At 40.0% G+C, this 61,322-nt stretch overlaps 5 protein-coding genes and 1 long non-coding RNA gene across 12 annotated transcripts; 1 reads left to right on the top strand and 5 right to left on the bottom strand.

Annotated features, from left to right (window-relative positions):
• Positions 1-2,061: 2,061 nt before the first annotated feature.
• On the bottom strand, positions 2,062-11,863 carry LOC121652877 (leucine-rich repeat-containing protein 24-like). Of its 2 annotated transcripts, none has more exons than XM_042005956.1 (8): positions 11,271-11,863; positions 7,939-8,117; positions 7,754-7,840; positions 5,985-6,176; positions 5,619-5,787; positions 5,050-5,312; positions 4,315-4,875; positions 2,062-3,886 (listed from the first exon to the last, which is right to left on the bottom strand). In XM_042005956.1, the coding sequence occupies exons 2-8, from the start codon at positions 8,098-8,100 to the stop codon at positions 3,476-3,478; spliced, it is 1,845 nt and encodes a 614-aa protein (XP_041861890.1). In that variant the 5' UTR covers positions 8,101-8,117; positions 11,271-11,863; the 3' UTR covers positions 2,062-3,475. The 2 variants fall into 2 exon arrangements, with proteins under 2 accessions (XP_041861890.1, XP_041861891.1); XM_042005957.1 differs by having other exon boundaries at positions 2,062-3,883; positions 11,271-11,862.
• A 676-nt stretch (positions 11,864-12,539) lies between these two features.
• On the bottom strand, positions 12,540-25,404 carry lonp1 (lon peptidase 1, mitochondrial). Of its 3 annotated transcripts, none has more exons than XR_006012700.1 (22): positions 24,830-25,404; positions 24,053-24,141; positions 21,620-21,739; positions 21,376-21,541; positions 21,012-21,125; positions 20,822-20,883; positions 20,386-20,515; positions 19,842-19,925; positions 19,685-19,753; positions 18,930-19,081; positions 18,481-18,619; positions 18,203-18,381; positions 17,539-17,626; positions 16,619-16,741; positions 16,413-16,529; positions 15,633-15,773; positions 15,238-15,403; positions 15,064-15,150; positions 14,022-14,149; positions 13,687-13,851; positions 13,105-13,313; positions 12,540-13,030 (listed from the first exon to the last, which is right to left on the bottom strand). XR_006012700.1 is itself a non-coding variant. In XM_042005955.1 (21 exons), exons 1-21 carry the CDS (start codon positions 25,364-25,366, stop codon positions 13,164-13,166), a joined length of 3,006 nt encoding a protein of 1,001 aa, XP_041861889.1. In that variant the 5' UTR covers positions 25,367-25,404; the 3' UTR covers positions 12,540-13,163. The 3 variants fall into 3 exon arrangements, 1 of the variants encoding a protein (XP_041861889.1); XR_006012701.1 differs by having other exon boundaries at positions 12,540-12,996; XM_042005955.1 differs by having other exon boundaries at positions 12,540-13,313.
• Positions 25,405-27,656: 2,252 nt separating this feature from the next.
• rsph4a (radial spoke head component 4A) lies at positions 27,657-34,902 on the bottom strand. The gene is made up of 7 exons (XM_042007061.1): positions 34,760-34,902; positions 33,617-33,836; positions 33,027-33,317; positions 30,919-31,368; positions 30,695-30,839; positions 28,346-28,463; positions 27,657-28,239 (listed from the first exon to the last, which is right to left on the bottom strand). The coding sequence occupies exons 1-7, from the start codon at positions 34,852-34,854 to the stop codon at positions 28,005-28,007; spliced, it is 1,554 nt and encodes a 517-aa protein (XP_041862995.1). The 5' UTR covers positions 34,855-34,902; the 3' UTR covers positions 27,657-28,004.
• Positions 34,903-36,168: 1,266 nt separating this feature from the next.
• On the bottom strand, positions 36,169-36,948 carry LOC121653521. The gene is made up of 3 exons (XR_006012802.1): positions 36,854-36,948; positions 36,395-36,484; positions 36,169-36,302 (listed from the first exon to the last, which is right to left on the bottom strand). It is a non-coding gene; the product is annotated as an uncharacterized LOC121653521 (long non-coding RNA).
• A 1,546-nt stretch (positions 36,949-38,494) lies between these two features.
• On the bottom strand, positions 38,495-41,620 carry dohh (deoxyhypusine hydroxylase/monooxygenase). 3 transcript variants are annotated; one of them, XM_042007063.1, is made up of 6 exons: positions 41,516-41,620; positions 40,994-41,100; positions 40,722-40,889; positions 39,753-39,829; positions 39,117-39,372; positions 38,495-38,916 (listed from the first exon to the last, which is right to left on the bottom strand). In XM_042007063.1, exons 2-6 carry the CDS (start codon positions 41,097-41,099, stop codon positions 38,606-38,608), a joined length of 918 nt encoding a protein of 305 aa, XP_041862997.1. In that variant the 5' UTR covers position 41,100; positions 41,516-41,620; the 3' UTR covers positions 38,495-38,605. The 3 variants fall into 3 exon arrangements, with proteins under 3 accessions (XP_041862997.1, XP_041862996.1, XP_041862998.1); XM_042007062.1 differs by having other exon boundaries at positions 40,994-41,103; positions 41,516-41,619; XM_042007064.1 differs by lacking the exon at positions 41,516-41,620 and adding an exon at positions 41,252-41,467 and having other exon boundaries at positions 40,994-41,103.
• A 1,865-nt stretch (positions 41,621-43,485) lies between these two features.
• LOC121653355 (calcium homeostasis endoplasmic reticulum protein) lies at positions 43,486-59,308 on the top strand. Of its 2 annotated transcripts, XM_042006775.1 has the most exons (20): positions 43,486-43,672; positions 44,260-44,433; positions 47,266-47,304; positions 48,108-48,277; positions 49,384-49,521; positions 49,609-49,760; positions 50,048-50,159; positions 50,391-50,480; positions 51,230-51,422; positions 52,630-52,793; positions 53,539-53,793; positions 53,913-54,105; positions 54,191-54,432; positions 54,539-54,672; positions 55,418-55,504; positions 55,745-55,891; positions 57,919-58,032; positions 58,108-58,202; positions 58,302-58,487; positions 58,590-59,308. In XM_042006775.1, exons 1-20 carry the CDS (start codon positions 43,648-43,650, stop codon positions 58,625-58,627), a joined length of 2,748 nt encoding a protein of 915 aa, XP_041862709.1. In that variant the 5' UTR covers positions 43,486-43,647; the 3' UTR covers positions 58,628-59,308. The 2 variants fall into 2 exon arrangements, with proteins under 2 accessions (XP_041862709.1, XP_041862710.1); XM_042006776.1 differs by lacking the exon at positions 47,266-47,304.
• Positions 59,309-61,322: the final 2,014 nt, after the last annotated feature.

Raw genomic sequence — 61,322 nt, 5'->3', positions numbered from 1 at the left:
ACACTTACACTCTTGATTAAAGACAGAAAAATACCCCCATAGAAGTTCACATGGACAGCAATCCGTTTCGGAGGTCTGTTTGGCGGCCATCAGCTCCACTGGATCCAGCTCTCCAATATGAGGATCAGTTGACAGCTCCAGCAATCTCTTCAGATGAAAAACCAACAAAACCAAGGACATTTATGAATTGCCTTATGTTAAAGTATGATGTTCAATGTGTTCAACCCATGACTCACAGAAATCCAATAACAACCCTGTTTGGGTTCAAGTCCACCAGAAGAACCGATTTACAACTTAATCACAGATGTCTCATTTCTGCACAGAGACCACGTACTGTGTGCGTGACTGATGAATACATGGTCATATTTATTAGCCACAAGTATCGATTTACAGATCAATCCTTGTTTCTTTGCTGTATCGAGCTGAGCTCTGAAGCATTCAGTTATGATCGCTCCCAAAATATTTCTGACCTTTCTAAACTAAAAGCATGTTGCAGACATTCAGTGCAACAGTTACACTTTAAAAAAAAATTTTATAAAAAAAAAAAGCTTGTTTCTCATTTTTCTCACTGCAGAGAGAACACTTTTTTTGTTTTGTTTTGTTTTTTCTTCACTGTCTACAGAACAAATATAAAACCTAACAGAATATTGAAAATGTTAAAGCAGAACCTGAGGATGAGATGACAACTTGGATGATGGCAAATGTCACTGTTGCCACGGTTACTAAGACATTTTTCTTGTAATATATCAATCCTCCAGCTGTACTCGTGAAAGACAAACTGTCAAGAGCTGAACACAGGAAGGAATCGAAAGTGAACTGTATAGGAACTGTAGAGAGATTTTCCATTTCCAAGATGGACGGTTCCACCTGAGAACAATGAGCTGCTGACCCCATGGCAGTCCAGATGGATTAATACACATGGGAAAGAAAGAAACTTAGATACAAACAGCTTAAGTTTATGCTTTTTAATCTCTCATATACACAACCCATGGAAGCATCAGAGGCAATGTGGGGTTCACTGTCTTACCCAAGAGCAGTTCAGTACTATGTGGTCTGGGTGAAGCTGAGGATTGAACCACTGACTCCACTTGATGACAGCTGTTTTTTTCTCTTTCCTTCTGTGGCTGCTGTCAAATTTAAGACATCTTCTTTATCACTTGCCTCTTGTGTTCCACAGAGGTCCGTTATGGAGCCTTTGTTGTTCATTTCATATCTGCTCCCTCTGTAGCATATTTTAAAGACATTTCTTATCATTTTTATGCTGATGATATTCAGCTATATTTTTCTTTTAAACATCACGATGTTTTAAAGATACAGATCTTGCTTGGGTGTTTGGATGCTGCTAGGAACTGGATGAATGGCAACTTTTTTCAACTGAACAGTGCAAAAACTGAAGTCACTGTATGTGCCCCTGACAGATTTCTCCCTACGTTAAAAGTCTTGACCTACTTGTCTCATTTATTAAGCCCTCAGTCAGGAACCTTGGGGTAACTCTTGACCCTGCGCAATTCATTGGATGCTCATTAAATTGCTGGTTTGTTCTTGTTTTATCATTTAAAAAATATTGTCAAGGTGTGTCCACTATTTTCACATGTATGAGTAAAATATCTCTGGAACGTCTTCAGGTTGTCCAGAGCGCTGCTTCAAGGCTAATAACACAATCTTTGAAGTATTCACATGTCACCCCTACACTAATCCAGCTGCACTGGCTCCCTATTCATTATGAAATGCATTTTAAAATTCTAGTTTTAACATATAGAGCTTTAAATGATCAAGCACCAATTTATATCTGACCTTTTGCAGGGCTCTGAGATCATGTGATCAGGTCTGCTGGTTGTGAAGCACATATGGGTGAAAACCAAAGGTGACAGAGCCTTCCTCCCTCTGGAACTCCTTTCCTCTCAGACAGAGCTCTGCTGGCTCAGTGATCTCTTTTAAAAAACACATCTTTTTGAACTTGCTTTTGCTTATTTTTATCTGTTTTTATGTGGCCTGTGTTGTTTTGTGCTTTATTATGAAGCACTTTGTGATTTTTATCCTAAATGGTGCTATATAAATAAACATATGCTTTCTTACTTTATTTACCTACAGCTTTTTGAAAACAATATTTATCAAACCTGTAAGATGGAGGGTAAAAACTGCTGCTTAATATTTGTGTGTGGATTCAAACACACATTTACAAGAACCCAAAGTTACACAGAAAATGGTTTATACATTTAAATAATGAAATATGAATTTATAACCACTATGAAACTAATTTCACTCCAAATACATGACTGTGTGAGAATGTGGCTTGAAGTGTAAAAATGCATGTGTGAGTTTTGAGACTACTTACAGTTCCACAAATACATGCTGAGTGCTGATGGAAAGTTTGGTACTTTGGTTTTTAATCAAATTAAAAGTTATTTCTCTCTATAGTTATTTCAAAGTGGGAAGGACATTTTCTCTGACTGAACAGTTCCTCATCCCTCAATTTTCAGATGGATGGATCCACCCCTCCTCTTTCTCTTTTCTCACACATACATACACACATGAGGTCAGTTAAGCAGATCTTATCAGACTCTCATTGTCTTCTTCAGTTCTTTATTCACACTTTTCTTTCTGAACACTCTTTAGAGGATATATATCAGATTAATCTGGTGTGAAACTTCTAATAATAACCAGATCCACATCATATACTCCATACGTCCAGGCTCACCCTGTTGCCCAGGATCCTGCTTTTATCTGGACTTGAAACCGTCATCCAGAAACAAACTTGTAGAGCTGATTGAAGCGGGCAGCTCTGGGAAAACCTCGGGGAGGTGAGCACACTTTTTTGCCACAGAACCCTGTTTTATTGTAGATGTCTTGAAGTCGACAGTTCATTAAAGTGTGATCATTGTGGCTGGAGCTTTAGAGTCTGACTGAAAGGAAGAATTGTCCTGTAAGATCTTTAGTTGCCAAACTACCCTGACTGTACTTCCTGGTGGTGACTAAATCAACAAATGTAGTTATCAACTAAAGTTATTTTACTCTTAAGTTTCTTGCATGTTAATCAATCACAGGATTTCATTAGTCTCAAAGTGCCAATGAGCTGAAAGTTGTCCAGTGGATGGATTTAAGTTCGAACATGGTGCATGTTTTTTTTTTTTTTTTTCAAATTAAAAAAAGATTTCTGATATCACGGTCATGCACAGGATGGTTAAACTATGCTGCTCAGCAGAAACCTGAGGCCAGTTCCCTCAGCCTGAGTGTCAGTCTACCCACTGAATTCCAATGTAAAAGTCTTGGTGTTTTAGATGTAGAGCAGACTGGGAGCTCCAGCTGCAACATGAACCTCTCTGGTCAGATCAGACAGTCATGTTTGATCAGCATGAGTAGAAAGGGAATTCCTCGGGTTGGAACAGTACCCCCATCACTTATTGGCTGATTAAAGAATTGGCATTCTGAATTTCTTCAGATGTATTGGACAGTGCTGGAAACATCATACCATCCTTCAGCAGTGAATCTCATAAGCAATCTGAGACTCCAGAAACAGGCCTGTGTGGTTAAGAAACATTCCTTCAGCCTCTGACGGGATCACAGGTTCCGCTTCGCCTCCTTCCCCTGCCATTCTCCTCATGGTCCGTATGTCGCTGTCCTGCTGCTGCTGCTGTTTGTTGGGAATTAGAGTGGGACTCATGGTCTGTCCTGGCCCCACAGAAAGGGTGTGGCTGGAGGTGTCAGATGTTGCAGGGCCACCCAGGTTAGTGGTGGAGATAACAGTTTGTGGAGCAGGAGGAAGCACGGGCTTGGCTCTGTTGAGTACGTACATTTCATGGCCGCGTTCATCACGGTACTCTTCCAATTGGGCAAAGGTGGTTGGACCATCTGAGTAGTCGTTTACATACAGGATGCTCTCTTCCTGGTGGGAAAAATTTATACCGATCACTTTTAAAGTACAAAAATATACAATGGGAACAGTTGCTGTGTTGGAAACATTTTTCAGTGAAATTACTTGACATTCATTTGTTTTGTTACCATGTTTATGCTATTTTTCTAAAAAAAAAAAAAAAAACTGAATGTGAAATATTCCTGTGTGGAATCCAAGATGGGATCTGTAGGATGTATCAGGCAGTGATTCTGCACCAGTAACACTGAAGCTATCTACAGATCTGACATGAAAACCATTCAAACAGACATCTAGATTACCATCTTCTTGTTGTTATGATGGCAGCAATACATCTGGTGTGTATATTAAATTATCTCTCCCTCAGGAAGTCATTGTTACATATCAAGTTGGGAATTTTGTTGTATTTTTTAAAAAAATGTAGTTTTGTAGTCAGAAATGTGCACCTTTTCAGCCCCGTCTGCTTCCTTGTCTCGTTGGTGATGTCGGCTGTAGATCATAGCAACCAGCAGCAGAGCAGTCAGAGCCAGCAGGGAGATACCCACAGCGATGGCGGTCTGTGTGGCTGCTCCCAGAGCACTGAAGGCCATGCTGCCCAAAGCGTACAGGGGCTCCCGGCTCACATCCGAACCCAGAGCAGGACCGTGGCTTCTCAGTCGGGGCCAGGCAGGGGAGTACGGTGAGGACACCTGAGACCATGAGGCCCAGATCGAGGAGGAGGAGGAGGAGTTGATGGCGAGCTGAAAGGTAACTCTCGCCACACCTCCTGCGTTCCAGGCCTCACATTCATAGAAACCTGCGTGTGCAACCGTCACATTACTGAGAAACAGCATGCCGCTGCCAGTGTCAGGGTCAAAGCGCTCCCCAGCAGTCTTCTGTAAGCTGACTCTGCCTTGCTCTGAGGGTTCCTCTGGTCCTCCCACTACACCTCCTCCTGCACCAAACTCCTGAACCAGGCCTCTGGGAGAGTGCACCAGTTTACCCTGAGATGCCTTCCTCCAGGTCACCTGCAAAGGTATTTTATTTATTTTTAGGGATCTTAGTACAGTATTTAAGAAAACTGACACCATTACATACAGTCATTTAGAAAAAAAAATGCTGTTACTGTTAGAGAGAGAAATCAATGATGACATCTTTCCCACTATAGAAGTATAAAACTGTTTTACAGTTAGTCTGCATACCTGTGGCCGAGGGTAGCCAGAGGCATGGCAGGACACTCTGAGGCTCTCTCCCAGCCGCACTGCCAGCCTCCTGGGCTCTAGCTGCACCAGTGGAGGAATACACACTAGGCTATTGAGTGGGACTTCCACCAGGCTGAGGTGGGAGAGGCGTGGTGGCTCAATGCAGACCAGACGACGCTCTGCAGAGCTGAGCAGCCGCTGACCTTCCTCATCAATCCAGCTCCTGAGCCAATGGAGAGCGCAGTCACAGCGCCATGGGTTATCTACAGCAGAACAGATGGTGTCTTGTAGCATTTCATAGTGAATCTCCTGAGTCTCTACAGTATGCATGTCAACGGTTCCAAAAGGTCAGGAATACTTTCATACTGAAAAACAACTTGCTTTCTGAAATAGCTCAAGCAGAAAGTGTCTCCATCTATCTTAGACCCTGTTAACTATATGGCTTGAATTAAATCTTTATTCTGGTCATTACCATGACAACGGTCTTATTTATGTGCAGTTTTTAAAATATACAACAGTTTGCAAAACTGAAGATCCTCAGGACTGTCTTTATCAGTGACTGCTCTCACCTGTAATGCGTAGCACCTGCAGACTAACCAGAGGCCGTAGTGATGCAGGACCAATGGTGTGAAGATTATTTCTGCTCAGATCCAGGAGAGCAAGAGAGCTCAAACCAACCAAGGCCTGGTCTGCTATCATTTCTATGCTGTTATGCTGCAAATGGAGCTCCTGCAGACGCTGCAGAGATTGGACACATTATTCATGAAGCTTTACACAGGATTGAGAAACAAGTGTGTCAGCAAAAATACAAAACTGAGAAGTCAAATTACATAGTTTTGTATCAATACAATCATTAAATAATAATCTATCTGGACATTTAAAAAAAAAAAAAAAAAAAAAAAAAAAAAAACTCATAATGTTTTTATATTTTTCACCTGTAACCCACGAAAGGTGTAGTCAAGAAGCCGTGTGATGTCATTTCCTGACAGGTACAGAATACGGAGATGTTCGAGTCCCTGGAACATGTCAGCTGTCACCAGATGGATCCGATTCCCATTCAGAGCCAGCTCCAGCAGCTGGCCCTGGTCCTGGAAAGAGCCAGACTCCACCCCTGAGATGGTGTTGTTCTGGAGGAGGGACATGAAGAGCAACAAAACAGAATACTGGTGACTGTTGAAGCGAATGGCTCACAGTTAATGCTGATGATGTTTGTTGATGAGACCTTATGGAGGTTTGTTACTGTTTGTTACTAAATGCAGCCGTAGGGTCAGTTTCCAATTATGGAGCTTGACTTTTAAACATGGGGGGCAAGAGGGTGGGCAACATCTTTACATTAATAATCTGGGCCATCAAATGGAAATATTTGCAACAACTTCAAAAAAGTCCACAGAACGATAGGTTAGTTGTTTTGGGGTGCAGTATGTGGCACTTGATGTAGTAGTAGGGGGCTCAGTGGCTTCTTCCCCTGGGTGTTCTAGCTTACTGTCTGATGATGGTGGTAAACTAGACCCATGTGCCTGACAATAACATCTTATATAGCTTGCATTACATTGGGAGATGACCGGTCTACTGAGACTGGGGCTGGGGTCGGTCTCAGCCTGAACTGTGCCATTTCTCTTTACAAAAAAAAGTCAGAAACGTCTCCCTTTCTCTTCATTGTTACGTTTTTTTATACAAAATAAGACTCGTTACAGGCTATATTTCTCCACATTTTCACGCTGTAGCTTACCTTAGAATCACCTGCCAGCCTTGCTAGTTGTCCCTAAATACTTTAGCTGAAAACTAAATATGACATGGTTTCTCCACATTATCTCAAAACCAATCTAGTGTCACCATATAACGAAATTAGCACTGCTATGTAACTTCAGGCTAACATCAGGTTAACAGCCATTCATAACTAGTGTTGGTTAGTAATAGTGGTTGCACAGGGACAAAATCTGTTCTGGAAATATGCAGCCAAATGTCAACATTTTTGAAGGATAACTAATTAGAACACCACTTTAAAATTTACTTCAAACTGGTGTTGTGTGACACTGGTGATCAATGTTTGTCTGGAAAGGACACTTCTCTCCTCTTCCATTGACCTGTCAATCACCAGAGGTGGCACCTGTGTCACACAACATACATGTCTCCAACTGCAGGAGATTTCAGTCCATTTCTAACCTAAAACAGTCTGTGTAAAAAACACACTTAATTAATATTATCTATATAGTAACTAATGAATTCTATTACATAATATCAAGACATCACTGAAAGGGTTTGAAAGTATTTCATTTAATTCAATTTAATACGTTAATCAAAAGAAATCAGTGGTGTGATTTAGTTCCTTCCAGTCAACTCCATCTTCTTCCTCCTGTTTTCCTTCTCCATCTCTCCTCATCCCAATTTTGCCATCTTGAGCTAAACAAAACTAAATCTCACCAGGTAACAGTGGTTGTGAGGGAAAGTGATGGGAGAGAATTTCTTACAAGATGGTGCTCCCATCCTGTGTGCAAGACTGTAAGACAGACTTAATTCTCTATAGACCATTTACGTGTTCACTTCCTTGCTGTAGGTTGTTTAATTTAAAAGCATCCCATTTTGATGAGAGGGACGCAATGAGTCCCGTTCTCAGATCAGAAAAAAACTTGCTCTAATTACAAACAGTGATAAACCAAACTTTAACAGCATCCTCAGAGAAGGTGTGTGAGTGTGTGTTTGTTACCTGCAGATACAAGTAGTGCAGGTGCTTCAACAAAGTGAGGTCTTGTCGACGGATTTGACTAATTGCATTGTCCTGGAGGAAGATAGTCTGGATATGGAGAGATGGCAGGAGGGAGGAGATTATTCACTGCATATGATTGTGTCTGCAGATCTGTGACAGGTGGAGAGAGTTTCCAATTAACCCACCTGAGTGGAAGGAGCAATGTGTTTAGGAATGTTCCTTAGGTCAGTGGAGCCACACTCCACAGTGAGGCTGTAGCAGCGGCAGCCCACAGGACAGGAGGGAGAAGCTGGAATATGTGGAGACAGGAGCAGTACAGAAAGAAGAAGCTCCAGCAGCACAGCCATGGGATCAGAAGACAGGACTGAGGAAGAGGAGAGAACAGAGTGCAGGACAGTCGGGATCAGAGCTGAATTAGGACCAAACAGCTGACAGCAAATTCAGAGATAACCCACAAATTCCCCCTAATCCAAAAACAAAACAAAAACTCAGCCTAGCCACAAAAGGAGCTGTTTAGACAACTCTGCTTCTCTTCAGTTCTGTCCGATGGAAGGTATTTTTTAAACAAAATATATTTAATTTGAATGTTTTTCACAACGCAGGACTAATGTGTGTCTCTTTGGACACTAAGAACAATAAAAAGAATTTTAAAGAATTAAATCTTGTGTCTTCAGACAAAGCTGGATAAAAGTTCTTAAAATTTAACAACAGGTTGTTTTAAATTGATTGTAGAGCGGAACAGGGTGATTTCATTCTGCTGGTGATAAGTTATAAAGCAATTTGTTATTACCGGTATGTTGCTTCTTGCTCAGGGAATTTAAATCTGTCTGCATTTGTTCAATAAAATCAAGTCATCTACAGTTAAAAAAAGATGCTGAGTGAAGTCATTTTCACATTAAACAATAAAACAGCATCAGAGTCAGCATGCTGCGTTTATGACTATTAATTTAAATGCAGGAGAATCACAGCATGACTGAAGGTTTCTCTGTGTGGTACTGCTCGGTTTTTAAGGTCTGCAACAGCTGAGATGTCCATGTTAGGTTTATTGTAGGTTTGCTAATACACAGGAGGAAAGGGCATTGTCACTTGAAATGTTGTAGCTGCTGCTATGTAAACAGCCTCGTGACATTATGCAGCTGCTACAACATCAATACTCAGCACAGACCACATCTAAAATGTGGATGTTTCCGTAGAAGTGGATACCGCTGTGAAATGTTCATGTCAGTCATAACCTTACATCCTTCTGGCCAGCAGGTGGGAATATGTTTCATATGTGATGGGCTTATTGGCAACAAGTCAGAGTCTGAGTGAAGCATTAACTTGAAGGTTGATTCACATGTAAATTCAAGTCACATGCACATTGTCTTCATCCCTGACTGGTGATTTGCTGTCATTGATCGAGACATTTCCTGCAGCTTTTTTGTTATAGCTTGTTGCCATCACTTTTTGTTTCATTTGTTCGGGATTTTCAGAAAGACAGACTCCCTATATCTAATCGTTCAGAGTTTTTTTCATTACACAAAAAGTATCTTCATTTTTTAAATATTTGTTAAAATGATGTGACATCAATTTGAAAACGGTTATGAGGTAATTTGCATACTTTTTGGAGTCTGTCATTCTACAGTGGAAAAGATTACTCGGAAGTGGAAAACACTGAAGACAGCTGCCAATCATCCCAGGAGTGAACATCCCAGCAAGTTCAGGCCCAGGTCAGATTGTGCAATGTTCATAGCAACTTCAAAACACCCAAGAGCTGAGCCTCAGACTCTACAAGCCTCATTTACCATCTTCAATAAGAAAAAAAAGTTAGTAAATATTGCTTCTTTAGAAGGATTGCAAGAGAAATCCTTCAAGAAAAAAAAAAGAAAAAAAAAAAACATGGCAGCAAAGTTTAGGTTTGCAAAGCTGCATCTGAACAAACCACAAGATGTCTGGAACGTCTTTTGGACAGACCAGACCAAAGTGGAGAAGTTGGGTCATAATGCAAAGCAGAACGTTTGGAGAAAACCAAACATAGCATAGCAGAAAAAAACCCATCTCAAACCAAATTTCTAGCACTGTGAAGGCAGATAATTTGGACTTATTTTGCACAGGACCTGCACACCTTTCTGTCATTGAGTAGATTGAACTCTTCTGTACACCAAAGAATTCTAGAGTCAAATGTGAGGCCATCTGTGCAACAGCTAAAGTTTGGCTGAAATGAGCTCATGCAACAGATCAATGATCCCACACACAGAAACAAATTTACAACAGAATAGCCAAAAAGCTAAAAAAGTCTAGACCCTCAACCTGATTGAAAAGCTGTGTATAAGTGAATGTCGCAAACCTCAGTGATTTGAAGCAATGCTGTAAAGAGGAGTTGGCCAGAATTTCTCTAAAATTATGTGAGTATCTGATAACATACAGAAAACTATTACTTCAAGTAATTGCTGCAAAAAGGTCCTTCTATGAGCTGCTGAATCATGGAGTGATTTTTCAAACACTGCTTCTGACTTTTAGTTTTTCATCAGTAAATAATGATAATGATTCAACATATTGAGCATCAGAAGTTCAATTTATGATATCCTCATAAGTAAAACCTTAAACTTAAAAGAGGGTGGACTTGCATTTTCATGACTGTTGAAACAACTAAATAGACAGTTTATCTTCCTCAAGCTTGAATATTTCTCACCTTTGCCTCCATCTGAATAAAATGATCTATAACAGATTAAATATTAGGGAACATAAAGGTCTGTTCTTCACATTCAGTCGTGTAACAGCAATCTCAGCACTGATGCTGTAAACAAATACAGCTCAACTACATTTAGTGTTAGACACAAACAACCTGTAGGTGTGATCAACACATTATTCAGGTATCTGCAAAACTAGTTAAATGCTGCACAGGTGGCTAATTTGTGTTGCTTGGTATACATTGAAGTAGTTTTTTGGGTTTACAACTTAATCATTTTTTTCCAGTCATTTTCACATTGTCTTCAGGTTTGCTTAAATAATTAAGCTGGATGATTATCTGCAACTCATTTGAAATTCTGTTAAATATTCAAACTTATTTGGCCCGAGTGAAGCGTGATGAAGGCTAATGATCCAAGCACCAAGAACAGTCCGGCAAAGGAAAACTCTTCCTCATCTTCATCTCAGTTTGTGAATCTGTCACCAAGAAAACGTTTCATGCAAGGAGACAGTGAGTTGAATGAGAAAATATAGCATTAAGGCCTCTTCTTTGTCTGTCTTGGAGGTGGACACCTGCGCAGCATCAGCCTGCTGCTGTTTACCTGACAACCACCATCATCACCATCATCCTGAACCGATGACTTACAGGTAGATGATGCAACTGACTGATGAGGACAGAAAGCAACATAAAGCCATTTTTTTTATCAGAAAGCCGCAGCAGGCCACCTCCACAGCCTCAACCCACACAAATGTTCTGATCCATCTCTGCCCACACGGTTTCGATGTGAACCAGAATGATGCGCAGCGGCGGATCAGACAAAACGAGACCGCGGTGATGATTCTTTGTTACCTCGCGGAGGAAGACGAGGAAGACTCCGACTATATGTCCGCTCTGCACGGCGTTTCCTATTCGATGCTGGTGGCTGGTATTTCGTTTCAGTTTAGTAGGTTAAGCTGCACGCATGTCACGGCAGCTCGTGAGTGATCCACAGCGCGCGGGGAGGAGGCGGCGGCGAACAGTGGAGATCCGAGGGTCGACTGTGTTCGATGTCTTTGTTAAATCCCATCATCATCCTCGTCCAGCTGTGCTCGCATCCAGCGCTGCTGCAGCCCCGGAGGACCAGTCAGCTGTTCTCCAAACAACACATACAATTCCGACCACAAACCTTCACACTAACACATAATCACACTCGCTGCATCACATTTGCTGAAAATCTGCTCCTCTCTCTGTCTTGGAAGCACAGACACCCGGTATTTCTACACTTTACAAGCATCAGTACAAACCGTAATGATAGTGACTAAAAACAAATTAGTAAAAAGCAAAAGATAAAATAAAAATAGTAATAACAATGATATTAATCTGCCATCATATTTTATCAAACCTACAAATCCAACGAGTCAGCCTCTAGAAAATGTGGAGAGGCACCAAAACATCTGATGGTGCCTTGATGCCAACACCAGCAGAGCTTTTAGGCCTTTAGACAGCACAGCCATACAGCCATAATCCCCAAAAAGTTGAGATGCTGGGTAATAAATGAATAAATAAAACCATGTCATTCACAAAATACCATACACATTACACATGTTCAAATCTATATATTTTACCATTTTGTGAAAAAATGTTAGCTCATTTTGAACTTGATGGCAGCAAATCTCAAGAAAGTTTGAACAGTGTGGTGTTTACCATTGGGTAACATTTTTCTAAAACTCTTCCACAATTGTCAGTCTGTTGCAGACTGGTGAACCTCCACTCATCTTTGACAGACTGCTTCTCTGAAATTCTTTACTTATATCCATTTGTTACTGACCTGACCTGTTGCCAAAAAACCTAGTTAGTTTTCAAGTTGTTTTTGATTTGAGCCAACTACTTTTCTAACCTTTTATTGAGCCTGTTCCAACTTTTTGAGATGTGTTGCTCCCATCAAATTCAAAATGAGCTAATATATTTTATGTAATGTTGCATTTCAAAATCTGATGTTATGCTAATAATATGAATAAAGTATGGGCTAATGATATTTACCAATCATTGCATTGTTTTAACATTTCACACTGTGTACCAATTGTTTGGAATTTGGGGTGAATTTTTAAAAAGGCTAATTCAATTTAAAATAATCCAAAACATCGTTAAATGTTTATTATTTGAGAGGGTTTATCTGTTAAAGTGAGGGTAAAATTATACCACACTAATACAGACACACATATCTAGACACTTCCACTCTTTGCGACAAAAAAAAACAAGAAAAAAAAACAAACCACAACTTATGTGTAAACAATAAACATAAAATCCCTCCATGAGCTCACAGGTTGATGAGAACAGAAACCAGCAGCCATCAGAGATTTTTAATACTCATTAATTTATTGAAATGTCATCATCCTCATATATGGTAGCATATAAAACAATTTATGAAAGAGTCCATCCACAGAGCTGTGGGTAAAGAAGCTGCCTGGCAGCAAACTAATCAGTAATGTCACATCCTGACATCCTCCCTGCTCATCTTTGGCACAGCTGGCTTATTGTCCCAATTCAGTGATGGTACCATTCCTCCCTTCCTTCTTCAGTCAGGGTCCTGTGGCAGCTGTTAACATGTAGGGAATGTTTCTCTGGATTATCTTGGAGAAGATAATGTAGGTTCAGTCCCACTACAGGACAGTGTCCTCAGTGAGAAATAAGAACTTGATTTTACCTCTTCAACCAGACTGATGCTGTAACATCTCTTGTTCTCTTGTAAAAAGCTGCTTCAAACTAGTTCTGTGCGAACACAATGGGGTAGATTTGGTTGTAGTGGTCCACAAAGTGGACTTCAAGGCCTTCTGTAATGTAGTCTGGCAGGTCAGAGAAGTCCTTCCTGTTCTCATCTGGAAGAACGATGCAGGTAACACCAGCACGACGAGCCTGATGGGCACAACAATATTCAAGTTCACATTATGAGAAAACTTCCACATTATCACAAATCAATCTCAAAATAACTGTAGTTGCTAATGATATTTTCTGGGTGATGTTGTCAGAGGTGTTTCTTTTTGTGGTGTTTTTGCCGTTTCCTGATGTTACAGTGAGATATCCAGAGTGATTTTAGTCCAGCAACAAAAATCACCACTCCCTGGTTTCAGACTGCAGTGTGTGTGGATGGATTCAGACTTCCTGCCTCTTGTGCTCCGTTGTGTTGGAGGTGAATGGAAATGTGATTATGTCAGACAGGAAGTCTTCCCATCTCTGCTGCAGGTCTGCTAACAACATGGGTGTGAATGTGTGTGTGTGTTCCACATACTGCTATAGTTTTCTCTTTGATCCCTCCTACTGGCAGGATTTTTCCTGTTAGTGACACCTCTCCAGTCATGGCTACGTTCTGACGCACAGACCGGTTGGTTGCCAGGGACAACAGTGCTGTGACAATAGTGCAGCCAGCGCTGGGCCCATCCTTGGGAGTTGCCCCCTAAGACAAACAGACAGGAAACAACATCATTAGTTGCTACAGTGGAGGAGATTTTAGACCCAAAAACAGGGACAGCATGGATATTCTGCTGAATATGATTGATTACTATTCGATATTTAGTAAAGTAAAAAAAAAAAAAAAAAAAAAAGCAGGTCTATAACGGTAGTTACCTCAGGGACATGCAGGTGCAAGTGAGAGTTGACCAGGAAGTTGTTCTCTGGTTCATGCTTCATGAGGAAGGCTCTGGCAAAGGTTGAAGCAATCTTTGCACTTTCCTTCATAACATCACCAAGCTGTCCTACAGAGGAGCATCCACATCTTCAATATGCACAACACATCAGCATGGTAACATATTTACAGCAGGACCTCAGTGTGCTGGAAGCGTATTCAGTTTTTTCAACATCTGCAGTAGTTGAACCTTAATGGTTTCTAAGAGGTTGTAAAGAAATCTGTAGACATGGACCATCTCACACACACACACACACACTCCTCCTTGAAGCACCTTCTTTGTTTTTTTTCCAAACACCTGCACTGCATGTCACAGGTTAGATAAACAGGGAGATTTGCACCTTATTGGCAGCCAGTAGAGCTCCTCACTACACTGATGTCATACTTGCTGCTGTTCGTGTGGCTATATAAACCAATGGTTCTCAGTCCTGATCCTGAGGACCCACTATCTTACATGTTTTAGATGTTTTCTTACTCCAATAAACCCGATTCACATTAATGGACTTCCTCATCAAGTTCTTTGTAAGCCAGTTAATAAGCCCTTCATTTCAGCCATGTGTGTGAAAGTATAGAAACTTCTAAAATATGAAGGGCAGAGGGTCCTGAGGACCAGGACTGAGAAACACTGGTTTAACTAAACATAATCTGTATTCTTCTAACCTGTCTGAAACACAATGTCAGCTGGAATAGGCTGGTCTGGTAGAAACTGTTTTAAAATTAGGTCTCAGATTTTTGACAGAAAACAAGTTTTTTTTTTGACTGAGTACATCACAAAAGAACAAAATCAAGGAACCTGTATGTTTCCACACTACTACCCAGCTTCATCTAACAGCAGCCTGTCTACATTTATATGACTTAATAAAACTAACTGTAGAGTCCTGAACTCAGAAGTTAGCTTTGGAGTTTCTCTGAGTGTATGATGTGAGGGTGAAACAGCGTCAGAGATGTCTGGACCATGTTTGGTGATGTTCCATCATAACTAACCTGTGACCTCAAGTGAACCCTCTCCTTTAGCTTCTGCTCCTCCAGAAGGCCGGCGCAGTGACGTCTCAATGAACAACGTCGAGCCTCCTGCAGTCGACAAAAACAAGTCACACCTTCAGATTTGACATTTATTTTTGGTCGTCAGGTCTGTGTGCTGTTGTGCACGTGTCTCACCCAGAGCAGTCCACGCCAGTCCCATGACCACTCCTGGTGGCGTGACATCATACATGCGGTCCACTGTGAAAACAGGTTTACCCACATACTGCTGCAGGTTGTCAGGGGTGACAGTCACAGAGGTTTGTTCACCATTTACGATGCAGAACGCCACTTTACGGAACACCTGTGGACGGACGGAAAAACTGGATTACACATCTCACGTATGTTGAGTCTGTATAGAAAAGATGAGTCTGACTCATTCACAGAAGCTTAGTAACTCTTCTGTTGGTGTATGACCTCCCAACAGTTCTTTTCTACACTCTGTTAGGTGTACCCACTGTCAGTTAAAGGTTCAGCTCCGAGCACGGTTGTGAGTTCTGGTTCTGTAAACCAGCAGCTGCTCAGAGTTTTACCTTTTCTATTTGTTTCTGCAGGTTCCTGACTCCAGACTCCCTGCAGTACTGCCTGATGAGCAGACTGAGGGCATCAGCAGAGATGGAGGCCTTCTCGTCCGTCAGGCCACAGAGCGTACGAAGCTGAGGGACCAGGTAACGCTGCACTCAGACACACACAGAGAAGTGGAATGAAGACCATAATGTCATATAAAGCCATAAAAAAAACAACAACAAATAACAATCTCTTTTATTTCAGCCCCGAGAATGTAAACTGAGCTTGAGTTGACACTGTGTGTGCAAATGTAATTAATACTGATATACAACATACATTTCAAAAGGACCTTCAGTTAAAATGAAGATCATCAGAAGCCACATCAGTCGTTGGGAGTCTATAGATCAGCTGTAGCGACTCTGGAGGTTCTAACATCTAGAACCAACCTGAACATCAAACTGTGCTCCAATCTGAGCTTTCTGTTTCATCTCTGCTTCTGGGTGTGGATCCCCATGATTACCTCAGAGGAGAGCATCATGTCTGGTTTACTTGAACATTCAGGAATGCAACAAAACCACCTGAACTTGGATTTAAGTCTAATGAGAAACTTAGAACTGAAAAAGACACATCTGCACCCAGAGTATCACTTTGTGTGTCAAAAAACATCTGTGGACTGAAACTTTACACTTAGCCCAATGAGTTTCTGTCTAATGAAAAAAATAAGGTTCAAATAAGACATAAATTATTTGCTCATGGTGTATTTCTCATCTAGGATGTCTCGGGACCAGCAGGAGGTGATGGGCTACCTCAGCGATGGCCAGTTTCTCCTGGGCCACATATCCAGACACATTGATCATTTCCATTCGGTCTCTGAGAGGTTCTGGGATGGTGTCAATCACGTTGGCTGTGCAGATAAATAAAACCTGTAAAAGAGCACCAGATGAACAACCCTAATCCAAACTCCACATTAAATGTACATGTTCAGCTGGACAGTGAAACCACCTCCTCCTACCTTTGACAGGTCCACTGGAACATCCAGGTAGTGATCAAGGAAATTGGCGTTCTGTTCAGGGTCTAAAAGCTCCAGTAGCGCAGACGATGGATCGCCTTGGTAACCACGGCCTATTTTATCCACCTAATTATTATAAGTTAGAGAACAACACATCATCAATATAATTAGTTGCTGCAGGTAAGGCTGCTGAGGTTCTTCAGAGCTAAAGCTCCATCTGTTTGAAAGTGAACCTGAGGACCTACAGCATTACAGCCATGTTTGTTATGTACATATATGGAAACTCTTGCACAGTCCTTTTTTAACAGTCACATGAATGCAACGGTTAGCAGAACTAGACAAGAGTTTCTCCTTCTGCAGCCTCTGACTTCACAAAAAACATTTCTCTCGAGTTCTCATGGTGTTCCACTGTCTTAAATCCCTTTCTCCGTGTTCATCTCCATCATAATGGTACCACTGGCTTCATCTGACCAAAGAATGCAGATCCACAGCTATAACTGCTGTGAATGTCACCTCCTGAAAGAGGCATACATCACTTCTCCATCAAAAGTTGTGAGTTTAAATCCAAACTTAACAGGAGAATGTGTGTGTTCCTGTACAGAGCCCTGCAGGTGGAAACCTTGTTCTATCACACCTTCATGTCCAGGTTTGTCCATCTGTAAAGCCCACTGAAACTTGAAGATGTTTTTGTACAAAGAAAAAAAAAACAAACTAAAAACCAAGTCACTGCGTTAACACTCGTCCACCCAACTACAAAAAGGCATAATCAGCTGAGCTGAAACACAACAGAACCAAAACCCAATACCAAGGTGCGTACTGAACCAAAACTTAGTGCACTGCTGCAATAATCATTGACATCACATTTTATCAACAGTTCAGAGCAAACAGCACCAAGACATCAACACACTTCCTGCAGTACTGACCTCATCTATGAGCACCAGAGGGTTCTCAGTCCTAGTTTTCTTCAGACACTGGATGATCTTTCCAGGCATGGCTCCAACATATGTCCTCCTGAAAACAAAGTCCAGTTGTGACACCCGTTCCAGGACATGCCCACTGCTGGTACCTTTATAATTAGCTCATTAAAAATTAACAGTTGCTTGATAGCAGATGATAACATTAATGCAGAGCCTCAAGCGCACATGGATACAAGAAATTGGAACCATCAATAAAGACCAACCAGTTGTGCTTCTGAATCTTTGTTACACATGAATGAAGATGTGTTTGATTCAGGTTTGATCTGGGAAGCTCTCACCTCAGTTCTCTGTAAATTCTGATGGAAGATCTAAACTTGGATGATCCTCCATCAGCTGCCCTACTCCACCATCTTCCATATGGATTTTTTAAATCATATCATTAACTCTTTGTTTTACTGGTTTGTTATGAACATAATTGAATCACTACAATCACTGTAATGGTTCATTATTATACAACATGTAGATTTACAGGTTTGATCCCATTTGCTGTCAGAATCTTTTGCTACCCCACACATGCAAAGTACCATCTCTTTTCTAACGGTGGACTCCATCATGATGTCACTCTGGTGTTGGTAAAAAAAACAAAAAAAAAAAACAAAGACACACAGACCTGTGTCCTTTGATTTCAGCCACGTCGGTCATGCCTCCCACGCTGAACCTGAAGTACTGTCTGTTGAGTGCTCTGGCAATGGAGCGGGCGATGGAGGTCTTTCCTACACCTGGAGGACCATAGAAACAGAGGATCTTCCCTTGGGTGGAGCCACGAAGCTGACTCACCGCTATGAATTCCTGCACGCAGACACAGATGGAATGGGGGGGTTGTTTATCTGAGCATCTGTCATCAGTTATACATAAAGTACTGTTCATTTCCTGCGTGTCCATACTGACCAGTATGCGTTTTTTAACATCATCCATTCCATAATGGTCTTCCTCCAGTACTTCTTTGGCTCTCTCCAGGGCTAGGTTTTCTTCACTGTTGGTGCCCCAGGGCATGCTGGTCAGCCAGTCCAGGTAGTTGCGGGTTACACTGAAACACACAGTGGAAGCATGCCAAAATATTACTTATGAAAACATGCAGTTTTCAACTTATTAATCAAGAACTGAAAACTTGGGAGGAGAACTTCACAATGTAGTCAGATGCAGCTGCATCAGAACGCTTGCTATGTGTGCTAGAGGTAATACCAGATGCAAGTCATGTGACATACTGCAGCAGGATGCCACCAGTGTGTTTTTGTCTTCACAGTCATTTTAAAAATAAAGTTTTTTGTCAACTTTTGTTTTTGTGTCTGATGTACAGGAAAAACTACCAGAAACAGACAACAAAAATGAGGACTAACTTGAACTCTGAGGAGTGGTTGTCCAGCAGGCCCAGTTTGTTGAGTTCTTCATTGATGACATCCATAATGTGCTGAGGGACAGTTCTGTCTTTTAATCTCTCTCTAAACTTCTCTTCAATCGCTTCTTTGTCATCTTTTTCCAGACCCAGCTCCTGAAAACACACGTACACACAGATATGAAGACACATCACTGTTCTTGTATCAAAAGAACTCACAGCCCATCTCCTTACAGAGATGTGATCAGGATACATGGATCTAAAAATCCTTCAGTCACATGACCCATGTCTTTGTGAGCCAGGTTGTGGTGCTGATGAGGATGGTGTGGATGAAATTAGCTGTAATGAACAACTTTATGATATAATAGGCTACATCAGAGGGAGAATCAGTCTGAGATCTGCTGTCATATAGGTCATGTGATCCTCAGTTTTTGAACAGAAAGCAATTGGACACCTCTGACCCTTTTCACTTGAACTAGCTGCTGGGAGGTTTTCGGGACTTTTACATCACCACACATGTGACACACATGCGTGTCACATGTGTGTCACATCCTGTGGGTGGTCTGTAATAACGCCACCTGAAACTCCCAACCAGTCACACCTGGAGATGCCTTCTCGATCAGAGGTGAAACATCTTCCATCTGTTCTGATCTCAAACACTGTTGGTCTGTAAGAATTGGGGGTGGGACAAAGGAAAGAAGCTTCCAGTCTAACGTCAAGGGGTTTTATAGTGAGATGGGACATGTACTCTTGTTGTACCTTCTTGATGATCTTGAGCTGCTCCTGAAGCAGATACTTCCTGTGGGTCTGTTTGATCTTCTCCTCCACCTGAAAACACAGCAGGGGGATAGATGAATGATGGAAGAGGTGAGAAAAGACCAGATGGTGCTCATGCACGTTGGATGGTCCCTCCTACCTCCCGGCCAAGGCGCTGCTGCAGTTTACTCAGCTCGTACTCCTTCTTTAGCAGAGACAAAGCCTTATAGAGACGTTTTGGGATCTGCAAAGACAAAGAAAAACGCTTCAACTTAAACCCTCAACAGTTTCTTTGAAGTTGCGTATGAGAGGTGTTGAGAAGCACCTCTAATTTCACTAAAGATGTTGTGCTTCCTGCTTCCTGTCTTTTGCTTTTTTAAATAAAGACTAAATAAAAACTTGAAGTGTGAATGAATTCAGATAAAGTGAACATTACTGAACACACGTGTTGTTTCTTGAGATTTCTTTTTCGCCCTGCTTATCCAAAGTGCTGCTTAAAGGAAATTTTTGGGGTTTTATGTAAAGTGCACAAACCAGAGGTGTATGAATAAATAAACAAATAAATAATGACATAACAATTCAGAGTTAGAAACACTGGTGTCAAAACTTAACCAGGAAATGATTAGTTTTGGTTTGATTTCTTCTCTTTAAAATCATTTTACACACTTTACATTTGGCTATAATTAAGAGATTAGATTGCTCACATTAGTTTCCTCCAGGACGTCCTGCAGCTCATGTGACTCTGCTCCTGTCAGAGCTGCTCCCATGTCACTGAGGTAGATGGGATTATCAACCACTCTCTGACCAGCCTGCATCATCTGAAGGACCGACTCTCTGACACAACAGTGAAAAAAAAGTCAGAAAAAAGGATGGCCACCATATATCACCTAACATCTAACAGGGGATCATAAATCTAGTCTTACAGAGTTCTTCTAAAAGATTCAGCTGCTCTCATCAACGCACAGATAGTGCTGTGTTCATAAATATGTCATCATATGATCAGAATGAGTGTATGTACAAGTAAACACTAAATGGAAAATGCAGGCAGTTAATCAAAGCTTGAGGTATATACTAGCTGTAGAGATGTGTAAATGAAACCCAGTATAAAGAATATGAGACCAGAGAAGTTTCAGGACTGACCTGTACAGAGGGTTGAGTGCGATGATGTCTCTGATGGTCTTCACTATCTCTGCTGTTAGAGCCTGTACATAGAGAGTCCACTTATTAGATGCAACACATTTCCTCTTAGCTAGGTTTCAGTGTTTAGTAAAGTGGAAATGATCTGATGAAAGCTGCTGTCTGACCCCATGTGGTGCTGTGTGATGCTTACCTTGACCTCCTCTGTGACAGTAAACTGTTCGTGTTGGACGTTATCAACTTCAACCATCAGGATGTTAGATGAAGGTAACGGAAAGAGCTCTGGACTCAAGTCTGCATCTGAAACCTGACCAACATGGAAAAAAATTAATAAACAAATATAATGATATATTACTGTCAGGACCAGCAGCAGCAAACACGTGACAGTGGGTAGGCAGGTGTGTGGAGCGTCATGATCTGTAATCATCTGCATCACCACTGTTCCACCACTTCAATGACACTGTTTTTCTCACCACTGTCACCTGCACCAACCAGCTGTTGGTGTCACCTACTATCACTCTATGCCTCAGAGGGAGCTTTCTGTCCATCGCACACACCTTGTCCTCCATCTGGTCTGTCAGAGAACCTGGCTGCTCCTTGCGGCTGCGTTTGGATTTGCGTCTTATTGAAGGTTTGAGTTGGGACTCCGGCTCAGACTCTGACAACTCGGGGGATGTTGACGCATCCTCGGCCTCCACCTCCAACTGTCTTGTGATCCGGATCCTGACAGAGCAGAGCATTCAATTAGCAGAGGTACGACTCTCAGATCTCTCACCAAGCAGCAGCAGTAATGTGTCTAACCTGCGGTGTCCCATGACGATCATCCTCAGCTTATCTCCCAAATCCTGCATCTCATGAATCTGAACAAAGGTCCCGGTAGAGTATATGGCGTCCAGAGACTCCACCACATCTGACTCATTACTATAAGACACAGAAATCAGTGTTTACTAAAAACGGGGCTGTAAGAAGAAAGTCAAGATCTCAGCTCATCTCAATTGGTTTCTGGTTAGTATGACAGTTCTGCTCTGTAAAACTGATCACATCAACACAAATGATGGATATTTGAGGAAAGCCAACAAATTAAGGCAGATCCAAAGGTCGAAAAGTAACAAACACATACAACTTATGACATGCTAAGATGACTACACTACTTTCAAGGGATGAACACTTTTTCTGAAAGTCCCTAAAAATAAAGATTTTTCATTAGAACCGGTTAAATTAAAGGCCAGGGTCGTATTCCTGAAGATCCTCAGTACAAAGAGTTGCTCCTGGTGGCCAAATTCCTAGAAACATTTTAGAATCATGATGTTTTCTTAGAATTTCCTTTAAAAGTGAATACTAGATGCTAAAGATAAAAGTTATTCCTAAAAAAATCTTAGCTCTTAAGAGAGCTCCCAGGGTGAGATCTGTTAAGAGCAGGGAAGAGGTAGGGCTGGGCAATATGTCGAGATTTTCAAATATGTCGACACTTTATCAGACACAATATAGAAGGAGGGAATATCGTTTATATCGAGATAGCTTGTTCTGAGTTAAAAGCATCTTTTCTTTTGCATTTTGCAGTATTTTTGTTATGGTAATTGAAAAATATTTTTATTTATTTTGTTTTAGGAGCATTTAATTTAATATAAAGGTATTTTAATTTCAGTCAGCTGTTTTAACGCACATGTGCTGCTGAACCTTAGGCAAGGCAAGGCAAGGCAAGGCAAGGCAAGGCAAGGCAAGGCAAATTTATTTGTATAGCACATTTTATGTACAAGACAATTCAAAGTGCTTTACATAAAACATTTCAGCAGGGTGCAGAAAGCAATAATAATAATAAAAAAAAAAGATTAAAAAGATTAAAAGAAATGCAATTAATGAAATAAAACAGATAAAATGCAAGAAATAAAATTTCAGTGTGGGGAAAGACAATAAAATAATAAATTACATTAAAATGATTAAAAGCAAGATAAGTTAAAAAGTTTCTGTGCAGATTTCATGCATAGGCGCATGAGAAAAGAAATGTTTTTAACCTGGATTTAAAAATGTCTACATTTGGTGAAAGTTTAATCTCCACTGGCAGTTTGTTCCACTTGTTTGCAGCATAACAGCTAAATGCTGCTTCTCCATGTTTAGTCTGGACTCTGGTTTGGACTAGTTGACCAGAGTCTTTGGATCTAAGAGCTCTGCTAGGTTTATATTCTCTGAACATATCACAGATGTATTCTGGGCCTTAATAAAAGTATATTTAGCACTGAAGGCTGTAAATTAGAACTGTCTCTTTGGTTACTTGACAAAAAAAAAAAATATCGAGATATATATCGTATATCGTGATTCAGGTAAAAAAATATCAAGATATAAGATTTGGTTCACATCGTCCAGCCCTAGGAAGAAGCTTGGAGTTCCCTAATCAGAGGAGAAAAGAGTAGGTAGAAAAGGCAGGAGAGATATTCTCCAAAAACTGGATAACAGTGAGTTACTAAACACAACAACTTGGATGATGCAGGAATCATGTTCATTGTTGTTCATGAAATCTACCTCTCAAAACACTTTTATGCTCTTTGACCAGTTGAGACAGGAGCAAACACTGTTCCTCTATCCAGTTGGGTTTTCTTGTTCTTTTCTTCTCAATTGCTGTTCACTGGTTTGTGGTAGATATAAATGCCAACCAACACTGCTTCATATAGGCCAGTCACCAATCACATACACTGATGGAAGCTGAGCCATTTTACTCACGTTAATACAAAATGGAGATGAAAGTGAAAAAATGACCAGCATAGTAAATAAATGTAAGCAAATAAATATAACTATCAGCATGTGAATACTGTGCAAGTGGGCCTGGGTTCCACAGATTCTGCACAATAATTTCAAAGTATAGCTCACTATTCATTTATTACGAGTTTTTCTTTTCATGTAAAATATTATTTATAATTACTCAGTCTTCATAGAGATTAGATTCTAGGATTAAGTCTATTGATTTGATGGTCCATTCTATATTATTAGCTTATCAAGCTTTTAGGACAAACAATTACAGCTTTTGCAAAGATGACTCATACCTAGCAACAGGGTCAACCACACCTCCTCACTACGATAGGTGCTTCTGTCCATTCCTTGCTCAGAGTTCTCTGAAAATGTTCTGGAAGCATTTTTAGGATAAGTTAGGAGCTCTTTGCGAGGAATTTTAGAATCTTTAGGAATACAGGCCCTGGTCTGTAACTGAGGAATCTCAGAAGAGCAGTGAATTATCTGACTTACGTATCATCTCGCTTCATAAAGACGCCAGCATAAGGCTGAGCCAGACGAACCTTTCTTCTCAACAGCTCCATCAGTGCTGTGTTCTTTACCTAACAGAGAGAAAAATAAATAAATAAATAAATAAAAATCACACAGACTCCAAAAACACAGACATCTGATTTATCCCTGCAATCACTTAGTTCATGGTCCAAAGTGTTTGAGACAGGATTGGGCTGTTTTGGGACGATATCATGACAGCTGTGAATGGATCAAGCATATTTAACCAGTTAGCTATACATATAGCAGAGGTTGTGGGGAAAAGTTAAAGAGGTAAAAGTATGTCTATAGCCGAAGGTCTTTTGTCCTGACTAACTGCATTTTGAATCAACGATTTTATTGTTATTTAGGTTTTGGCTTTCTTTGCTGTAGTTGTGATGATTGTGGGTTAAAGCTGTGACCCAGACTTTGTAGAAATGTGGAATCTACCACTTAACTGACATAACTGAGAAATATCTGCAGGATCATTTTCAGACTCTGACACCCGGACTGACCACCACCAATGAAATTATTGTCTTTTGCTATTAAATAACAAAACACAACAGAGTTCCAGTGAAACATAAACATTCTCTGAATAACTGTGAATCTTCTGAAACTAAACTCATTTGGATATATAATAATACATGCTATTTTCATGGCAGGCAGACGGAACCACATGAGAAGTGACGGTGTGACAGCTGCTCGTGTCCTTGGAGCCAAAGACAACACTGGATAGGAAACGTAACATTACATCATCCTTACCTCTATGATCTTTATGAAACGAGGAAACACCGGGTTTCTGCTCACAGCAATCAGAGGCACGTTTGGGAAGACTTCCGGAACCATCATGGGGGTGAGAGCTGTCATCTGAGGACCAGTGTAAGGTGCTCCCCCATCTCCTCCAGACTCTTCCCCCCCAGAGCCTGCGCTCTCCCCACCATCCTCTCCAGAGAAGCCCGCAGCACTGCCTCGATTCCCGTACATCCTACCTTGAACAATAAAGGGTCGAGAGGTCGACGTAAAAACGCCGGTTTGAGCGAGATGAACGGCCCCGACCCTTACCCATCGGCTGGGTCGTGCAGTCAGTCTACAGTTCACTGTCATTGCTGTGTTGCCCGGAATGTTACACGTGTAGTGTGTGGTCGCGCGGCTACTGTAGCACCGTGAGGACTGAAACCGATTCAGGGCCGTCGTCTCCGTCAGATGAGAAACCAGTCCGGACCTGAAATAGTTTCCAACAAGAGCTGAAGTTCTGTGGAGCTGCCTAGCAACTCCGACCATCTTCATGTAGGAGGCCATGTTGATCTGGAGCTTTCTCTCAGCAGCAGGTGACTGGCAAAGATCACACTTCCGTCAACGTTTGATGACGTAGTACTGCTTCGCGAATACTCCACCCCACCCCCCTTTTTGAAAGAAAGAAAGAAAGAAAGAAAGAAAGAAAGAAAGAAAGAAAGAAAGAAAGAAAGAAAGAAAGAAAGAAAGAAAGAAAGAAAGAAAGAAAGAAAGAAAGAAAGAAAGATGCACTGTTCTTTGTCAATGAACTACTTGCAAATATACTCCAAGCCCCATTCAAAGAGAACAATAAAGAACAAAAAAGTAAAATAGAAAAAAATGCTTTAGATTTATAAATCACTGAGGCCTAACTCATATATTTATTGAACTGCAACACGTTTTCCAGGTAATGGAGACTGTACACAGTTTGAAAAGTATGAAAGGGAGAACTTTCAAACACATACATTTATAAGACAGAAAGAGAAAAAAAGAAACAAAGGCTCAATAAAGAGATAAGGTGTGTGCAAGATATAAATTACTTAACATCAGATATATTAATTAATAAAATAGGCAATTTTACATAACATTTCACTTTTAACACCAGAGTTTAGTGGTACAGGGTACTAGATTGTGTTGATGGACCTTATAGGTAGAGATCTCTGTAATGCTGTGCTCTGCGGATGGAGCGACTGTTCACTGTGCGGCTGTGCTTCACTCTCCTCTGAAAGATAGAAGTTAAAGTTTTTATTTTTCAGTAAATGTTTGTATTTCAGTCTCAAAGTAAGGAATAAAAAGTCAGCTTCTGTCAGCAATATGTTTTGACAATAAAGTTAGGTTTTGCAGGGTCACCTTGATAAATAACAATTACAGATTTAACCAAAATTCCTTTCTCATCCAGCCCAGAAGAAGAACATTTTTGTAATTTTTACCATGAAGCTGTATCAAAATAATCTTTATGTGCACTTTAATTTTTTTTAATCTGACCTAGCATTTTCTGTGCATGAGGCTGCAATTAAATGAGACTGCTGAATTGGGATGATTTTTTAAATTTAGCACCAATTATAGTGAAATGCTAGACTCAGATCTGAGAAAAAACATGAATAACTCAAAATTTGTCATTTTCATAAGCAGCTGTTGATTCCCAAAGAAAATTCTGGAAAGATAATGTCCATTTAGGTGTTAATTTAAATGCTTTATGCTTAATTTTCCCAATAATTAGAACCAAAAATATAAAGTATCTTTAGGAAGAACCTAATAGAAAAGTTATATGAATTGAAGGAAAAAGCCTAAAAGCTTTACAGCAATTCTCAACATGTTTCTGTGTAAACTGCAGTTATAACTTCTTGCTGTCTTCCAAGGGTAACAAACTTCATAATCCAGAAACCGAATTCTTGAAGTATTTTGTGCATCTAAAGGAAAACTGCTTAATTTTTTAACCTTGGTCCCAAAGTACATAAAATAGCTCATTATATCTTGTTTTTGCATAGTCTTATTGTAATCTGAGCCATAATTTGCACACTATGAATAATCTTCTTCTATAACTCCTTTAGCCTCTCTCGCTCTCTCTCTCTCAATTTCAATACTCTTACTTACAGAGCAGCTGTGGAAGATTTGCAAACACTAACTAGTTATGACTCAAGGTCAATTGAGGCAGATTTATATATTTACTTTTGGAAACATTTGAAAATATGTAAATGGACTGCATTCATGCAAGCACTATTAGACCTGTCTGCTCAAAATTTGCAATACACTCCACATTCCTAATGCTGAAATTAACACAAACTTAGCACAAAAAGTAGGGAAATGTGTGTTTGTTTGGTTGTTTCTCCTATTTAATTATACCAGCTGTTTTTGTATTATGTATCATTAGAAAGCCAAACGAATCCCCTTTGCAACAAGGTGTAAGTTGTAACTTTGCTTCTGTGGAGTAAACAACACAGATAAACATGTCGATAGTCCCAAAATCTCCTGCAATTTTCTCCTGTTGGTACTCTGTTTATTATTGTAACGTCATCTAGAGCTGTAAGATGATGCAAACAGCTAGCAGAAAATCTCCCTTTTCTTCTATTTTTAAATTGAACTTTTATGTGATCATTTTAATTTTATTTCCCATTGTTTACTGGTAGAAAACAATATCAGTTCTTGTGTCGCTTTGCAACTGGACAGCCAACATGTAGTTGTTAAGGACCAGAAAAGAAGATATAACTCAAATGTGGGATATCAGAAACAAGTGGAGAACAATCCGGACTGTTACTGTGGAGACTGAGGCAGAAGACAAAGGCTGAATGATCAGTCTGTAAAAGCTCTGGTCATAGTTCTGTTTGAGATCAACTTGATCTCCTCAGGACCTATCTTAGATGACCACAAAGCCACTCCGGTGGTTCAACAGAGACATCAAAACCATTTACTGTAATGACTGACTGACTATATCCGATGTAATTTGTAATAAGCATTTACACCTTTTAAAGTTGGAAACATTTTATGTTTATTTTCTTTTATGTTTTCAGGTTTATATCTTTTTGTTTTTTTGTCCAACATTTGTTCTTTTAAATTTTGTGAAGGCTATTATTAAACTTACTTGTCTTTCTAAAATGCAGTATCTAGGCATGTTGCTGAATAAACTCAAACATTTGTTCAGGGACATAAAAATACTTTAGAAATTCTGTTAATCGTCATCTTCTTCTTCCTCTTCCTCCTCCTCTTCCTCCAACTCCTCCTGGGCAGATTGCTGCTCCTCCAAAGCTTCTTCATTTGCTTGCTCCTCGTCCAGTAAAGGGTTCAGGGTCTCTGTGATCTCAGGTCCACGGTGATATTCTTTTTGCGGTGGTGGGGGCAGTGGTGGGCTGCAGACTGCCCATGTACACTTCAGACCCCATCCTACATATATGTTCTCAAACTTCCTGCATTACAAGAGAAAACACGAGTATAGGTGAGCTCCAGCCCTTCCTTCAGTATGCAGTGGGAAGTCAATGGAAGTCTAAACAGTTTTATGAATTCTGAATTTACTTTTCAACAGCATATGCATGCGCCCCTGGCCAGAGGTTAGAATGCAACACAGCTACTGCATGCTGAGGGATGAGGGTGGAGGACAGCCTGGAGCTCCAGGGAGAAATGTTGAAGATTTCTGAAAGACACAGATATTAACAGTGAAATACTTCAAGAACATCAATGTGATTTCAGAAGTGGAGGTAATTAAGGTAATGAATTCATAAAGGTTTTTTATCTAAGAACTATATCACCTGTCTGCTTCAAATAATATGTCTGAGTAACATTCATCATTTGCATCACTTAATTGTGTAAGACACCAACTCTGAAAATAATTGAGATAATTTACAAAAAACAATAATTTGTTTTCCAGAGTAACCCCGTCATCTTTATGATACCCTTATTCATCCTAACACTAACAGTAACGGCCAATAATTTAGAAAAAAAATGAAACAATGTGTAGCTCAGACAGTTTATTCAGAAAAAAACAAACAAACAAAAGAACAGTATTATAACATTGTGAAAAATCTGGTTTAGTTTTGTAAGTGAATCTGAGAAAAATATGGACCAAAGTCTGCTAATAAACTTTACATTACATACAAAGCAAAGATGCCATGAGGTAGAAACAACAACAAACCTTATCAGAGACCATCTTAGTAGCCTGTCATATATTTATTAACTTACAGGTCACACTGATGTAACAGTGTGACATTAAAGGATGATTTTCACAAAGCCTACCTGACTGAAGTGTGTCATGTTGGACCAGTATCTGGGGGACCAATAGTGTGTTGTGTTTCCATACTTGTTAGGAACACAACATGTCATGGCATTATTAATTGTTATCATCATATTTATCTGACGTGAGGTTGTTTTCAGAAGTTAAAATAATGCAAGCAGCACACTTACATAAAATAATGACATATTATTCACCATAAATCACAGGAAGGTAGCAGCATGTTCTCCATTCTTCCATCCTCCACTGAAGTCTGCTGAAGTCTATAGAACTTATTATAAAGTCTTTCTTTGTAACTGCTTTTTTGTTTTAATACCAGCTTCTTTAAAGCAATGCTACTTAATTTTGGCAGATTTTTACAAGGTGCCCCCTAACAAAGGCTAATTCGGCATCTGTCTTGCATCCTGTCTGTTCTCGGAGCTCGCTCTCCAGCCAGTATACACCAGTCTGATGTTGACTCTTGCCTTATTTCTTGCTCTGTCACTTTCTCTCTATCTTTATCTCACTCTTTCAGTAATGCCCTCCTACATTTCATGGCTGAATCAGCCACGATGCATGTTCAAAACAGAAATGTGTTCATATTCAGACGCTGGTGTATGACATGGTGCCGTAAATCAAAATGCAACTGTTACATGATGTACCAGGATGGGGGGAAAAAAAAGTTGTAAAGCACAGTTTCTCAGCCTTGGGATGCTGCTAGGCAACAACGGCTCCAAGAGCATGCATAATGAATGTCAGTGTGCCATCAAAATGAGTCAGAAACAGACTTTTAAGGTCATAAGCTCATATAATGTTGCTTCAATCACATCCTCTGTTGGTAAACCTCTGTTGGGAATGATTGTAAACTGTAGTTTTGTCTACTTTTAAAGGAGCACTGCTGAACTTTGGCAGATTTTCTCAGTGAGTTTCCTCTTCACAATGGCTAATTCTGTGTCCATCTTGCATCATACCTGTATTCCGAAAAGTCAGTCCCATGTCGACTCTTGTCTTATTTCTTGCTCTGTCCCTTTCTGTCTTTCTTTTCTTCTGACAATGTTCCCTTTTGTCTCTTTAATGAATCATCCACGGTGGACTTTCAAAACAGTCAGTGTATTGATATCCAGTTGCTGGCAAGTGATGCAATGCTCAAAGTGCAACTTAACTGTATTTTTAAAGGCTGTAAAAAAATTGGTGCAGGAGTGGTTTCCTAGCCACAGGATGCTGCTGGGCAATGACGGCAACAGGAATATACATGACAAATGCCACTGTGCCATCAGAATGAGTCAGAAACACGTTTTTAAGGTCAGAAAGTACTACTTTAATCTCCCAGCAGTCACCGCTGAATCAAAGAAAATCCTACACTGGAGTAGTTCAGTTCACAACCTGTTCATGGAAATAATGTGCATTATCGAATAACTTGTGAGACAGTGAAAGAGACCTAAAGTGTTAATTCCTGAGTTCCAGTTTACATGTGTAAACACCCAAATCAAAGCAGAAAGTCTGCCTTTTTGGTGTCCTGTTAAACATTTAAAACAAAAAAAAAAAAAAAATGTTAATTTACAAAAACCCAGCCAAAAAGGCCAGGGGCACTGTTGGAGGGAATGCAGTAGTCAAACTGAAACTATAAAAATGATGGTTTTGGATGTAAAAGGTCTCACCTGCATCTTGGGAGAGAGGAGTGAGCAGAGGGGGTCCAACTTCTGGTTCCGGCTCATCAGGCTCCTCTTTCATCTCATCAGCCTCTGCTTCCTCATTGGAGTCATCCTCGGGTTTCAAATTTAGGTTAACCCAGGTGCAGCGACCCTGAAGCCAATTTCCTCACATTAAATTTCTGAACATGACAATGTAAAATGTCCAGTTGTTGCACAGACCAGAGTCGTACCTGCTGCAGGATGTGCTGAACATGATGCACCCAGGTGGACAAAGATTCACTCATTTCACCAACTGGAAGGCCCTCAAAATCAAGATTCACCTCACAGCTGTCCTGATTAACCCCATCTTCCTCATCAGCTTCTTCCTCCCTAACCTGGTAGTAGCCACTAGGGCTGACCTGTGTGCCGGCAGAGATTCGAGCAATTTGTGCTCTCAGATAGTTGGCTTCATTCCCAGGAAAAGGTGGGTAGCTCTCAACTGGTGCGTCCAGTCTTCCAGTGAAGAATCTAAGAATCTTTCGAGCTGTAGTGATCTGAACTGGACTCACTGAAGGAAGCTTTACCCAAGGAAGACCAGGCTCTTTGCATACATAGTACACAAACTTGTTGGTACCTGTTCCTATGGCCTCTTTTGGTGCCAGAGGGGGGGGTTTATAGATTGACTTGGAAAGGGGGTCCATCTGAAATGAAGACACCAAAGATTAGATAAATCCTTCACAGAGGATTCATCTCACTTCTTAAACATAACCCTGGACCGCTTGACAGATGAAAATTATAATCTATATATTTATAATTAATAGATTTTGTTAACTGAACGTTTATTGGATTGGATTTAAACAAAAAACATCCATTTTTTATGTTTACCCATTTGCATAAAGTTTGCAGGCAACCGTTTTAAAAATGAATTCTTCAGGATGATTTTAAACTGGAGAAGATCAATAAATCCACCGTAGGGCAGAAGACATGTCAAACTGTATAAAACAGGATATTAAGAAACATACAGATTCTGTGGTTAGAGCCAAGAGCTCAGAAACTTATGTATTAGATATGATGCATTTGGTGTAACAGGAGACAATGTTTAGGAAAACAGTTAAGTTAAATGTTATTGAAATAAGGTAAATAAAGGGCCTGTTCACATCTGGCACTAACACACGTCTCCAATGATCACCTGCTCTATATACAAACAAACACACAGTCGACGTCACACAGTCAACAACAATCAGTGGAAAGCCTGAGTGACATTAAGCATGAGTGCCATACTCTTGTCAACAGGCTGTAATCTTTTATTTGTTATTATATCCTTATATGGTCTGACCCCACTGTACCTCGCTGAGCTGCTTTTCCCATGTACCGAGCTCTAGGTGGAAGCTCAGAGGGGATAGAGCCTTTTCGGTGGAAACTGTGGAAGTCTTTGCCGCTACAGGTTAGAGAAGCCCCATCGATGTTCATTTTTAAAACCTGCCCGGAGACTCATTTTTATGACATGGCCTTCGATCTAGCATGAGACTCTTGTTTTTATTGGTTCTTAGTGTTTTATCGTTTTACTGCTTTTGTTTGTTTTTATTTTGCATTTTTAATTTACTTTAAAATTTTATTTTGCTTCTTTGCTGCGTTCAGCTCTTTGTTTCAGCTCAAATGAGAAGCAGGAGGTTGTTTTGAGAGATACATCCTGTGAATTTGGATTTTTCCAAAAACCACAACTTCTGGAAGGTTCTTATTCTTTATGATGAGGGTGGTCTGTCAATATGGGCAGGTCACATTTATGTCCACATAGTTATGATAATGTAAAAGAGTAGTCTGAATATTTTAACTTGGTTTTACACATTTTGTAACAAAAAAAATGTTGGGGCACTTTTTTATGAAGAATTCGATAATATTAGATGCTGTCACCTACTTCATCTGGACAAATTAGTCAGCACTGTTAGGATAATGCTCTTAGATTTGCCAAATTCTTTTAACACAAGTCAACTGGTCAATAAATTTGTGGGATGATGCAGAATCACTTAATTTTGAACACGAACTAAACAAAAAAGACGAGTGTACATTTTAGGAGGAACAGGAGTAAGAAAATCATTATTATCTACCCTGGAAAAAGAGGTGGATGTCTACAGATACATGGGACAACATATAGAATAGGAAATGCAACACCATGGCTATCCAAGACTGAGACTGTTCTGAAACTCTTCTGCTAATTGTGTTGGGAAGAGTGTAATATTACTGAATGATAACATTTAATACAAATACATGATGACAGTTTTTCCTCAAATTCAGCATTGGGTTATGCAGAGACAAAATGACCAAATACTCAGACTTTAATATATTCTGTACTTTTTCTCACCTCATTTCCCTCATTCTCCCAAGCATCACCCTCCTTGTCCTCTTCCGCAAGTATTTCTTCTGTGGTCTGTTCATACTCTTCATCTCCTTCTCTGTATTCAGCTTCAGCAACAATGTAGTTGCTCTCTATTCCCAAAATCTTGCCCCATAGTCGACATCGTGGCAGGCCTTGTGACTCTACAAGATGTTTGACTGCAAGAAAGATCCTCTGCATCTCTTCTCTGCCCAGACCAACCCCAGCTTGTTCCAGGTAGAAGCTAATCTCATTGAGATTAGGAAGAGCTGACTCTATCTGATGAGGACCACAGATAAGTGCCACATAAAGTAAATTCAGCTAAACATACTGTATATGTTTTCAGATTTGTTTAGGTGAAAAAATGTTTAGTCAATATTATAATGATAATGTACTTTGTAAGCAACTCCACAAGATTAATAATACTGTCATGACTCATTATAATCTCACTAAAGACCTCTATGGCGAAAGAAAAAAAATGCAGTGTGACAATAGTCAATAAAATACAGCTAAGATGGCCTCAATAAATCTGAAACATGTTGCAGACAATGCTCAGAAGAAGCATACACAGACAGTACCATTTCATCCTCCTGGTCTACTTCTGGCCGAGAAAACAGTAGACGTTGCTGCTCAGCCAACATCTCAGCAGCTGAAGTTTGTGGAAGGTCTCGCAAGGTACTCTGCATGTCTTGAAATAAACCCAGCTTCACATTCAGACTCATTTCCTCAAACACATCCACCACGTTATCTGGACGCTCATTCATCACCTTTGTCAGCAGGTGGGTAAGGTGGTCATAGCTGAGACAATGTAAAACATAATCAGTGAAGGATTCCAGATTACAATATCACCAGAAACAATGGTACTAGTTAATGTCCCAGAATTTCAAGGAGCTTAGAGTTAAAATTAACTTTAAACAAGTTGAAGGAGAATTTAAGGGGCCACAGCTCTCCTAAATGATAAATGTTTCCCCTTTCAGATCACTCATGTTCATCATTTTATAAATATTTTTGACTCTTTATGTTTGGGTTATTGTTTTAATATGTGTAAACAGTTTTATGCATACAAATGTTTGATAAGTTAATTAAGTTACATTTTAACTTAATTTTTATTCTGTTTTCACATTTATGATTACAAAAAATATATATAATCACATATGACTATTAAAATTGTCAAGAGATTGTGGTTCATTTAGCCCAGACTTTGTGCAAGTTACAGTTCATGGCAGATCACAGGCTGTGTTGAAGGATGGGGGACATAAAATACTTCTTTCTTACACCATGTTAGTGTAACACATCTATTCTTGCGTTGTTGATGGGTGTTACAAGTCCGTAGATGGACGTGGGAAACTCAGCACACGGAGAGGGATCAACTCTGCGGGACAGGTGTTTATTTCTCTTCCAACGCTCAAGAGAGCACTTCAATTCTAAACGTCTCCCCGGGACCAACGGTCCACACATATCCTTCCGCCCAGGAAAAATAGTACATTTCATATACACATGACATCAATTAATCTTACAGAACTTGAGGAAACATAAATCATACTACATTAGGATACCAAATGCCACGTGTACCTGAACTTAGTAATGTGACTAAGGCTATTTTATGAGTGGAGCGCAACATTCAGGTCTTCAGAAAACGGGATGAAGCAGCAATAGATCGATAAACCATGTAAGCTAACAGACTACAGACTCCAGTACTACAGCAGAAAGACGGAACTTACAGATTTGAGTTGCTCTTCGGGCTGCTTTTCATTAAGAAAGCTTTAAACGCGGCAGCCTGCTGCCTGCTGTCTTGGTCTACGACCGGAGGGTCCATCCTCTTCCACTGCGGGCCGGTCTAACTCCAGAGAGGGCAAACGGTAACTGGTACTTAGTTTACAACGGTTGCTATGGTTACCACAACAGAGTGGTTGCTAGGGCTGACACCAAACCGGAAACACTTTGCGTGAATGGCCGAGCGGGACAGTCGTGTGAATAAAGGGCATTATGTAGTTTTACACTCTGCTCTGCAGAGTGCAGGGAACCTGGAGGTACAGGCAATGACGAGGGGCAGCAGATCAAGTATGTAACCAAGGATTTCATTGTTTTCCTGTAATTAGACAGGGTTGAGTTTTTAATCATGTTAGCTGCAAACCAGACAGAACCTGACTGCAAAAACTGATGTCATTCAATCTTATTATATAATATGTATTATAATTATTTAAGACTATACATTGTCCACACTGAAAGTAAAATGAATGCACTGTCAAAATGTTCCAGCAATGATTACATGAGCCACAATACACATTTGTGCATACAGCCACACCATTAAAAGACTCCAACTGGACACTTAAGGACTCGCAGCAGTCTCCTTTCTCTGACAGGCTTCATCACTGGAGGATCAGTGATTCTGGACTTCAGGAAGCCTCCAGCAACTACCATCAATACACCTACAGCCAGGAGATGCTGCCTGCTTTTCTTCTTCATCATCCTCTGTTTCCTTTCTGAGAAGAAAAAAACACAGATACAGCCTTTGAATACATTCTCTGTTCATTTGTGTGGTTATCTGTACGGGGTCACTGATAAGTTTTCCTTCTGTTTTGCCTAAACGATTTGGCCTGCTAGAAGCCAGTCCTTACTGCAGCCATCCCATTTTCAGAAATATCTCTGGCATCTTCATCTGTATTTGTCAGAAATATTTCTTGTCTACAGACGGAAGTTATTACAACAGTTCGTCTGAGGTGACATGACTCCAGCAGCAGCAGTCAGACACCCGTGATATTCATTTATACTTCTACAGTACTTCTGCAATTTTTTAAACATGTGCTGTCACCACCTAGTGGCACTTAGTCAAAAATGCATCTTGTGACTTCATTTGATGACAGACTTGAAACTGAGATCTTTTACTAACCAAATTAGCCAAAAACAAACACATTCTTGAAAATATCACAACCAAGGCTGCAGAATTTGAAGACAAGAGGCAGATATGTGATCAATTTATATAAGTATACACTGCTGCACTACTTTGATATAGTTAATAACTCTCAGAAGTTAATATATATATATATTGCATTGGATCTACTGATGTTTGCATTTTGCTCTGATTGACTAGTTTACTCATGATCATTCCATATTTACCACCTCAAGATCAGAGCTGATGGGTGAAGAGTCATAGGATGTATCGGAGGAGCAGAGGCTGTCACCTCGGATCACGCGCACCATCTTTTGGAGAGGTCTATCCTCTGCTCCGTCTGCAGACAGAGTCACTTCTTTAAGGGACTTTTGCTGAAGGGGAAAAGGAACATTAAGGAAATAAGAGGAGAAGCCTTGATAGTAAGCATATGTTGCTGTTATTATGAACCTGATTATTTGCTCACTTTTCTTGCAGGCTGAACACTGACATCCATATAGTGACCCATCTCAGTCATCTTCTGGACATTCTTTGTCTTTGAGAAAAAGGTTGAATACTATAATATTCAACCCAAGACATCAGTAAAATGATCATTAACATAGATCTTGTGTAAATAAGATTCTGTACAGGCAAGTCCAGAATGTTAGTTTCTTGTGGTTGGAAATATTGGTGGGTTTTGTTGCATTTATTACAACATATTTGAGTATGGTAATGGGAATTAACTTCTTCAAGGGTCTTTTTTCTGCCAGTGAAATAAATTTCTCTGTAAGACAAGAGAACTGGATTAAAATTCTGATGAAAAGCGTTCACTGATCTGCAGTAAAACTTGAACATAAGCAGCAATGAACCTTTCAACAGGATAGTAGTTATTATGGAGGGTTTCATATACAGAGAAATGCTAGCAGCAATAACAGAATAAACTCACTTTTGCTTGTGCCAATGAAGGTATTTGCTTTTTTATCTGTCGTTTAATGACAACGGGATCATCACCGTGGACATCAGGACCACCTAAAAGGCTTTTTGTGTCTGGAGAAAATCTCACTGACTGCTGCGTGTTTACTCTATTGCACCAGGTGATGACTAAAATCTGATAGTGTTAGGTTACAAGTCAATAAGTCACACCTTGGTATAATTTTTCTGCATTTAAACAACACATCTATTCGATATTGGTTTCAGCACCAAATTTTACAGAGATCAGAAAGTTTTTCTCCATACTGTGCTATGTAAGGATACAAGCAGATCCAGGTAGATACAGCCTATCGATGACAGAAGCCATGGCCTCACTCTCATAAGAAACTCAGAGTACCATAGAATGCTGTGTAGAGGGCACCAGACATTTAGATTTTATTCATACAGCAACAAATCACAACAAAAGTAATCTCAGTGCACTTTCAAAGATAAAGTTAAATCCAATTAAGTTAAATTTATTGTAAGCAATTTGTCAAATGAATTTTAATTTAGTGTGAAATATAATTTATTACAAAGCTGCTATACTGAGGAAACCAGCAGATTCTATATGATCTTCATTTTCTTCTTCAGTTCAGTCCCCCGTCATGAGCTGCATGGTGGTCATGACAAAAATTGTCAGTGAGGTTCAAGTCTGGATTTTGTTGTGGCCAATCCATGTGAAAATGATGTCTCATGCTCCATGCACTCTTTCACATTCTGATCCCGATGAATCTTGGCATTGTCAGCATGGAATATACCGGTCCCACCAGGGAAGAAAAAAAAAAAAAACATTCAGTATATTTAAGTAGCCATCTGAGTTCATTCTTTGGACACATACTGTTGCTGAACCTAGACCTGACCAACTGCAGCAACACCAGATCATAGCACTGCCCCCACAGGTTTGTACAGCAGACACAAGGCATGATGGCTGCATCACTTCATCTGCCTTTCTTCTTACCCAGATGCACGGATTACTCTGGAGCAAGGTATATCTGGACTCATCAGACCACATGCCCTTCTTCCATTGCTCCTGAGTCATATCTTCATGATTCCTAGCAAAACTGAAATCTTTTTCTCCAGTTAGCCTCACTGATTAGTGATTTTGTTTTTATTTACTTCTTCTGGCTACACAGCTGCTCAGTCCCAATCCCTTGAATTCCCTTTGCATCATGCATGTGGAAATGCTCTTACTTTCAGTAATAAACATAGCCCCGAGTTCTACTGGTGTTTTTCTATTTGATTTCACAAAACATTTAAGTGATCACTAATCACCATTATTCAGGGTTTTTTTCTGACCACATTTCCTCCTCAAAGACAGTTCTTAACCCAATCTCCTTAGATGTTTTTTCCTTAGACATTAGCTCTGCTTGATGCATGCCAATTATTTGACCCTTCTAAAACAGACTAACAACTTTTCCACGACCATTAAATGTGTCTTTCTACATGGTTGTTTAAGAAATGAGAAAATACTTATTCCATCACTTGTGCTTAAATAACTTGCTGCCAGCTGAAAGAAAATCACCCATGCAGTAATTAGTTAAATCCAGGTGGCAACTTTTTCTTTTGGCCAGACAGTGTAAAAATATCCATTCATTTTTTAGGAGAAGTCCTTAATCCACTTGGTGAAGAATATTTATTGAATATTTGTATTTTACAACAGTCCCAGTACAGCAACAAATCCTCAACAGTAAGCCTTATGCAGATTTTCAGGTTTTAAATAAATTTTGAGTTAACCCTGCAACCGGACCAGCCCATCTGCATACTGGAACTGGTCACTGTTCTCGTACTCCAACATGTCAAGAGCAACTTCACAGCTCTCCTTGACAACACGTTCTTTGTCTTTACGGTAACACTGGAGCACAGCCAGACACTCCTCTTTTCCAATGGAGCCAAGAGCCTCTGCTGCCTCGTGTCGGACCATGGGGTTCTCTCCAGAACGCTCCAAAGCTGCCCTCAGGGCCGGGACTGCTGCTGGGTGCTGCATCTGACCAAGGACGTAGCCAATCTCATGTCGGAACAAGGCACTGGAGCACTGCAAGCCTAGAGACAAGATGTGAAAGTTTACTGTTGTGCATGGAGAAGACTAACAATTTACAGGGTTAGAGGGCTGACAACTGTATTTAAATTTTAAATTCATAACTCTGAGCAGAAAACTGAGCCAAAGTTACAAAAAGTTCGAGAACAGATGCATAAAATGTGCAGTTGACACGGATGGAATAAGAAACTCCAGTATGCCGTACCGTCTCCTAATGCCACCACCGCCTCCTCAGTTCCAATGTTCCGCAGGGCAAACATGGCACGGTAGCGTTCAAACAGTGGAAGACTTTCATCAAGCAGAGCAGACCGAAGCTCTGGTACACTCTTCTTCAGTGCTGGAGGGGCTGGGTCTACAGAGCAGTAAGGGTTCTTATCTGTACTTCCATCCTCCAACTGGTTCTCTCCACCACTCTGCATCCATTCCAACCGACGGACAGCCAGCTGACACGTCTCTGCAACCTGAACCGATCGGACATCAGGGGGTAACGGTGAACAAACATATGACCTACTAAAGGAGACTGTTGTGCGTGGGCTGTTTTATCACTGAAAGGTTGCTGACAAGAGGAAGAAATTAACTAGAATTCATATGCTGGAATAACTCATTGTGGGGCTTATAAAAAATCTAACTTTTATGGAAAAGCAAGTTATTGTTGCATCAGGTCTGTTTTAGTGCTAGAATGGGAAAGGAAGGAAACTCAAGCTCAACGCTTCATTAACTTTTCAGCTTAACACAGCATAAATAACAACTCAAATCAGACCGTGTGTATTCAGTAGTACTCACTAGACAACATCATTTTTGTTTTTGTTCCAGCCTCCCGTGTTTTGGATCATATGCCTACCTCTATGACAGGATCCTGACTGTACTGTTTCAGTAGGTCCAGAACCACAGGATCACCAATGGCTCCTAGAGCCTCCCCTACATACAGTGGAAACAAAGTGAGACACACAGATTAAACATGTGGTGACCGGGGTGAGAGGAGTCCTGGATTAGAGATGAGCCCCACGACTGTGGTGTCATCAGCAAACTTGACAATGGTGTTACCGTGGTGTGCAGAGGTACAGTCAAATGTGTAGAGGGTATAGAGCAGAGGGCTCGTCACGCAGCCCTGAGGGGAGTCGGTGCTGATGCTGATGGCTACATGTACGGTCTCCCACTCTAACCCTCTGACTATGGTCTGACAGGAAGCTGGCCACAATTAAGTTTATGGCCACAATTAAGTATCTTTAAGACTGAAGCTAAATATAGAGTATAATGGTTGGCAATTCAGTCTGATATTAATGAAATCACTTGACCTGGAAGGACACAAAACACCCATATTCTTAATTTTGCAGAGTCTTACTGTAATATAAGCCATAATTTGTACACTATGGGTGCATTTAATGAATTATCTTCGTTAAATGCGTTATGTTTTTAATGCGGTCCTGATCACTTTCATTTGTTTATGGCCACAATTAAGTATCCTCTAAAGCATTCCTCTATAACAATACTACACTAAAATAAAGCTGTCTCAAACTGAGTAAAAATATGTGATCAAGAGTTTAGCAAACTCCGTCATTTCCATCTGGATAGAGAAGAACTATTTTCAGATGTTGTAAAATGGATTTGAAGCATAAAAGTGCAGCTCTATTAATCTACTATTTGCTACTAAATTATTAAATAGATAAATAAATCAATAAGAACAACTTGAGAGATTATGCATTTTATCTTAAAGTAATCCCTTTCCTGGCACAGTCCTAAAAACACACATATGTTGGGATACATATTAATAATGTGCTCTTTCAGGGTGATTGGTAGGATGTGTGTTTACCTGCTTCATGTCGGACCATTGGCTCCTGCTTCTCATCTTTGAGGACAGCAGTTAAAGTGGGGATGGCCCGCGTGTCCTGCATCTGTCCCAGGCAGTAGGCCAACTCGTGCTTCAGTAAGGCTGAATCGTCACTGAAGGCCTTGCTGATCCATTCTACAGCTTCAGCACCTGACATTTAAGTTTTCTGAGTTCTTTAGTTTTTCATAAAGTTTCCATTATTACAGAGCTATGAATATTCCTGACAATCAGAATGAACTGTGGGTGAGGCTTACCTCCAAGGTTCTTCAGTGTAAATAAAGCCCTGAAGCGCTGGGGCAAGTCCACACCTGGATCCACCAGAACCCGTCCTACTGCTACCACCTGCTCCGCATCAGCCATCCTGCTACACAGAGAGACTGGCAGTTTACTAACCTGTTCACACTAGAAGCAGGCGGGAGCCGGTTCTATTTAGTTTTTGGATGAGTATTGTGAAGATAATGTTATGATCCAGTCTACAGAAACTAAACAATAGAACAGATTTAATTTATTACGGTTATCCAGGTCCCTCTGGATGAGGAGTAACTTTTTCTCTGCTTTGGTGGTGTCATAACCACACAGACAAGAGCCACATTTCAACCAGACTGCACGCGCTCAACCAGCTGAGAGACTACATAACCCCACACCTCTGAAGCCAGCTGCTCACTTCCGGTGTCAGAGCGTCATTTCTATGGTTGAACTTTTCAATCAACAAAGAGTTCACGAGGAAAAACTGTCGGCTAGAAACGATGGAGAAGTCTGTTGTTATTCTAACAAACCTTATAAATCAGCTGAGGATGTTGAGAGGAGTCTCTGCTGCGGCAGCTTCTTCGTCTTCCTCTCCCTTGTCTTTGAGATTCGCAAATAACAGATTGGTAGATTACCGCCACCAACTGGACTGGAGCGAGCACTACAGTTCAAACATGACATGTTTCACCTCTCCATCAATAAACTTCTAAGTGTCGTTGGGAATGCCCCCCTTTGGTAAGGAAGTGTCAGATCCTCTCCTCATCATACAAGAATGAGGGGGAGGGGGTGGGGCATGCAAAAAACTGGATTGATTGGCTGTGTTAGACAGAGATAGATTTATCTTTGATGTGAAGCTGGAAATGTCACATAGCCATGTTTGCATTTAATGAAGTCCGTTTGGGAGCTGCAAATATTTACTTATGGATTTATCAGCTTTGACTGTGCAAAATAGGAGTTTGGTTCAGCCACCAGACAGACCTATGGAAGATGTGATTCATATGTGAGAACTGTTCTCATATATATATATATATATATATATATATATATATATATATATATATATATATATATATATATAATTTCTTTTAGATTGGGACTTACCCACGTGACACGTATGCATCCTTGACCCTTCTCCAAATTTTCACCACCATTCACACCTTGGATCTTGAATCTTGTGGATCAAATATCTTGCATATAGGTCAGGCAGCTAAAAACTCACGTGTGACATTGAGCTGAGATGTCAATAGAATGGATAGATGACTTTAATGACTTGCAGTTTTCAGAAGACAAAAAAGAAGTCGAGCTATTCCCTGTTTTAAACATTTAGACATGTAAGCATGTCTACTAAAAAGTAGACAATAGGGTTGGGCGATATGTAAATTTTTTTCAATCGCCTATCGCCAGTCCAGCAAATGGCGATAGGCGATATATTCGCGGACGTGACGTCAGAACTTTTTTGCGCGCTGAACACCTGTTGAAGCAATTTAGAAGACAAAAATTCATTGGACTGAGTTTAAGACAGAAATCTTGTAAATGCAGTTGGCTACTAGGTTAAACGAAAAAAGAAGCCAGAATCTTTTTTGCACCATTGTGGTTATTTATTGTTTTAATGGAAGCGCACATGCTCCCAGCCCAAGGAGTTAATTTTATTTTCTATTGTTTTAGGTTAATCTATTGTTTCATTCACTTGGCCGAGTTTGAAAAATTGAATCACTGTAAAGACCCCATAAATAGGCTACAGTTATAGGTGAAAATAAAGAAGTTGGTCTTTGATTCCCACCATTGTGGTTATTGATTAAATAAACGTAATTAATTTCCGAGTAGCCTACTTCTGTCATTTTTTCTTTCTGTTAAGTTTGAGTAGCCTAAATTGGTGGAGGCAGGTCACAGGCGGGGTGGGAGGTTATGCACGGTCCTTTAGTGTGTGCGCGTGTGCACGAGACTTCTGAAAGAAGGCAGCACCAGGTATGGAGAGAGGCTGGATGATGGAAAAAAAAAAAAAAAACTCCCGACACCTGCTGCACGAGCCACAGCGTGCGCCTGCGTTGTAGCTAACTAAACGTGTTGGCTCATGTACATACATACATATATATATCTCTCTTAATATCGCTCTTATATAAACGATCGTCGAATGGCTCAGCCTATCGTCGATGGTCGATACATTCGTTCAATCGCCCAACCCTAGTAGACATTACTTCATCATGGAAAAAATCACATGGGTGTGTTGATGCAGAAGGGTGTCCCTCAAGAGCTTGAGATTGGTTTAGCTAATAAATAGTGTGCACACAAGACAAATAGAAAAGCAAAAGACAATGAAATTTGTAGGGAATTGTCATTGGCAAGACTTTAATCTGTGGACTATTATGTAACTCTATTAATTTATTCATCTGGAACAATATTCCAACGTAAGCTTTAGAGAACTGCAGGTCTTGACTAGATGCTGTGGACGGGGAAAAATCCCTTCTCTTCCTCCTAGCCAAGGGTGGCACTGTAGTTAGATCACACAGTGGCGCTCGCGCTGTTTGTGAATAGTACTTCCGGTGTATTGTAGTGGTAAAGCTAGTGTACTTTTAATATTATTTTAGGGGCCATTTGGTGAAAAAATAAAAATATATTAAACTGCATTGGCCCGCTCAGCGGTTCGCTTGAACAAGAATCCGACATGGATATCCCGAACCCGCCCGAGGGTGAGCAATGCTGATTGCCTTCTTTTCAGTGGATTGTAGCAAACAGCCATGCTATCTGTTTCTTAGCTAGCATTAGCACTGTGTGTAGCATCCAGGCTAACGTTATCTAAATCAGAGCTTTATATGTATCCATTTCCACGTAGCAACGTGAATAATGCTGTGAAATCTAAGTGTTCCCGGTGAGTTAGCTGTCTTCTTGAAGCCTTTCTTTAGTAAAGTTAGATAACTTTCACGGCGGCTGGCTTTTCTGGTGGATCAATACCTCAGAGGCTAACGCAGAGCATCAGATCACGCTTACCGGTCTGTTAACTGCTTCCTGAGATGTCTCAAACAGTTCAGGTTGTTGCAAAGACAGGGTTTGTTCTGATGAGGTACCGAAAAAACCTACAGTCCTTTTATTACTAATGAATAAATCATTACAGGGCTTCTGTGAAAGCAATGTAGAAACCATGCAAAGAGTTTTCCAATATCTTTGAAAAAAATGTCAGTTGTTTTGAAAATGTCAACTAATGATAAGTCACTTTCATGGCTTAGTTGTACTACGTTTTATACATATATTATTTTGTCCTTTTCTTTTTCTGTTGCAGATCAAGAACTGAGGAATGTAATTGACAAGCTGGCCCAGTTTGTTGCCCGAAATGGACCAGAGTTTGAAAAGATGACAATGGAGAAACAGAAGGACAACCCTAAGTTCTCTTTCCTTTTTGGAGGAGAGTACTTCAGCTACTACAAGTGCAAGCTTGCTATGGAGCAACAGCAGCGTATGTAGTTAAAGAGGCAGCCACCATAAAAACATAATTTTTACACAAAGGAATTTATAGAGGAAACTTTAGATATGAGATGCACAGCATTATGAACATTTCACAACCTGTTAAAGCAACAGCTTTCAGTCATTTAGATATATCCCATTTATGTTTATTTCCCTTAAGGCTTCACTTAAATATTCTTGTGAAAGTGACAGACAGAACAGAAGAGACAGAAGAATGCCCGTTCAAACACCAAAATATTCAGCTTCTGTCAAATTACTGCACACCTGTAAGAGGCTCGTGAGTGTTCACTGTTAAGTTAATTTGGTATCAAAGGTTAGGTCTGATCCACGGTTACACAGATTACTATCATAGTAACTTCAACTTAATACAGCTTGTACAGCTAAAAAAAAGAATAGCTACAGTTTACGCTGACATAGAATTTCATGGCTGCATTCTTTTTATCAGTACTACTGGGGGAAGCTGTTGCTTGAACAATCAAATGTTCTTGTAATAATATTTATTGTTGTTTTGAAGTGGATATGTTCAGAGCCTGCATATGCACTTACTTCATTGCAGTAGTTTGCTTTCAGTGTCTGCTGTCATATTAGCTGTGTCCTACTATTGTATGGTCGTACAAGCTTATATCTTGAGTTTTCAAACCCTCCTTGTACTCACAGTTGGCATATTTTTGACCTCTGGCTACAATACTGACATGTTACCTTATTAGATATTGTAGTTTTGTCACCAATCTACATGCAGATCCAGATTCCATTGTCTGATGTTTTGTACTAATTTTACAATGTTGTAATACAAGTTTAAGCTCACAGCCAAAAATGCTGTTTCAAAACTAGTTGATTAAATAAATTCACAGTCATATGAAAAAGAAGGCACACCCTCTGCTCTGTGCAGATTTTTCATTATCAACCACCTCCTCAATCCCTTGATGATACATTCCAGAAAAGAGATCTGGGAGCGTTCATGGTGGCACTGAGTTGAGTTCTGTCCCAGAATCTCCTAATAAGCTCTGCAAAAACAAATACTGCAAACCTCGATGGACTGAAACAATAGCTGCTGAATCATGTTGTGGAATTCATTTGTCATACACTGCCTCTGGCTTTTAGTTTTCATTTTACAACAGAGAAATTAAATTTCAATGTCCCTATCAAATGAGCAGTAAAAATGCATTGTTAACCTAAATTTAAGGGTTTTAAACTTGTAAAAGTCAGATTTTGAAAAGTTACATATAACATAAAAGGTAATCGCACAAATTTGTTGTATTTGAAAATCGATTAACCTCATTTTAAGACCTGGTGAGGACCAGACAATTTATTAATTATTAAATTATGTCCCAATACTTAAAACCTCATAACTGAAAGAGGGTGGACTTTCATTTTTATCATGACTGCACTTATAGCTGTCCTTTGTCTGCTATCCTGCTTTCTGGTAACCTCACTCCCACAGTCCTGATCATCTTCGTCTTTTTGCCACCACGAAGCCACGGTTATTCAGTCTGCATGACGTCTCACTGTTGTTGCTTTAGATGTGGAAAGGTGGATAAGTGAATCATTTTCATATATGTATAGGAGGCGACCGATAGTGAGTCCATTTCAGTATCCATATCTACTCTTTATGATGATGTAGAGGTCTATGTAGAACAGCAGTGGGGACAGAACATCCCCTTGGTAGATGCTAAACACATTGGTAAACTGTGCAACTGCCTTGGAGTTAGCTTCCATGGCTGTGTTGATCACCTTCTTGATGAAGTTGATCAGTCCTTGTCAGCCTTGCATAGTTCCAAACATTCCAGGATCCATATGTGGAGTATTGAGTTTTTTTGGTAGGTACTTTGCTCAGCCCCTCTGTGTATTATTTTTCACTACAGATGGTATCCCCTCACTGTGGCAGGGATCAGCTGTTTATTGTGTGTGTAAAGCTGAGACAACTCCACTTTGTATATATTACATTAACAGTTTAGAGACGTTATTAGACTAAATAAGTTTGTTGGCTTATGGTTCTGAGGAGTTCTTTTGTGAGTGATCATAATGACTGAGTGCAATACTGCTCAACTCCCGCGAGGAAATAGGAGATCCATCTTTAAACCCATACTCATGGTCAGTAAACCTACTCATTTATTTATTATACATGTACAAAATATACTGATGCTCTCTGAACAATCAGCAGTTTGCTGTATTTCCATGTCATTATTCAGTATCGACTTAGCGTGCTAAGTGGGGGCAAAAATAAAAAAAACAAGCTGTAAAAAATTTCTTTTGAAATTTATGAGAGCAGGATGTAAATCTGTAGAGCAACTAGAGAACTTCAATACCGATTTGTGTGACTGCAGAAGCTCAGGTTTGTGTTGCAGGTCACCACAATCATGATTTGTCCCAGGAAATCAGCAGGTTAATTGTTCAGACAGGTGCAGTTGCTGTTGTGTAAATGGAAAACAATGCCAGGACTGCATAGGAAATAATAATAAAAAAAAAACTTTAAATACTACTAATGCACATTAGTCCAAGCATATGGGAAAGGTGAATGAGTACTAAATGCTAAGTGGAAGAGCAAATTGTTGCTTGAATGTATAGTAGCAGTTTATTTAAAGAACAAACTTGCTTTTTAATATATATTTTCCCTCCTATATAAAAACAAATTGTTGAAGCTATTTAACTGGAGTATTATTTGACTCACCAAACAAGCGGAGGCAGCCTTGTACGACCTACAGGTAGAATCTGGTGTTTAGTATGCTCAACCGCTTGTTAATAAAAGTGCAGTGTTGTGCAGGTTTGCATGCAGTTCTTCTGTGCTACCACTGAAATGCATTAAAGTTTGCTTTTCTCCACTTAGATCCCTCTACCCGCGATGGGGAGGAGTATAAATGTGAAGGTATTTATTTGTAGTCAGATTTATTTGATGAATTGAAAATTCCACTTCTAACTTCTTTTTATTTAAAAAAAAAAAAAAGATTATTTATGTACATGTTGCCAAACATTACCTCCCTCATGAATGCTTGGAAGCTTTGTTTTCATTTGCTTTTATCATGTTTATGTTTCCTTCCTGAGTTTTTACTGTATTAACACATGTCCACCAAATCTTTCTGATGAAGGGGATTAAAATCCTCTGTCATGCTGTTAGCTTTGTCCAGAACAGCAGATGAAAGAGCCTGGTTACCTGTGTACAAACAAGGCCTGTTTGTTTCATCTGTTTGTGTCTGGAATATGTTTGCACTTATCTGGGGACAGCATTGTTTTGGGTTTTACTAAAATCTTTGTAACTGTGTTCATTCTTTGTTAAAGTGAGGACCCGATCAACATTTCATTGAGCTGCAGTCGCACAGGCTATAATTTCTGTTGTGTGTTTGCAAGCTTTGGTACTTGTGATCGTTAAAGAGCAGGAGTAGATGGAGAGTTTTGTTTTGTTAATGTTGCCTACATGTCTTATGTTTTGCTCCTGGAAATGTTCATCTGCTTGCCATATGTAAATCATCTTATTTTACTTACTGGAGGTCATTCTGATTGAAACTGTCAATGATATATCTGTCTTGTCCATTACTGGATTATTGGAATACCTTATTTTCATTGGTCATATTCATAATCTCAGCATCATCATTCTCTGGTCCAGCATCAATCTATTTTTTCCCAACTCTTCAGACTTCAATTTTTTTTGCTTTCTTTCTGTTGTATTTATAGATATGTACAACCCTGGTGCAAAGGATTTAGTCGACATCCCTCCTCCACCAATAACGATGATTGCTCCACCTCCAGTCCCTCCTCAAGCTACACCCTCTATTGATGAGATGATTCAGCAGAGCCAGTGGAATCTGCAGCAGCAAGAGCAACACCTACACACACTCAGACAGGTAGACGTCAAGAAAGAAAACAGTCTACATCTGAAGATATTTAAATGCTTAAATGAAATAGTTCAACACTCTCTAAAGGACTTTCCTAAATATATGAGTAGTCGAGTAACTCAAGTTTCAGCAGGGAGATGTGGGGGGGGTCAAACATGAGCCTGAGCTTGATAGCTTCAAAATGTCCTAAATTTGGGTTTTGTTTTTGGCTGTTCCAGCTGTGAAACTGATTGAGGTTAATTCTGGGTTCCTCGTAAGCCATTAAAAATGCAAGCCAAAGATAAATGGAGAAAATGGGCTTGTGAACTAAGTTAAAGCCCATGGTGCAATAAAGGCTGTAGCTGCTTTCTTGCTTGTCAAGATTGTGGTTGCCGTCAGTAAGGAGACGACAACATGTGAGTTGAGCTAATTTTGACATGAGCTAATGTTCTTTTTTACTTATTTTTCAGGATGTCCTTGGAATATTTATGATAAAGATAGACTGTACTCCCACAAAGAATCTAGGCCATCATGTAATGAAACAGCTGGTCTTAGTTTAATACCAACACATGAAACAATGAGGCTATAAAACCACTAAAATGTGTACCTATACAAGCAGAAACAATGCAGGATTTGTCATGAATTATCTTAACTGTATTCATCCATCCACACACAAAGAAGTTACAGGCTTCTAAGCTTTTCCATGTTTTCATCTGCGAGGTCGTGTAGAAGCTTGTCTGGAGGACCAGATAGTTTCAGATATTGTGGAAGTGAACTAAAGGGCATTTCTCCAGTTCAAAGCTTAACTCTTTAGATTAAGATACTTAATGCTGTGGTCCTATTAGACTTTGGTTCATGTATAGGGATCTACGCCATCACAGCTTGAACTTCTTCTAAACTGTGGAAATACTCGGATAATGTCTTACCTTTTCCTGGCACAACATTAGTCATTTTGGTCTGTTTCATCACGACTTCATGCACCGTAAGTACCCGAACATTAGGAATAACTCTGTTCTTGCTGAACTTGAAGGAACATCGCAAGAGTAGGGGCAGGTTTATTTTATTTTATTTTATTTTTTTTTTGTTTGTTTTGTTTGACAATGTATCCATCCATCCTGATACTTTTCTTTCTGAAGGAACAAGTGACTGCAGCCATTGCTTTGGCTATGGAGCAACAGACTCAGAAGCTTCTGCTGGAAACTCAGTTGGACATCACAGAGTTTGACAACCTGCTGCAGCCCATCATAGACACCTGCACCAAAGATGCCATCTCAGTAAGCACGTTGTCATGGTGATTTATTAAGGTATCCTTATGTAGAGCCCTAAAAAGGCTTACATCTTAATACTTTTTTTTCTGTCAGGCTGGTAAGAACTGGATGTTCAATAATGCCAAGACTCCACCGCACTGTGAACTGATGGCATCCCATCTTCGCAACCGTATTACTGTTGATGGCTCACATTTTGAGCTCCGTCTACATCTCATCTACTTAACCAACGATGTTCTGCATCACTGGTATACCACACTAAATAATTCATGTTTGGATCTCTTTACTTTTGCACTTGCCTCATTAAAATTATGTTGTTACATGTAAATTGCTTATCTTGGTGATTGAATTGATATTTGAAGATGTCAGCTCAGAGAGTGGGGAAAAAAAAAACAAATTGTAGTTACTATCATGAAATTGAACTCCTGATTGTAGTTGGATTATGAAACTGTGTAAAGAAGCTTGGCATGGTTTTGCATTATGTATCAACATACTGTTTTTGTGACACAATGTGTGTTTTAATGGTTCCTTCCAGTCAGCGAAAGCAGCAGAAGGATTTGTTGGCAGCGCTGCAGAAGGTTGTTGTTCCCATCTACTGCACCAGCTTTCTTGCTGTGGAGGAAGAAAAGCAACAGAAGATTACCAGGGTAACCACCAGTACACATTTTCAGCATCTTCATTCTTTGCAGATTAAAGGAATTTAAATACTTGAATATTCATATCCTGAACATAAGCATGAGCATAGTTTCAGTAGGATGTTGTCAGCCACATGTACACATCAGTCACTCTTTCATTGGAAGCTTTGATAATCTGGTACCTGTTTTTGGTTGTGTAAGTTGTATCTGTCTCTGTTTGTTTTATCTCCCTCTTCCTTCCAGTTGCTGCAGCTTTGGGAGAAAAATGGCTACTTTGATGAAGAGACCATTCAGCAACTCCAGAATCCAGCACTGGGCCTTGGCCAGTACCAGGTCAGTGGAACAGGTCTCAGATCAGTCATAGGGCAAAAGAGTGCTAATTTCAGAATCTATTAAACAAAAAGACTTATCTTAAAATGATGTGCAAATACATTGATTTTACAATGTTTTTCTGTTACAAATTTCAGCTCTTGACACAGCTTGATCTTGTAGTGGATAAATGTCTGTTTGTAGTAATACAGGTAAAATGTATAATCTTAATATAAAATTCTACAATCAATAGTGTTAAATATCAGTTTATATTTGTTTAGTAAACTTAAAAAAGTTGTGAGAGATAAAAAAAAAAAAAAAAAAACACAGCTGACAACCGTCCTGTCAAAAATACGAGAGAGAACAGGATTCTTTTTGGTCCAAAAGCTGTTTTACAAATTTGACCCATAAACATTTGAGTTGGTAGTCAAAGTATTGATGAAGAGTAAAACTGAGTTGAGCTTACAGAGTTGGAGGAAACTTGGAGAGACTGAACTGAGGGTGGAGCTTATTAGCATATTCTCACTGAATGAGGAAGGAGTTGTAGTCATATATTGTTGTATTAAAGCTGCACTTTCAGTCCGTACGCTACTGAACTTTGAGCACTACTGACCTAACTTGCATCCACTTTAATGTTCTGATTGTGTTTAGTTTTAAAGAAAATGCAGCAGATTAAGGCCCAGTATCGGCAGATATTCCATATGAAATGATCAGATCTGTATCATGTAGTTTTCAATTAAGTCATAATGACGCTGACAGTCTTGTGTTCTCAGGCGTCCCTGATAACGGAATATGCTGCAGCAGTGCAGCCTATTCAGCTGGCTTTCCAGCAGCAGATCCAGTCTTTGAAGACACAGCATGAGGAGTTTGTTGTTAGTCTGAAGCAGCAGCAGCAGCCTGCCCCAGTAGGACCATTGCCTACCCCCGCTGAACCTGATAAGGCTCCACCAATGACCACACCAGCTGGTGAGAAGAGCTTCACTCAACAAAAACACAATTACACAGCTTTATGGATTTAGATTAGAGTAGTTAATTTAATTGTAGCTGTTAATGTTGATATAAAAATAGTTGATGTAAACATGCCAGATCATAGCAAGAAAATTCATTTCTGTCCCAAGACCAAGAACCTAGCACCCCACCCCCATACTTAGAACCTTCTGGATCACCAGATCCAGAATATCAACAACGTGATTTGGGTCAAACAATGTCGGACTATAACATGTACCATGATGTTATCTTGTAATTAAATTAATTAATTAATTAATATTTTTAATTATTTTTTTACCAGTGATTCTGGGCACTGGCTGTTGAATTAGAAGCTGTAATGGCACAATTATCCATATCTTCCAATAGTAAAGAATCATTAAAAACCTCCTGGATCCTGACGGTGATCTGGATCACCCCGAAAGTGTAATCACTTGTTCCTTCATTCCATTACTGACATTTCCTGAAAATTTAATGAAAAGCCATCTATAAATTTCTGAGTTTTGTTGCTAACAGACAGACAGACCAACTAATGCTGCTAAAAACATAATTAAAATAAAAAAAAATTTAATGGAAGAAAAAGAATGAATGCAGAATAAGCTTTGGCTATGCTCCAACAAATGAATGAAGATAAGGGAGAAATGATCAGGACCATGTTAGGAGTAGACATCCTTGACAAGATGCCAAGACAGTATTCATCTTCATCAAGCTTCAACTAGAAGATGGCCTGTTGTGGTGTTTTATAACGTTTTGGACATCACTGCACTGAATACATAGGTTCTCTACTGGAGCTGCATCGATGCCAGAATGACCTGGCGTGCGTTCATTATTGAGCTCTTGATGTGCAATATAATAAATGAATATCAGCTGACATCCAGCGTTACTTTAGCATTATATGATCCTTTTTTAAAAAAATGTTAACTGGGTACCAGAGTCAGGCTTCTATATTGTAGATTAATAAATTCTTCAAGGAAGAAGAGCAAGTCAATGCAGAACTTACTGAAGAAAACTGGAAATATAATTTTTTCTTGGATGTTACAATGACAAAAGTGATTTATCTTTCCTGAGTTTGATTGTTTCTTAAAAAGTGAGTCTGTTGTCTTAATATGTTCTACCACTAAATGATCTATAAGCAATAATGTACTGCATGTTACCGGCTACATCTCTGATTTCATTATATTGTGTGTAGGAGATGTGAAGCCCCCCATGTCAGGTCCTCCCCCAGGAGACTTTGATGGAGCTGCATCCAGACCACAGGACTCAAATAACTCCAGTGGACCCTCAGATATCCCTCCCAACAAACCTGCGTGGTATGATCCCCAGCACGTTGGACCCTGGAACCCCAACCAGCCGGTGAATACCTTTGTGTCTTTATGTTTGTGTGTACACACATGCACATGCTTAGCGTTACACACTTCCTCTGTCTCTGTAGTTTTTAAAGAAGTGATGTGTACAATACCTCAGTGCAACAAAAGTTCATTGAGAAAACTGTTTTTTGTTTGACTGTTTTGCTATAGGGGGTGAATAACTGGCCTCTAATGAATATGATGAGAAATTAATTCTAAACTCTACATATTAGAAGTTGCAGAGATACTGCATATAAGTAAAACTTATCCAGTCCAATCTTCAAAAATGTTTCACCTGTTTTCCAACCAGTTCTCACTGACTGGGTTGTTACTGACCAGAACTTGCTAGATTTAGGGTTTGTTAATAACTTACAGCTCGTATCAAGATTAGAGGGTTCTTTAATCTAAACACAAACCATTACCTGGTCTTTTACTGCCATCAGCTTCTGTATCTTAAGGTGGGTGGTGTTAGAAGCTTTCACCAGCTGTCTGAGATGTTCCCTGTCACAGCTGAGACAAAGGAAAAGAAGCACATTCTTATTAAGATAGCTTTTTAACTTGTTGTTATTCAGACTCATCCTACATCCAGACAGTAGAGATCTAATTTGAAAAAGAAAATCATGGACAGGTGTAATTGTTTTGTCCTACGTTCTTCTCACAGCATATGATAATTACAACATACACTTGTGTTTTTTTAATTGTTTTTATTACCTCAGCATCACACAGCATTTCTAATTTTTATATTTTCTTAGCCTCCTTTTGACCCAAACCAGCCCCCCCCTCCTTGCCCTCCATGGAACAGCCATGAGGGGATGTGGAATGAGCAGAGGGACCCAGGAAACTGGAGTGGTGGTCCTCCAAGAGAAGGAGGCCCATGGAGCGGCCCAGGTGGGTCTGACCCTGGCCCTCAATCATGGAATTCATTTGAACAGCAGCCGCCATGGGGGAACCAGGCTGACCAGCCTCCCTGGGGTCAGAGGGAACCCCCATTTCCTCCACGCATGCAGGCATGTGGTGTTTGACTCTGTTTTCACTTTGCTTGGATTTCTGTATTCTGCATCATACAGTGATGTTATGGTGTGTAATTTTTATGAATGGCTTTCTTGCCAATCTTGCACTTTTATAGAGGCCACCACATTTCAGAGGACCTTTCCCTCCCCACCAACAACCACCTCCTTTCAACCAGCCGCCCCCACCACCACATGGTTTTGGACGCTTTCCTCCACGTTTTATGCAGGAAGACTTTCCTCCCAGACACCATTATGACAGACCGTACACTCCACATCGTTTTGACTATGCCCAAGGAGATTTTCCTGGAGGTTGGTGTATGGACACAAAGCTCTCTGTAATGGTATTGATTTTGTTTTACTGAGAATTTTAAAATCACTCAACTTTGTTTGCCAGACATGCCAGGTCCTCCTCCCCATCACCATCCCAGTCAGAGACTCCCTCCACCAGGTATGGGAGCTGAGCATCCTCCCTGGGGTGCAGGCCAACACCCAGAGTTTGGCCCACCCCCACATGGCTTCAATGGTCATTCTCCCCACATGCGTCATCGGCAGCCTCCAGTTCAGGATGATCCAAGTCTGGTACCCAATGTACCATACTTTGATCTGCCGGCTGGTCTCATGGCTCCACTGGTCAAAGTAAGTCTTCTGTTTGTGGTTTAGGACCCATATGGTATGAGTAAATGCTTTCTAAGGCTCTGTAAAACCTGCAAGTCTCATGGTCTTTGTAATGTCAACTTCACAGCTTGAGGACTGTGATTACAAACCACTGGACCCCAAAGACATCCGTCTGCCCCCTCCCATGCCACCCAGTGATCGACTGCTTGCTGCCGTAGAAGCTTTCTACAGCCCTCCTTCCCACGATCGGCCCAGAAACAGGTACAACAACTCAACACTGTGTGGAAGTAAAATAGTACATTGGCCACAAGGCTATAGTTGACATGGATGATTCAGACATGCGATTATTTTTGTGTTTACTGTGGACAGAGCCCTGTTTGACACATCAGCACAGATTTGAGATGAACAGGTCTTTTTTAAATAAAAAATCTTATCATTTTTAGCCATTTTTATAATCGCCATCTTTAATCTGCTACAGTGTGTGTCCTTTAAATTTGCACAGCGGTGATTGGTTAAAAAGAAGAATAGTACACATCACTTCTGCCAGTAGCCATTTCCATTTTAACATTCCATAGAAAACATTAGCAATTGTCTTTGGTTAAATAAAACAAACAAACAAAAAGAAAAAAACCAAACATACTTCATAAGGGTTAAGTCATTCTTATTTACAGTCCTTTCTTAAATTAAAATGTTAGTGGAGCTGAGTCCCTCCTTAGTACTTTGGCGTGTTTAAGTGAGGAAAATTCCTCTGTGATTATTAGCCAATGACCTGCTACCAGTCAAATTGTGCATGCTTCACATAATGATACAAATAATAAAGTAAGAAGATGAAGTTAAACACCACACATCATTTAGATTCGTTGGGGCACACCTTTTTGAGCCACACAGTCAGAGACTTAGACTTTAAAGAGCATCTTTATAAAACCGTCATGGGTAGTGTGACTGGATTCTAGTAGAAAATGCTGTAGAAATGGACTTAAGTGATGCTGTGGTCTGACTCCATCAGTGAAGGGTGGGAGCAAAATGGCCTGTACGAGTTCTTCAGAGCCAAGATGAGAGCCAAAAGAAAAAAAGATCAGGAGAAACGAAACAGGTAGGTGTTTGTTTTCTCATGTTGCGTTTCTTCTTGTTTCACAGTCAGAACTTACACATTTGGGTTTTGTATTTAGCTATCAAAAGTTCTGCCTTACTACATTTTTGTGGGTTACTAGATACCAGAAAGCCGCCTTATGTTTTTGTTGGGATGATTTTGCATCATATTTTTCAAAAGTGTATCAAACATCTCTGTGTTATCCTCTCAACCTTCTAACTCCTCATATGGGTCATTCTTCAGTGGTCGTGGAGGCAGTCGCTCCAGGAGTCGTTCTCGCAGCAGAGGGAGGTCTTCTTCTCGCTCCAGTTCACGCTCCTCAAAGTCATCCAGGTCGCGATCCCGTTCATCCCACTCCCGCAGCCGCTCTCGCTCCTACTCACGATCCAGGTTTGCATGCATACATCATGCACATATCACACACACACACACACCTGGCCCAGTGATACTTCTGTTCGTATGCTAAAGAGACCCGTGGGTCAGTGAGAACATTGACACCACTGACAGGTTGCATGAAGTTAATAATTTCATAGATGTAATACACCTGTCAGGGGATGCCATGGAAGGAAGTAAGTGAAAAGTTGTAAAAAGTCACTTCTTGATAGCAATATGCTGGACATGCGATGAAATAAAGGGTTGTATGGATGTGAGTAGCTGTGAGCCAAATTATACTGGCTACATGAAGCGGTCAGATCATCTCTGGTTTGTGGTGTGCAGCCTTTAGAACCTGCTGGAGGTGAATAATGAACTGCTGACTGAGACAAGTACACCGAGGGCAAAAGCAGATCTGTTTTATCCAGTCCCACAGAGGAGCAGAAGATTGGGACACTGATTTTACAGTGTCACTGTAAGAACTTGCACATGCATGGGTTTGAAACCTTTCTCTTTTTGAATGAGTAAGGTTGTCATGGTAATTCTGTCCAGCAGGTGAAAGACAGCAAGTGAATTACAGTGAAACCGATGTGACCTGCAACTTTTTCTATGTTCAGAGCGTCACATTCTTAGTATGTATTGTTTCTACGGCACAGTTTAATATGAGTCCCGCAGAAAACTTTTTTGATGTCTCATTGGTTGACTTTTCCTCAAAAGTTAATATTACACCATAACGAATACGTTCATGTTGGAGACTTTTGTCTGAACTGTAAAATTAGTTTAGTGCTTAGTAGATTATTTATAAGAGCTGTAACAATGGGGTTTCTCTTACATTCACAACAATTAGTAATAATGTATTTAAGCCATTTGCATTTGTCAGGTTAACTAATGTCAATTAGATTTTTATTTTATTATAAAAACATTTCCACAGAACAGTTGCATCTTATTAACGCAAAATAGGGCATACCACATTAAGCTTTTAGTGTTTATTAATTCAGAGCAAACATGGTGCTCAGGGCCCAATCAGCATGGCTAATGTTTTCCCCCTGAATACTGTGAAGATTACAGTCTGATGCAACGTCACACCACATTTCACTAAAGTCAAAAGGTGTAAGCTCAGGATGGAAATCAGCGAGATTCAGCTCCTCTAACCTGTAATGCTCAGGGTTTGACATCAGCTACCAAGTTCATAGTGGACAAAAGCTGCACGAGTCACACTTGTCAGCATTGCCAAAGAGGAACAAATTTAGGGTTAGTATCACCTTCTAAGCAGAAACTCAATTTATTCCAATAAGTTCAGGAACTCCATTAAGTCAGTGACTAAAAAGCAGTATTGAAGATGCAGCTATGAGTCACACGTTTCATTATATGTAATTAAAGCCTTTTTTCCTCTTGTATCTACTCAGCTCTACTCAGTTCTCTGAATGTCCCTTGACGTCATTTGTATGTGAAACAAGCATGACACAACAGTGGAGGAAACTGAGGCGATGGCATACCTGCTGCTCGGCCTATGGCTTTTTGCCAGACTCAGGGTAAAAGAGGGAAAGCTAAAGAAGGCAGCTAGACAAAACACTGTAAAAAGATGAGAGAGTTTTCATTGTCATGATTCATCCAGTGATGTCACTCCCTGACCAAACAGTGGCCTGCAGTCTATAAACGTCACAGTTTTGGCTTGACTCAGTTTGGCTTGGCTCGGCTCAACTCAGCTGCTTGGAACCCAGACCAAGTAGGTACTGGTACCAGGTGTTATTAACTAAAGGAAAGCCCTAAAACAAAAGTAGGCAGTGGAACAAGTGGAACAGATTAGCTATGTGTTTTAATCAGCTCAGCTTTTAACGGTTGGATTCAGTTATTCTGCTCATAAAGCTCTGAGTGCTGCCTGAACACAGATGAGTAAAGCTGCTGTGTTCTGCTTACACCATGTCAGTCTTTTCCAAGTTTCTTGTCAGTAGAGTATCACATTATTCCTCTTGTTTTCAATAGCAAACAGCTTGTCAAATTTTGTTTTCTCCAACATTATTACACCACGTTCTGACTCTTTTTAGATCCAGGAGCCGCTCCAGGTCATCTCAGAGTCGCTCCGGCTCAGGCTCCAGATCACGTTCGCGTTCACCTACCAGGCGACGTCGTGGTGCTAAATCCCGGAGCGCCTCCCCTTCGTAAGTGACAGACAAAATTTAGTAAGAGGCTTTTCTGAAAGCAGCAGCTGCTGTAACAATTTTCTCTCACTGCAGCTCCACCGCTGGGTTGGGAACGGCATCTTCTAAACTGTCTGCCGATAACCGGTTAGGGGAAGAGAATAAGGGCCACCAGCTGCTGATGAAGATGGGTATGCTTCTTCTTTATTTTTGTTTCCTGATTTAAATTTAAGGTTCTCTTAAAACAAATTATTGTAATGAGTAGATGTCATGTTCCCGTTATGCTTTAGGTTGGAGTGGTTCAGGTGGACTGGGGGCCAAAGAGCAAGGCATCCAAGATCCTATCAAAGGAGGAGATGTCAGGGATAAATGGGACCAGTACAAAGGTGTGGGCGTCTCACTGGATGACCCTTATGACAACTATCGCAGGACGAAGAGCTACAACTTTGTTGCTCGCATGAAGGCAAGAGAGGAAGGTACAGACCTTTAGAGAAATATGTTGAATTTAATTTTTATCATTTATTTGTATTTTTTGTGAATTTATTCTCCAAATCTGACTGTTCTCTCTTTAATTCCAGTCAACCGAGAACCACAGGAATCTCCATCAAATGAATGAGGGATTCAAACAGCATCATCCACTAATTAGCTCATCTTCCTGGTCACCACTTTCACCAGGAATCTGAAGATCACTGTTTTTCTTCCAGGATTTTAGTCACCATTCCCAGATCTTTTCCACCTTCCCATAAAGCAGAGTGATGATATAATTTCAACCTTCTTGTTTAGCTTGATAGAGAGCAGAGACTTGTTCCTCTTTGAATAAATTTGATGTTCAGGTTTGTGAACACTGACTCACTGAAATCAGCAGATACACAGAAACTGGTCTGATCGACTAGATCATTCACAGCCGTCACATCTTCTTTCACTTAGTTTCATGTTTTCAGTTGCTGAATGAAAAGTGTCAGACTTTCTTCCTTTCATCAGCAGATGACACAAGGTTCAGACTGCACCTCAACGTCTGATACTTTCCATAGAAAACTCTGCACAGCATCTCTGTAATTCATGTACATACCTGAATGAAGTAATGTCACTCTTACAGTTAATTTTACTCTTATAGTTTGAAAGTGATCCATGAGATTGAACCGAAGCTGAACCTTCAGAGGAAACTTAGTAACACATGGTGGCTTCCTTTCTAAATTGTGGTTTTAATTGCTTATTGTTGTCAAATTGTTTCATGTGATAACTTCATCACTATGTAAATCTGTCATTTTGGTTGTAGTAAAACAAGCCATAAATGGGACATGTGTATTTCTTTCCACGAGCAAGTTGTAGAGACAAATAAACACACCTGACCCTCAGATGTAACTTTTTTCACCCCAATATTTTTAGTGTCATTCAATCATTCAATAATTTTGATTCTATAGGTATTTCAGGATGTTGAGCAAGTCAGTGGTTTGATCCCAGGCTTTCCAAGTCCACCTGACAAGGGGTGTGTGTGCATGATGATTTTTACTCTGCTTCAAAATTTATAATATTTTTTACTCAATATAATTTAATTGTTGAGGTTAACTGGTTTATTAAATATACTCAATACCTGTACAGTTCACCTGGATACATATTTAGGTAAACCTCCATATTTTGTGGGAAAATATTACCATTAGCAGCTGATATGTTGGATCCGTCTTCAACCCCACTGCGTGTTAATGGATCACGAGCTTGCCGCTGCAGTGCACCGTACCCCACTTCCAAGGTGGTAAACTAAAACCCCACTGACCAGGCTAGCTGTTAGAAAAGTTGATTAAAATCACCTTAGCAGGATGTTCAGGGACAGTACTATGTGCAGGGCAGAGCTCAGGCCTTCTCATGTTCCTACTGCTGCAGAGTTGGAAATCTAACTTCAATGAGATTTATTTGAACTTTCTTTTAGATATTGAAGAATTCTGAGTTTAAATGGAGCACACTGCCAGGGTCCAGCATAGACCAAAGACCAGCTTTTACTATTCTGTCTTTGGTCTATGTTGGACTCCTTTTAACTTCAGTCACCTTTATTATAACAAACTTGTGGTACTTATTTAATGACAGACTACTCAGAAAAACTATCAAAAGATTATCCGATTAAATTATTTCTTGTACAATTGCTAATTTGTCACCTTTCACTGGTTCAAACTGCAGGCAGCTTAGCATCAAAATATTGATGTGATTTGATGATCCTTGGGATGTTTTTCTTTCTCAATTTACTTAACAAGCGAGTAATGATGTAGTCAATAAGAATGGTGGATGTACCTTGATCTGAAGGCAGATACACCATCTCTGTCAGCTTGAACTGATGGCCTCCAGCCTAAGCACACGTATAGATCAACTTCTGCTTATCTTTTTATTTATTTTTATTCATTTATTTATTTTTTGAGATATCGACTCAAATGTGCCAAAATTAAACCTCATTTGATTTCTGAGAGGAGCAGCGTACCAGCTTTAGAACAGTAAGAAACCCTGAAACAAAAATCATGCAAACCAGGAAGTCATTAAGATTAATCTTCTCCCTATCTACAAAAAATGCGAAAAAATGTTCTTATGGCTGCAATGACAGGTTGTCTGACAGCAAACTGGGAGCTTCTTGGGAACAGAAGCACAGATGTTTCACACATCTGTCACTGCAAAAGTTTATTAGCAGCTGCAGCTAACAGAAGGATCCTCTGCTCACTGTGCTTTTTTCAGATGTTTAAATGACAAGATTAAAGACAAATGAGGTCATAATTCATAGACAGTTGACTGTGACAATGGTATAAGCTGAGACCTCATGCAGTGCATCACTGTATAACATGTAAAACATCACGTATGTCCCACATTGTCCTGTTTGACCACTTGTACAACGCTTACATTTATTGATCAGTTCTATTTGATTATCATGGTGAAAGCAGCTGTGTGTCTTCCATTAACCTAAGTGACTGTGGATGTTTCCTCTGTCTCTTATGATGCAGGGGCCACTGTGAGTTGGATGAGCATAAAATGCAGGTGCATCCACAGGGAGGTGCTGCTGTCCAAAAACTTGAATCTCAAATAAAATAGTAGTAGAAAGACCACAGAAAAAGTGTAATCAAGACAAAGTAGTGTTTAAAAAAAGCTTTTTCATTTCCAAACAATATAATATGATGTAAATGAAAACAGATTGCAATTATTAACAAACCTTTAAAATAATTTTATTTAAACTTTCCATTTCATGTTTATCTTTCATGTTGTCTGGCTTATTGGCAGTGTTAAATGATGTGTTATAAACTTAAACATCCAAAGATAAAAAGGAGAGGTATACAGGTTTA

The sequence above is a fragment of the Melanotaenia boesemani genome, chromosome 14 (assembly GCF_017639745.1).
Source record: "Melanotaenia boesemani isolate fMelBoe1 chromosome 14, fMelBoe1.pri, whole genome shotgun sequence".
Taxonomy (NCBI): domain Eukaryota; kingdom Metazoa; phylum Chordata; class Actinopteri; order Atheriniformes; family Melanotaeniidae; genus Melanotaenia; species Melanotaenia boesemani.
Note: the sequence above shows the minus strand (reverse complement) of the source record. Positions and strands in the feature narration are given on the sequence as shown.

Bases quoted from the DNA above. Each gene is read 5' to 3' on its own strand.
- LOC121652877 (XM_042005956.1), bottom strand. From the start codon at position 8,100: ATGGCTGTGCTGCTGGAGCTTCTTCTTTCTGTACTGCTCCTGTCTCCA. The intron at 5,313-5,618 runs GTGAGAGCAGTC...GTTCTGCTGTAG, and splicing joins GCAGGTGCTACGCATTACAG to ATAACCCATGGCGCTGTGAC. The intron at 3,887-4,314 runs GTGCACATTTCT...AATTTTTCCCAC, and splicing joins AAGCAGACGGGGCTGAAAAG to CAGGAAGAGAGCATCCTGTA.
- lonp1 (XM_042005955.1), bottom strand. From the start codon at position 25,366: ATGGCCTCCTACATGAAGATGGTCGGAGTTGCTAGGCAGCTCCACAGA. The intron at 19,926-20,385 runs GTGAGCAATCTA...TTGTCTTTGCAG, and splicing joins ACGTCCTGGAGGAAACTAAT to ATCCCAAAACGTCTCTATAA. The intron at 16,530-16,618 runs GTAGGAGGAGGT...GCTCTTTTACAG, and splicing joins TTCCAGTGGACCTGTCAAAG to GTTTTATTTATCTGCACAGC.
- rsph4a (XM_042007061.1), bottom strand. From the start codon at position 34,854: ATGGACCCTCCGGTCGTAGACCAAGACAGCAGGCAGCAGGCTGCCGCG. The intron at 33,837-34,759 runs GTAAGTTCCGTC...ACATTGTCTCAG, and splicing joins CCGAAGAGCAACTCAAATCT to CTATGACCACCTTACCCACC. The intron at 33,318-33,616 runs GTACTGTCTGTG...GGTCCTCATCAG, and splicing joins TAGACCAGGAGGATGAAATG to ATAGAGTCAGCTCTTCCTAA.
- dohh (XM_042007063.1), bottom strand. From the start codon at position 41,099: ATGGCTGATGCGGAGCAGGTGGTAGCAGTAGGACGGGTTCTGGTGGAT. The intron at 39,830-40,721 runs GTAAACACACAT...CACTGTATGTAG, and splicing joins AATGGTCCGACATGAAGCAG to GGGAGGCTCTAGGAGCCATT. The intron at 39,373-39,752 runs GTAGGCATATGA...CGATCGGTTCAG, and splicing joins GTCAGGATCCTGTCATAGAG to GTTGCAGAGACGTGTCAGCT.
- LOC121653355 (XM_042006775.1), top strand. From the start codon at position 43,648: ATGGATATCCCGAACCCGCCCGAGG. The intron at 49,761-50,047 runs GTATACCACACT...GGTTCCTTCCAG, and splicing joins AACGATGTTCTGCATCACTG to TCAGCGAAAGCAGCAGAAGG. The intron at 51,423-52,629 runs GTGAGAAGAGCT...TATTGTGTGTAG, and splicing joins ACCAATGACCACACCAGCTG to GAGATGTGAAGCCCCCCATG.